A 72089-nucleotide genomic window follows, 5' to 3' on the forward strand; every position below is an offset into this window, starting at 1 on the left:
AATTTCTTTCCAATTGGATTTGCCTTGATTTTTCTGTAAGAAAGATAATGGCAGGGTGATTTTAACTTTTTTTATTTAATTTATTGGGGTGACGTTGGTTAATAAAATTATAGAGGTTTCAGGTATACAATTCTACAATACATTATCTTTATATTATATTGTGGGTTCACCACTTCAAATCAAATCTCCTTCCAACACCATATATCCCTCCTTTAACTGCCTCTGCCTCTCCCTACCCCTGCTTTCCTCTGACAATCACCACACTGTTGTCTGTGTCCAAGAGTCTTCCTTTTTTTCTTAGCTTAATGCCTTCACCCTTCTCACTCAGCCCCCAAGCCCCTCCTCTCTGATAGCTCTCAGTCTGTTCTCTGCCTCCACCTCATTTGCTAGTTTATCTTGTTCATTAGATTCCACATATAAGTGAAATCATGTGGCACTTTGCCTTTCTGACTGGCTTATTTCACTTAGTATAATACTCTCCAGGTCCATCCCTGCTGTTGCAAAAGGTAAGGTTTCCCTCTTTTTTATTCAACTGTGTAAATGTACCACAACTTTTTTATCCACTCATTTACTGACGGGCACTTGGGCTATTTCGAATATTGGCTGTTAGGTCTCATCAAAGAATTGAATCGATACCCCTCCCCCAGAAACTGGCTTTTCAGGCCATTCCACTAAAGACATTCCCTTTGCTGAGACCACATTTCACTTGCTGTGACCACATTCTATTATCTCCTCTCCAGGGTATGCACAAAGAAGTCTCCACCCAGAAAAAGCCCGCCAACAATCCTTTAAAAGCAGCTGGTTCTAGTCACTTGTTGCTGGAGCCACCCAGGCTCAGCCTCCTGGTGTGCAGATGATCGAATGAATTCAAAATCCCTCACCATTCTGGTCTCCCGCATTCCTCCTTTGTCGACCTAACATTGGCTATTGCAAATAATACTGCAATGAACATGGGGTGCATACATTCTTTCGAATTTGTGTTTTGAGTTGTATACATGTTCAGAAGTGGGATCACTGGGTCAAAAGGCAGTTCCATTTTTAATCTTTGAGTCAACTCTCATACTGCTTTCCACAGCAGCTGAACCAATCTGCATTCCCACCAACAGTTCATCAGGGTTCCCACTTCTCCACATCCTTGCCAACACTTGTCATTTATTGATTTACTGATGATAGCCATTCTGATAGGTACTTCATTGTGGTTTTAATTTGCATTTCTCTGATTGTTAGTGAAGTTGAGCATAGTTTTATGTACCTATTGACTATCTGTATGTCCTCTTTGGAGAAGTGTCTATTCAAGTCATTTACTATTTCTTAATTGGATTTTTTTTTTGTTTTTATGATGATGAGTTTTAGATGTTTCTTATGAATTTTGTATATTAAGCCCTTATCAGATATATCATTGGTGAATATGACATTGAAGAAAGAAATTGAGGAAAATACAAAGAAGAGAAGCATATACTGTGCTCATGGATTGGAAGACTTAAGATCATTAAAATGTCTATATTGCATAAACAATGCATTTCCTATTAAAATATCAATGGCATATTTCACAAATCTAGACAAAATATTCCAAAAACTCATATGGAACCAAAATGATTCTGAATAGCTTCAGCAATCTTGAGAAAGAGCAACAAAATTTGAGGTATCACAACACCAGATGTCTAACTAAATTACAAAGCTCTGCAAAAGCTTTTTAGTTTGATGTAGTCCATTTGTTTATTTTTTTCTTTTGTTTCCCTTGCCCGAGGCTACCTATCAGAAAAAAACAAACAAACAAACAAAAAAAAAAACAAACAAAAAAAAACATTGCTATGAGATGTTTGAGATTATACTGTCCATGTTTTCTTCTAGGATTGTAATAGTTTCAAGTCTAACATTTAAGTCTTCAATACAGATTGAAATTATTCCTGTGCATGGTGTAAGAAGGTGGTGTAATTTCATTTTTATGCATGTGTCTGTTCAATTTTCCCAACACCATTTATTGAGTAAATTATCTTTACCCCATTGTATTTTTTACCTCCTTTGTCAAATGTTAATTGACCATAAAGGTGTGGGTTTATTTCTGGGCTCTCTATTCTTCTTATTGATCTATGTGTCTGTTTTTATGCCAGTACCATGCTGTTTTGATTACTATGGCTTTGTAGTATAAATATCAGGAACTTTGATTCCTCCAACTTTGTTCTTCTTTTGCAAAACTGTTATTCTTATTTTGTTGTTCCATTTAAATTTTTGAAATATATATTCTAGTTCTGTGAAGTATGTCATTGGCATCTTGATAGAAACTGTGCTGAATCTACATATTGCTTTGGGTGGTATCAGCATTTTAATGATGTTAATTCTTCCCATCTACAAACACAACATATGTTTTTTATTTATTTGTATCTTCTTCAATTTCTTTCTCTAGTGTCTTATACTTTTTGAACTACAGTTCTTTTACATCCTTGGTTAAATTTATTCCTAGGTATATTTTTTAAGCAATTGTAGACATTATTTTTTTTCATAATTTTCCTTTCTAATAGTTTATTATTGGTATACAAAAATGCAATTGAATTCTGTGTATTTGTTTTGTATACTGCTATTTTACTGAATTCATTTATCAGTTCTGGTATTTTTGGTGGAATCTTTAGGTTTCTCTCTATACAATATCATGGCATCTGCAAATAATGAGTTTTACTCTTCCTTTCCAACTTGAATGCCTTTTATTTCTTATTCTTGCCTGATTGCTGTGGCTAGAACTTCCAGTACTATGTTGAATAAGAGTAATGAAAGTGGACACCCCTGTCTTGTTCCTGATGTTAAGGGAAATGAAAATCTTCCAAAACTGATTCAGGAAGGATCAGATAATTTGAATAGACAGAGTACAAAGAGTAAAACTGGAGCAGTAATAAACAAAGACTTCCCAAAAAACAAAAGATGGCTTCATAGGTGAATTTTACAAAATATTTCAGAAGGAACTAACACCTAACTTTCTCAAACTATTCCAATAATTCAAGAGGAGGATAAACCCCCAAGCTCATTTTATGAGTCCAGAATTATCCTAATTCCAAAACTAGATAAAAGACACTACAAAGGAAATTATAGGCCAATATCCCTGATGAACATAGATGCTAAAATCCTCAACAAAGTATCAGCAAACCAGATCCAGAAATATATTCAAAAGCTCATACATAATGATCAAGTTGGATTTATTCTAGGAATGCAAGGTTAGTACAATATCCACAAATCAATAAACATGAAACACTACATAAAAAAAATGAAAGATAAAAAAATACATGACATATCAATAAATATAGAAAAAGCATTTGATAAAATCTAGCACCCATTTATGATTAAAAACTCAGCAAAGTGGGAATAGAAGGAACATACCTCAACATAATAAAGGCCGTATATGACAATCCCACTGCCCACATCATATTCAGTGGGGAAAATTAACTTATTTTTGTAGCATTGCAATGCACAGGAGAATTTTGAGGTGGTGTCTGGGCTCATTGGGAAGAAGTTATATTGGTGCTTTGGGTACCAAAAGAGACAGTTAAATATTCATAACTCATTATTTATGTCTGTGTTCTTGAACTTACAAAAAGGTTGCTTTTAATTTAAGTCTCATATTAGTCACTAATTCAAGTCAGAGAAAACAATTATGGATATAGAGAGTTTGTTGAAAGAGAGAGGAAGAATAAGTTGCCTGGGGAAATAATTTATTACCTAATAAGGAGTTTGACAGGATGTGCTGACTTGAGTTGAAAAACCTCTCTAAGACCATTCAAGTCAACCCTGCATGCTTGTCTTGTGAGCTCTTTAAGAATTAGAAGACATGCCCTAAATGACTACTTTATATTTTCACTATTATGTGTATATGGGCAGGTAGCAATAACAAAAACTGATAATGAACTGTACTATTCAATAGCAAAATGAATAAAGCATAGATCAGCTGATTAAGAAGTTGTTTTTTCTGAAAATATGCTTATTAGGAGATAAGAAATAATCATAGAAGTGTGAACACTTGCTTAATAAGATAGTTTCCAATACTAATCACACACACACATTCACATTAACAAAAATCTCATACTGAGCATTATACATTATCAGGCACTGGTTTCTAACTATAACTATATATAGGTATCAATTAAAATAGAGATTTCAAGGTGCTACTTCCGGAAAAATTGTTTCATTTGGTCTTGCATGGGGTCTAAGAATTTATATATTTTCAATACTATTTAGATTATTTTGATGATCAACTAAGTTTCTATCTCCCTAGTCTAGAGGACTAGTTTCAGTATAGCTAAATAGAGGGCTTGCACTATTCAACAGTCTGCTTTTCACAGATAAACCAAATATAATTAGGGAGCGAAATGAAAAAGTAATAACAAAAGCAGCAGAAACGTAGTTACTGCCATCCTACCAAGGCAAAATGTGTGCTGTTTAAGTACACTTCAGATCTGAGGAAGTAATCAGACCAGGGAGAGTCGGCCTGACCACTCAGCCAGGCAGCCAGGGAAGAGACCAGAGGCCATAGTACAAATGAGAGGATCTGAAGCACAACACTTCACTCCCAGTGTAAGAGAAGGCACATCTCATGATTGCATTGACTTCTCACTTTCCTTTACCAGGTTGATCACATAGATTTAGACATTTGCTAAGCATCAGTACCAATTTCATTTAACACTATCATCTATCTATCTATCTATCTATCTATCTATCTATCTATCTATCTATCATCTATCTATCTATCTATCTATCTATCTATCTATCTATCTATCTACATAGAAATGTAGGAACTATATATTAGCATCTGGGCATGTATTTGAAGAAATGCCTTTTATGAGAGTAAATATAAAACTTTTATTCAGAATATCTTGTTTTAAAAATTAATCAGAGGATAGTTTTGTTATATTAACAAGTATAATCTACTAGAGGCCCAGTGCATGGATTCATCACCGGTGGGGGTCCCTCGGCATGGCCTGAGGGGATTGGGTTAAAATTGGCAGTCCAACACCGCCTGCCACTCCTGCCTGCAGTTCCCACTCATCCTGGCCCCACTGCAACTGTTGTGGGCTCGCACCCAGCCAATCCAGATTGGGAGAGGCTAGTGCCACCATAGCGGCGCTCGCCAGCCATGAGCCCTGCGTCTGGCACCTGTTGGTCTGCTGAGCAGTGCTCCTGCTGTGGGAGTATACTGACCACCAGAGGGAAGCTCCTGAATTGAGCATCTGCCCCCTGGTGGTCAGTGTGTTTCATAGTGACTGGCCAACCAGTCATTTGGTCGGTTGTTTAGGCTTTTATATATATAGATTTAAAACTAAAAGTATTTAGGGGCTTAAATCAAATCAATATAGTTTTTCACTCTCTTATTAAAAGACAAAAATGAGTAAAAAATAATGATAAATTTTTCTGCAAAAATATTATGTAGTGATTTCTAGTGAAAATAATATATTTCCTCAAATTGTAATATTTAATACCTTTCTATTAAATTTTGTATTTCAGAGCAGCATAGGTTTAAAGAAAAAATAAACAATAAGGACAGAGAGTTCTCAGATACCTCCTTTCCCCCACATACAATTCCCCCCATTATTAATGTATTTCATTAGTGTGGTTGATTTGTTGCAAGTGATGAATTAATATTGATTCATTATTTATTGAAGTCCATAGTTTAAATTAGCATTTACTGTTGTGTTATACCTTCAATAGGTTTCGACAAATGTATAATATTGCATTTCATCACTAACATTTCAGTGTATTTCATTGCTGGAGGAAATATGAAAAGAAAAAGAAGTAAAATCAGTGAGTACTCTTTGGGATGAATTTTTTTGAATTATTGGAGAAAAATTTATGCACTCTATGTGCTGAAATGCCAAAGTATCCATCATGTTGCTCAAATTCTTATAGAATGATCTTTAAAATATCAAGATGTCACTTTTTTTTCTGATTTCTCATGATGTTCTATTAAAGCACCTATCTTGAGACCTATACTTTATTGACCAGTTAAACAAAGTGAGACAAGAAAATTATTTTTCTAAAATATAAGTACATTCTTTAAAAAAAGTTGTGACAGGAAAAAGATAAATGTACACATAATCATAGAAATCACTGTGCAACTTGCATCCATCTCTTTTCAAATGATCAATATTTTCTTTAGGATTTATCATGGCAGCACATTAAAATAGAATATTTATTTCTCTAGTCTTCAGCATAAATTAAAAATAATTAACCAAGAAAAATTAACATTTTTTCAAGCAAATTAATTTCTGGGAACAACAAACTACATTGAAAGTTTTTTCTAAATATTTATTTTATTTCAACATTTTGCTATTTGGATGACGTCATTACATGTTATAGGTATAAAGTCTGTATCTGGTTACTTATAAATTGTTTTTTATGGAATGTTCCTTTTAATTAATGTTACATTCCCATTAATATAGCATTTCATGTGCTTTTTAGTGTTAACTTTCTATTGAGACATCTTAAACAAATAAGTTATCCTGAATCTCAAAACAAAAATAACAATTTTATAAAAATGCTTTCCTGAATCCCCCTCTGCATTTGTTTTTTACATTTTAGTGCTCTTCCTATTTGTCTTTCATATTAGTTCAAGTCTACTAATATGAATCGGAGTAAAAGCCGGATCAGAGCTTCAAATGTAAAGTAATCCCTTCTTCATAAAGAAAGCTCTCGTTACACATAATGTTAGCCTTGCTTGTTATGTGTGGATTTTCAGGGTTTTGTCATGAGGATGCTGGGTGTGCATGCAGACAAGTTACAGTAGGAAGCAAATAGAGGACAGGGAATACAGCTACTGTATATGAGAACCTGCCCTGATCTTTTCCAAAATTTTGTGCAGTCATTTTTTATTTGTTTTACAAGTTTAGATGTAATGATCATTATAGTCATAATATCCCACAGGTACCTTTACTTGAATCTTCTGTTTTGGCAAGTACTCCTTACATTCTTTATTGTCTTTGTACTATTTATGATTTATTTTACTTATGAAAAGGGGGAAAAAAAACCTACAGCTCAACATTAAAAGCTTTTTCTAGCACAACATAATTACTTCTTAAATTTTAATGGTTTCTATTTTGCTGCTTCACAGGATTAGCTTTTTCTAAATTTGAAAGAAAAACAAATAATTTAGATTATTCTGAACTATTTATAGACATATTAACACACACTAACAAGATTGCAATCATGGATGTTACCAAGACTAATTCTAAGTATAGTTGTCAGCTGTGTAATGGAATTACCATTGATTAAAACAATTTCAACAGATCACACAATATTCTTTTCTATAGACAAGTTTTCTAGTAAATAAGGTAATAGAAAAGATGTTTAAGATTAATTAATTAATTATTTAGTATATTTTTGTGATCACTGTAAAACGATTTGAACTATATAGTAAGTGGCATTTGTTGATAACACATTCTCTCAGAGAGAAGCATTAAGTATATGACAAATAGGTATCTTGAGCAATCTTGGTTTAAATGTTAAAACTACTCCTTTTAGTATATGTTGAAAAAAAGAAACATAGAAACTTTCTGGACACAGGTGGATATATTTAAAACGCCAGATAATTTAAGCTTTAAGTTGTTATTTTTCAATAAAATGGAAATAAAATCAAAGGGATAGCCAAGAATTAAGATGCACTATTTGAGATAACATGTTTACATTAGTGGGGAAGTTGCATTGTCTCTCACATTCTCTCTGTCTTTCTTTTTTTTTTTTTAATTTATTGCTTAAAGTATTACAAAGGGTATTACATATGTGTACATTTTATCCCCCCGCCCTAGACAGTCCCCTAGCCTCCCCTATCCCCCAGTGTCTTATGTCCATTGGTTATGCTTATATGCATACATACAAGTCCTTTAGTTGATCTCACCCCCCTACCTCCTGCCTCCCAACCCTCCCCGGCCTTCCCGCTGCAGTTTGACAATCTGTTTGAGGCAGCTCTGCCTCTGTATCTATTATTGTTCAAAAGTTTATAATGGTCTCTATTATCCATGAATGAGTGAGATCATGTGGTATTTTTCCTTCATTGACTGGCTTATTTCACTTAGCATAATGCTCTCCAGTTCCATCCATGACGTTGCAAATGGTAAGAGTTCCTTCTTTTTTACAGCAGCATAGTATTCCATTGTGTAGATGTACCACAGTTTTCTAATCCATTCATCTACAGATGGGCACTTAGGCTGTTTCCAGATCTTAGCTATGGTGAATTGTGCTGCTATGAACATAGAGGTGCATATATCCTTTCTGATTGGTGTTTCTGGTTTCTGGGGATATATTCCTAGAAGAGGGATCACAGGGTAAAATGGGAGTTCCATTTTAAGTTTTTTGAGGAAACTCCATACTGTCTTCCATAGTGGCTGCACCAGTCTGCATTCCCACCAGCAGTACATGACTGTTCCTTTTTCTCCACATCCTCTCCAGCACTTGTCGTTTGTTGATTTGTTGATGATAGCCAGTCGGACAGGTGTGAGAAGGTACCTCATTGTTGTTTTGATTTGCATCTCTCAGATGATTAGTGACTTTGAGTATGTTTTCATATGTCTCTTGGCTTTCTGAATATCCTCTTTTGAAAGGTATCTATTTAGGTCCTTTGCCCATTTTTTGATTGGATTGTTTATCTTCCTTTTGTTAAGTTGTATGAGTTCCCTATAAATTTTGGAGATTAGGCCCTTATCAGATATGACATTGGCAAATATGTTTTCCCACACAGTGGGTTTTCTCATTGTTTTGTTGATAGTTTCTTTTGCTGTGCAGAAGCTTTTTATTTTGATGTAGTCCCATTTGTTCATTTTCTCTTTAGTTTCAAGTGCCCTAGGAGCTGTATCAGTGAAGAAATTGCTTCGGCATATGTCTGAGATTTAGTTGCCTTTGGATTCTTCTAGAATTTTTATGGTTTCCTGTCATACATTTAAGTCCTTTATCCATTTTGAGTTTATTTTTATGTGTGGTGTAAGTTGGTGGTCTAGTTTCATTTTCTTGCAAATATTTGTTTAATTTTCCCAACACCATTTATTGAAGAGACTATCTTGGCTCCATTATATGTTCTTGCATCCTTTGTCAAATATTAATTGAGCATATTGGTTCGGGCCGATTTCTGGGCTCTCTAGTCTATTGCATTGATCTATATGCCTATTCTTGTGCCAGTACCATGCAGTTTTGAGAACAGTGGCTTTGTAATACATCTTGATATCTGGTATTGAGATCCCACCTACTTTGTTTTTTTTCAGGATTGCTGCAGCTATTTGGGGTCTTTTTTTATTCCAGATGAATTTTGGGGGAGTTCGTTCTAGATCTGTGAAGTATGCCGTTGGTATTTTAATGGGAATTGCGTTGAATTTATAGATTGATTTGGGTAGTATGGACATTTTAATGATCTTGATTCTACCAATCCAAGAATGCGGTATGTTCTTCCATCTGTTTATGTCTTCCTCTATATCTTTTTTCAACATCCTGTAGTTTTCTGAGTTGAGGTCTTTTACCTCTTTAGTTAAGTTTATTCCTAGGTAGCTTAATTTCTTTGGTGCGATGGTAAACGGGATTGTTTTTATAATCTCTCTTTCTGAAAGTTCACTATTGGTGTATAGAAATGCCTCAGATTTATTGGGGTTAATTTTGTATCTTGCTACATTGACAAATTCATGTATTAAGTCTAGTAGCTTTTTGATGGAGTCTCTAGGGTTTTGTATGTATAATATCATGTCGTCTGCAAATAAGGAAATTTTTACTTTCTCTTTTCCAATTTGGATGCCTTTTATTTCTTCTTCTTGCCGAATTGCAATGGCTAACAATTCCAGTACTATGTTGAACAGGAGTGGTGACAGGGGGTATCCCTGTCTTGTTCCTGTTCTTAGGGGAAATGGTGTTAGTTTTTGTCCATTGAGTATGATGTTGGCTGTGGGCCTGTCATATATGGCTTTTATTATGTTGAGGTATGATCCTTCTACTCCCACCTTGCTGAGAGTTTTTATCAAAAATGGGTGTTGAATTTTGTCAAATGTTTTTCTGCATCAATTGATATGACCATGTGTTTTTTTTCTTTCAATTTGTTTATGTGATGTATCACGTTTATTGATTTGCGGATATAGTACCATCTTTGCATCCCTGGGATAAATCCTACTTTGTCATGGTGTATGATCTTTCTGATGTACTGCTGGATCCGATTTGCTAAGATTTTGTTGAGGATTTTGGCATCTATGTTCATGAGGGATATTGGCCTATAATTCTCTTTCATTGTGTTGTCTTTACCTGGTTTTGGTATTAGGGTGATGCTGGCTTCATAGAATGAGCTTGGAAGTGTTCCTTCCTCTTGAATTTTTTGTAGTACTCTGAGCAGGATAGGTTTTAGTTCTTCCTTGAATGTTTGGTTAAACTCCCCTGTGAAGCCGTCTGGTCCTGGGCTTTTGTTTGATGGAAGCTTTTTGATGACTGCTTCAATTTCTTCCATAGTTATTGGCCTGTTGAGATTTTTAGATTCTTCCTGATTGAGTGTTGGAATGTTGTATTTTTCTAGGAATTTGTCCATTTCCTCCAGGTTGTCTAGTTTGTTGGAGTAGAGCTGTCCATAGTATTTTTTAACAATCATTTGTATTTCTGTGGGGTCTGTTGTTATTTTGCCTCTATCGTTTCTGATTTTGTTTATTTGGGTCCTCTCTCTTTGCTTCTTGGTGAGTCTGGCTAGAGGTTTGTCAATCTTGTTTATCCTTTCAAAGAACCAGCTCTTGGTTTCATTGATTTTCTGTATTGTTTTTTTTTTTTTTGGTCTCTATGCCATTTATTTCTGCTCTAATCTTTATTATCTCCTTCCTTCTGCTCACTCTGGGGTTCTCTTGTTGCTCTCTTTCTAACTCTTTGAGTTGTAGAGTTAACTGATTTACTACCATTTTTTCTTGTTTTTTTGAGATAGGCCTGTAGAGCTATAAACTTCCCTCTCAGGACTGCTTTCATTGTGTCCCATAGGTTTGGGATTGTTGTGTTTTGATTGTCATTAGTTTCCAGGATGTTTTTAATTTCTTCTCTGATTTCATTGGTAACCCAATCAATATTTAATAGCATGCTATTCAGCTTCCAGGTGTTTGAGTATTTTGGGTTGTTTTTATTGTAGTTTATTTCTAATATTATGCCATCGTGGTCTGCGAAGACGCTTTTTATGATTTCAATCTTCTTGAATTTGGGGATACTTTGCTTGTGACCCAATATATGGTCTATTTTTGAATATGTCTTATGAGCACTTGAGTAGAATGTATATTCTGTGGCATTGGGGTGAAGTGTTCTGAAGATGTCTCTTAAGTCCATCTGATCTAGTGAGTCATTTAGGATTGCTCTCTCTTTGCTGATTGTTTGTCTAGAGGACTTATCCAGTGCTGTCACTGGTGTATTAAAGTCCCCTACTATGATTGTATTGTTGTCGATCTCTCCTTTGATATCTTCCAGGAGTTTTTTTATGAATTTGGGTGCTCCTGCATTGGGTGCATATATGTTTACCAGGGTTATATCTTCTTGTTGTATTGATCCCTTTAGTATTATGAAGTTGCCTTCCTTATCTCTTGTTATGGCCTTCACTTTGAGGTCTATTTTGTCCGATATAAGTATTGCTACCCCAGCTTTCTTTTCCTTTCCATTTGCCTGAAAGATATTTTTCCATCCTTTCACTTTCAGTCTGTGTGAGTCCCTTCTAATGAGGTGGGTTTCTTGTACACAGCAGATGTATGGGTCATGTTTTTTTATCCATTCAGCCACTCGATGTCTTTTGTTTGGAGCCTTTAGTCTGTTTATATTTAAAGTTATTATTGAAAGGTACTTGTTTGTAGCCATTTCTTTTTTTGTGTGGCTGTTTTCTTTCTGAGCTTATTTCTTCTTTTTACACCAGTCCCTTTAGCATTCCTTGCATTGCTGGCTTGGTGGTGATAAACTCCCTTAGCCTTTTTTTGTCTGTGAAGCTTCTTATTTCCCCTTCAAGTTTGAATGATAGCCTTGCTGGATAGAGTATTCTTGGTTTCAGTCCTTTGCTTTGCATCATTTTGTAAATTTCCGTCCATTCTTTCTGGCCTGATGTGTTTCTATTGAGAAATCATTTTACAATCTAATGGGAGATCCCTTGTATGTAACTTTCCGTCTCTCTCTTGCAGCCTGTAAGATTATCTTTCTTTGTCCTGAACATTTGCCATGGTAATTATGATGTGTCTTGGTGTGGGTCTTTTTGGGTTCACCTTGTTTGGGACTCTTGGGCTTGTGTGACTTTTTTCTTCCCCTCCTCAGGGAAGTTTTCTGATATTATTTCTTCTAAAAGTTTTCTAATCCTTGTTCTTCCTTCTGTTGTTCTGGTACCCCTATTATTCGTATGTTGTTTCGTTTCATGTTGTCCCAAAGCTCCCTTAGGCTCTCCTCCTGTCTTTTAATTTTTTTCTCTAGTTGCAGTACATTTTGGGTGTGTTTTGCTTCCTTGTCTTCTAGTTCACTAATTCGGTCCTCCGCTTCTCCTAGTCTACTGTTGATACTTTCAATGGAGTTTTTCATTGCAGCTATATCACTCTTCATTTCTTCTTGGGTCTTACTTAAGTTGTTGATTTTTTCATCTGTTTCTTCTAGCTTCTTCCATATGTTATCGATTTTTTCATCTGTTTCTTCTTGCTTCTTGCAGAGTTTGTCGATTTTTTCCTCCATCCGGTTTATGCACTATAGGACCCTTATTCTGAATTCTTTTTCTGTCATGTTGCATGCCTCTGTATTACTTAGCTGCTTTTTTGGAGAGTCCTCCTTCTCTTTCCTTTGGGGGTTTCTTTGTCTACCCATGTTTGATCTCACTGACATATCTAGACGTTGAGTCGTTCAGTGGTTGCTCCCTTGGTGGCAGTGACTCCTTGGTCTGTGGTTGCTCTTCGGGCGGTTGCAGTAGCAGCTGCTCTTCAGTTGGCAGCAGCTCCTCTGGTGGATGCTATTCACAGCTATGGTGGCTCTTCTGGCTGGTGGGGCGAGGTTTCACGTACAGCTGCTATTCCTTAGCAGAGAGTGTGGTTCTCAGGAGGTTGCTGTTGCTTGGATCTGCTTTCCAGGGGAGTTCTGCTCTTCCCGGCTGCAAAGCGTCTCACCAGCTGAGCAATTTCACCAATTCGGTGTGGGTGTTATTAGTTTCAGCTGCTCACTCCATTTGCTCAGGGACACGACCTGGGACGCGTCTGCCTATATTGCCGCCATCTTCCGTCTCCAATTTCTAAATTCCTACACTGCATTAGAGAAGATGCCAGGCATGCTCAGTGTAGTGGGTGGTATGTACTCGTCATTCAGCAAACGACAGAGACTGTTACAGTTGTTGAGGGCACTGTTTCTTAGACCTCGCTCCCGCCACTCGGTCAGGGACAGCGCTGCCTCGCTGACCGGGGAGGAGCCGGAGCCGGAACCTCTCCCTGTCTTTGATTATCTTTTTGACAAGTGTCTTTTACCAGTCACTCCAGGTTCACAGAAGCCTATGACAAAGCAATAAGAGAGAATGCATGATATAGATCATGTTAGTGCAATTTTTTCCTGTAAACAATATAAAAGAAAAAGTATAATATAGAGACACTAAAAGTGGACTTGGATGGACTGGTGAGTGCCTTCGAGTGAACCATCATTTGATGACTCTGCAGAAAAAAAGGTTATTACATACAACATCAGATTTATGGGATGATACTGATAATTTAAAACAATTGAGTTGAATGAATGCATTAGGGGGATGAATATAAATGAGATCTATTGATATTTCAAATAAATTAATGATAATATCTGTAAAAGGAACACTATTTTAAATGCAAGTGGAATGTTACTTATATTATAAAAATAGTACTATTTGTGTATATCCAAACTCTCTTGAATGTAAAAAATTACTTTCAATTAAAGTTTACATTCAATATTATTTGTGTCAGTTTCAGGTGTATTGCATAGTGGTTAGACTATATCCAAACTTTCTTGATACCATCCTTAACTTTTTCCTAATTAGTATTTCTTGATTTCAATAGTATCGATTTTATCTTTCTTTTTCCAGTTTGATTCAGAAGAGCCTTTTGAATTCTTAAAGTGAGTAGTGAGTAAAAATGAAAATAATTTTAAAAACCTAGGTGTATATTTGAAGATATAATACTTGTGAGAAGCTATAATGTGGTGTTAATATGTTTTTCTTGTATGATTGATGTTTTTGTGTGTATTTTCTCTCTTCAAGTTCCTTGCCCTCAAGGATTACCTGTATTTTCTGAAGCAACGAAAACACTAAGTCTTTGTTCAGAAAAATATTTACATGTTTAGTAAACTATACAGGATGAGGCAAAAGTGGGCTTACAGTTATGAGTATGGGAACACAGTTTATTCTTATATTACTATTTATTTACTGTATTATTTCCATACAAACAATTATAAACCTACATTTGCCACACTTTGTACTTACTTTTAAAATAATAATCTTTTAAAGTATATGCAATAGGCATCTGACATATATTCTGCCTCATCTTATCTAATAAAGAGGGAATATGGAAATTGACCATCACACCATAATGGTCAAGATGGCTGTGTCCACAGCGGAGGCAGGGATTCTGTAACATGAGATGGCTGCATCCACAGCGGAGGCCGAGTTCCCGTAAGGAGCCTTAACAAGCAATCAGCAAGGACCTGAAGCTGCATGGTGCTGGGCTGAGGTAGGGGACTAGGCTGTGCTGCCCACCTGGTAGAGCTTGACAGGGGACCTCAGGCCATGCCCCACACCCGGCAGGGCTTGATGGAGGACCTCAAGCCATGCCCCCAACCCTGGTGCCAGGCTGGGGGACCTCAGACAGTGCCCCCCACCTGGCAGGGCTTGATGGGGTGTCTCAGGCCACACCCCCTGCCCCAGCACTGGGCCAGGGGAACTGAAGCTGTGCTCCATGCCTTGCGGGGCTTGACGGGAGACCTCAGGATGCACCCCTAGCCCAGCATGGCTTTATGGGGGAACTCAGGCTGTGCCTTCTGCCCTGGCACTGGGCTAGAGGACCTGAAGCCACGGCCCCCACCCCGGTGCTGGGCCAGGGAACCTGAGGCTGTGCACCCCGCCTGGCAGGGCTTGACGGGGACCTCAAGGCATGGTCCCTGCCCTGGCCCGGGTCGGGGGACTTCAGGCCACACACCTCACCCTGGGCTGTGGTACCTGAGGCCGTACCCCCCACCTGGCGGGGCTTTACAGGGGTGGGGCTGGCTGGGTCTGGATTTAGCCCAATGGGAGTGGGGCTGGCCAGGTCTGGGTTTTGTACAATTTTGAGGCACATGTGAGTGGGTGGGGACTTGACTCTGGGTCCGGCAGCATGCCCCAGACTCTGACAGGAGGAAGATTTTCATATACATTTTACTAATTTTCTTTCATTTCTGACACTTCTATTATAGAGAAAGGGCAAATAGCAATATTAAAATATTTCCTCTAATTAATTCTCTTTTAATGTGCACAAATTTTATGCACTGGGTCACTAGTCTATAAAATGATATCTATAATCCCTGTCTTTATCCTTTCTCTCTCCATCTCTCTCTTTCTCTCTCTTTACATACACACACACACACACACACACACACACACACACTCACTCATTAGTTTTGTGCAAAAGGAGATTAAGTTGTTGAGATAAAGAAATGCCACTAAAAATATGACATATACAAGATTCACAATGTTTTAAAATAAGTTTTTATAAATTTATGTAAATAAAATATTTTGTACTACAATGCATACATTAAAAATGCCTGTATAATAAATTTGTACAAATGTGTTTCAAGTAAAATAAGCTCAAATTAAGATGGGTCCTACATGATTTCAAAGCAATTGTTTAAAAAGTTAACTGTCACCAACTAGTTGTTTGGTTTAGTTCAACAACTTTCACTGGCACTTAGATTGTCAAATAATAAAAAAAAATGTCAACAGACAACACAATAGCCATCTGGTGTGAATGAATCAAAATTATGCCATTTTTTGGTCAGATTTGCAAAATATAATTAATATATATATTAATTGGTCTTTGCAGAATTTTAGTAATTAGTTTGTGTGTGTAAAGAGATGAAAAAGGTTGAAAATCACTGATTTAGTTGATTAAAAAAATAGAGTGATACTTTTTGTTTGTTCAGTTCACTGAATTGACTCGTTGTTTACATCATATTGATGAAAGGTGAATTATATTCATGCCATTAATCATATTGATGTCAAGTATGAAATAATAGATTCTCTATTCACAGTGGCTCTGGGAATGGAGGGATCATCAACTCATTAGATCAATTTCATGTCAGATGAATATGATAAGACTGCTGAGTAAATTAGATGGCTTATGCCATCCTTAATTATTCCAGTTTTATAGATAATGTCAGAAGGAAAAATAATGGAGAGAAAAGATGATTGGTCCCATTCTCTTATTAAAACACTAAAATACTTATCATATTAATAAAGTTAGTTTATCTAATCTATATAGATATTAATTGGATGAGTAAAATAGTAACAGAAAGTTGTAATGTTGAATACTTTTACATGTACAGAGAAGTAAACTGGATGGAATGGGATTTATTTAAGCAGAACTTTTTTATGATGCAGAATCACCATTCATGACCATGTGAACTTGGATAACTAATTCCAGCTCTGTTAATCTTAGTTTCTCTATTAGGTAAGGAAACACATGACAAAGTAAGAAACTTGCCTCCCAGGGCTATTTTGGTGATCTAATGAATTAAAGTATATGAAATTACTTTATTAATTGTAAAGCAGAGTGTAAATATGATGATGATTGTTGAGTATGTCAGGTAAGTTGGTACAGATATAGCTCTATAGACTTATTAAAAAGACTGAGTGCTTATTTTTCTTAGAGCTTTTTTAAGACTAAAGAAAACTGCTGAGATGGATAAAATAAGAAAAGAATGGCAACCTGTATTAGAAAATAATTGTATGTTAGAAACAATGCTTAAACAACTGCCAAACAATAAAAGTGTCATAGTATATTAGAAAAATTAGCCTAATAGAGGATTCAGATACTACATAATTAATGGATTATGTAAAAATTATGTATTCAGATTGCTAAAAAGTTTGAGCCTTCATAACATTACTTATTTATCCAGTGTTGCTTCATACTTAGAGAAGGATAAATGAAAAGTTGCATTTGTAAAAAAAAAAAAAAAAAAAAAAAAAAAAAAAAAAAAAAACCGCTGTCTTTTTAAAATGTAGGATTATACTTGAATTTACTTTTAGAAATGTGTACTTGGGAAGTGGATCCATGATGGCTGCATAGGAAGATGAACTGATTTCCTCCCATGGATACCAGTTTATGGAAACATTTCTCCTGAAGAAAAACTGAGGGCTGATTACATAGCATCAGTAGGACAAATGACTCTCATAAGAAGGGTAGAAGAGACAGAAACACAGTAACCATAGAAAACCCACCCCACACAGCTGCCGAAAGTACGGAGGGATATCACTGAGGGGTTCATGCACACATTCACAGATTTGCCTAACCTGGGGCACAGCAAAAACAAAGAGAGAGAGAGAGAGAGAGAGAGAGAGAGAGAGAGAGAGAGAGAGAGAGAACAAACAAATAAAACCAGCTGTTTAAGGACAAATAGGCTATACATGAAGAAAATGCATTTACTAACTCTAACAAACTGGGGTTGGAGGCACTGGAGAGTATAGTTGTTTATATTCTCCCTGCAGCTAGATAGCATGGGTGGGAGCTCAGACTAATTGCTCTAGTTGGCTTGCAGGGTTGCCACAGTGTCCCCCATGATACCTCAGTTTATGCCCACCCAGGTCTGGTAAGCCAGCCCACTGTGGCACCCCCAGTACTGTGTGCACCCACTTCAGCTCCAGCAGGCTGCAAATGCCACCTAGCACATGCGGTCTACAGAGAGTTTGCTCCCATACATGCCACTCCTTCAAGACCAGGATAGGGAGAAGTTTCTGTTTAACTCAGAAATAAGTACAGAATGTCAAACAAAAAATGAGGAGATCAAAATGTTCCAAATGAAATAACACCCTAACCACCCCCAAAATGAAACACCCTCATGAAATGAAGGTAAGTGATTTTTCTGGTAAAAAATTCAAACAAATGTTCATAAATATGCTCATCAAACTTGGGAGAGGAACAGAGGAACACAGCGAGAACTTCAACAAAGAGTTAGAGAATATAAGAAAGAATGGATCAGAGGCCATTAATAAGCATACACATGCAAGGCAAATTAATTTATGATGAAGGAGGCAAAAAGTGCAATGCGAAAGAATAGTCCATTTCATAAGTGGTGTTGGGAAAACTGGACAGCTACATGCAAAATAATGGAACTAGACCAGTATTTTACAACACACACACACACACACACACACAGATTAAAGACCTGAATGTAAGACTTAAAACCATAAAATTCCTAAAAGAAAACATTGGTGGTAAGCTCCCTGTCTTGATGATGAAATTCTTGTATCTGTCCTCAAAAACAACAATAGAAAAAATAAACAAGTCACACTACATCAATATGAAAACCCTCTGCACAGAAAAATAAAAACAAAAAATGAAAAAAATTAACAAAATGAAAAGGCACCTACTGAATGGGAGAAGATACTTCCAAATCATATATCGAACAAGGGATTGATGTCCAAAATATATAAATAACTCATATTACTCAAAATAAAAAGAAAATCTAATTAAAAATGAGCATAGGACCTGAATAGATATTTTCCCAAAGATGTACAAATGGCCAACAGACACATGAACAGATGCTCAACATCACTAATCTTATCAGATAAATGCAATTCACAACGACAATGAGATATCACCTCACACCAGTCAGAATGTCTATTTTCAAAAAGTCAACACCTATGCTGCACACCTGAAACCAATACAAAATAATATTTTTTTTAAAGTCAACAAATAATAAGTGTTGGCAAGGATATGGCAATAAGGGCAACCTCATACACTATTGGTAAGATTGTAAACTGGTGTAGTCACTATGAAAAACATGGAGGGTCTTCAGAAAATTAAAAAGTGGACTAATGTATAACACAGCAAGTCCACTTCTAGATATTTATCTGAAGAAAACAAACAAAAAAGCCTAATTAAAAAATATAAATGCACCCCCCCATATTTATCATAGAATTATTTACAATACCAAGATATAGAAGTTAAGTGTCCATCAGTAAATGAATAGATACATCAATAAATGAATAAATATATCAACAAATATACATATTTATAAAAAAGCCACATCTTCTTTATACATATACAGTGGAATATTACTCACCTATTATATAAAAAGAATAACATCTAGTCATTTGCAACAATATGGATGGATCTAGAGGGTATTATACTAAGTTAAATAAGTCAGACAAAGAGAGACAAATAATGTATGACTTTACTTATATGTGGAATATAAAAGCAAGCAAACAAACAAACAAAAACCAGACTCATGGATACAGAGAACAAATTATTGGTTGCCAGAGAGCAGGTGGTGGAGGGAATGGATAAAAAAGTTAAAGGGGATTAAGAGAAGAAAAGTGTCAGTTATAAAATAAAATAAGTCACATAAATGTAATGTACAGCATCAGAAATATAATCAATAATCTAACAACTTTGCATAGTGGCAAATGGTGGCTATACTTATCATGATGATCACTTTGTAAAGTATATATAAATGTTGAATCATTCACTATGTTGTATACCTGAAACTAAAATAATGTATGCCAACTATATTTTACTAAAAAATATGTACTTATTATTATTTCTTCTAGACTTTTTAAATAAATGTAATTTTCTTTTTATTGGTTATCTATTAAGATAAATGGCTCCTCCCAAGTGAAAGGCACATTTTTAATAATGTACCTGCAACTTTTTTGTTGAGAAATTAGCTGACAGTGATATGGACACTCCCTTATAGGTAGCTAACTGTTTTTCTCTTGCTGCTTTTAAGAGTCTCTCTTTGTCTTTAACCCTTGGCATTTAATTATGATGTATCTGGTGTGGGCCTTTTTGAGTTTCTCTTGTTTGGGACTCTCTTTGCTTCCAGGACATGTAAGTCTATTTCTTTAAATAGAATCAGAGGCATGGAAACAAAGAACAGACTGAGGAATCTCAGAGGGAAGGGGAGACTGGGACCTGAAAAGATTAACCAAAGGCCTTACCTAAGGACACAGACAGTAGGGTGCTAAATATCTGAGGCAGGCAGGAACCCGGTGAAGGGGAGCAATGGAGGAGGGAAGGAAGAAGGACATCTGTAATATTCTCAACAATAAAGATTAAAAGAGAGAGAGAGAGAGCAAATTAAAAGTATATATTGTAGCCCAGCTGTAGTGGCTCAGTGGCTTAGTGTTGCTCTATGAACCAGCAGATCACGGTTCAATTCCCAGTCGGAGCACATGCCTGGGTTGTGGCCCTATCCCCAGGGTGAGGTGTGCAGGAGATAGCTGATTAATGATTCTCTCTCGTCATTGATGCTTCCATCTCTCTCTCCTTCTCCCTTCCTCTCTAAAGTCAATAAAAATATATTAAAAATAAATAAATAGAATCCCATCAACAACACAGAACGGGTAACGATTAAGGAACCACCTCTGGGCAGTGGACCTCCCCAAACCAGTTTTAAATACAATAGAGACGATAAACCCAAGCTAATGGACAGAGAGGCCCTATAGCCTCAGAGGCCAACCCAAAAACACTGCCAACCAGATGCTGAGCCACAAACTGACTCTTAGCTAAATACAAATTAAGGCAGTCTGGGACACAAATACAGCCTGCTTTAAAATCAGGACTGTGGTTTACAACACGGAGGAACAGCGTATCACAGGGAAATTCAACACTCTCCTGAATACCGGGCAGGACTAAGTGCCTGGTATGTGGTGCCTTGTTGTGTTGTATTTTGTGCCTTTAAATCAACACAGCAGATCCAAGCAACAGCAGCCTCATGAGCACCACACCCTCTGTCTGAGGAACAGCAGCTGTACGTGAAGCCTCCCCGCACCAGCCAGAAGAGCCGCTATAGCTGTGAACAGCACCCACCAGAGGAGCTGCTGCCAACTGAGGAGCAGCTGCTACCGCAACCGCACAAGGAGCAACCACAGCCCAAGGAGCCACTGCCACCCAGGGAGCAGCCACTGAACGACTCATCATCTAGATATGTCAGTGAGGTCAAACATGGGTAAACAGAGAAACCCCCAAAGGAAAGAAAAGGAGGACTCACCAGAAAAGCTGCTAAGTGATACAGAGGCATGCAACATGACAGAAAAAGAATTCAGAATAAGGGTCCTAGAGTGCATAAACCGGATGGAGGAAAAAATCAACAACATATACAAGAAGCAAGAAGAAACAGATGAAAAAATCAACTACTTATGCAAGAAGCAAGAAGAAACAGATGAAAAAATCAACAACTTAAGTAAGACCCAAGAAGAAATGAAGAGCAATATAGCTGCAATAAAAAACACCATTGAAAGAATCAACAGTAGACTAGGAGAAGCGGAGGACCGAATTAGTGAATTAGAAGACAAGGAAGCAAAACACACCCAAAATGTACTGCAATTGGAGAAAAAAATTAAAGGACAGGAGGAGAGCCTAAGGGAGCTTTGGGAAAACATGAAACAAAACAACATACAAATAATAGGGGTGCCAGAACAACAGAAAGAGGAACAAGGATTAGAAAACCTAATTGAAGAAATAATATCAGAAAACTTCCCTGAGGTGGGGAAGAAAAAAGTCACACAAGCCCAGAGAGTCCCAAACAAGGTGAACCCGAAAAGACCCACACCAAGACACATCATAATTACCATGGCAAATGTTCAGGACAAAGACAGAATCTTACAGGCTGCAAGAGAGAGATGGAAAGTTAAAAACAAGGGATATCCCATTAGATTATCAAATGATTTCTCAACAAAAACACATCAGGCCAGAAAAGAATGGACGGAAATTTACAAAGTGATGCAAAGCAAAGGACTGAATCCAAGAATACTCTATCCAGCCAGGCTATCATTCAAAATTGAAGGAGAAATAAGAAGCTTCACAGACAAAAAAAAAAATTAGGGAATTTATCACCACCAAGCCAGCAATGCAAGGAATGCTAAAGGGACTGGTGTAAAGAGAAGAAATAAAAAGCTCAGAAAGAAAACAGCCACACACACACACACACACAGACAAAGAAATGGCTACAAACAAATACCTTTCAACAATAACTTTAAACGTAAACGGACTAAATGCTCCAACCAAAAGATATCGATTAGCTGAATGGATAAAAAACCATGACCCATACATTTTCTGTCTACAAGAGACCCACCTCATTAGAAGGAACTCACACAGACTGAAAGTGAAGGGATGGAAATATATATTTCAGGCAAATGGAAAAGAAAAGAAAGCTGGGGTAGCAATACTTATATCGGACAAAAGAGACCTCAAAGTGAAGGCCATGACAAGAGATAAGGAAGGCCACTTCATAATACTAAAGGGATCAATACAACAAGAAGATATAACCCTGGTAAACATATATGCACCCAATGCAGGAGCACCCAAATTCATAAAAAAACTCCTGGAAGATATCAAAGGAGAGATCGACAACAATACAATCATAGTAGGGGACTTTAATACACCACTGACATCACAGGATAAATCCTCTAGACAAACACCCAGCAAAGAAACAGCAATTCTAAATGACTCACTAGATCAGATGGACTTAATTGACATCTTCAGAATGCTTCACCCCAAACCACGGAATATACATTCTACTCAACTGCTCATAAGACACATTAAAAAATTGACCACATATTGGGTCACAAAAAAAGTCTCCCCAAATTCAAGAAGATTGAAATCATACCAAGCATCATCTCAGACCACGATAGCAGAATATTAGAAATAAACTACAATAAAAACAACCCAAAATACTCAAACACTTGGAAGCTGAATAGCATGTTATTAAATATTGATTGGGTTACCAATGAGATTAAAGAAGAAATTAAAAACATCCTGGAAACTAATGACAATCAAAACACAACAATCCAAAACCTATGGGACGCAATGAAAGCAGTCCTGAGAGGGAAGTTTATAGCTCTACAGGCCTATCTCAAAAAACAAGAAAAATAGTAGTAAATCTACAACTCAAAGAATTAGAAAGAGAGCAACAAGAAAACCCCAGAGTGAAAATAAGGAAGGAGATAATAAAGATTAGAGCAAAAATAAATGACATAGAGACCAAAAAAAAACAATACAGAAAATCAATGAAACCAAGAGCTGCTTCTTTGAAAGGATAAACAAGATTGACAAACCTCTAGCCAGGCTCACCAAGAAGCAAAGAGAGAGGACACAAATAAATAAAATCAGAAATGATAGAGGCAAAATAACAACAGACCCCACAGAAATACAAATGATTGTTAAAAAATACTATGGACAGCTCTACTCCAACAAACTAGACAACCTGGAGGAAATGGACAAATTCCTAGAAAAATACAACATTCCAACACTCAATCAGGAAGAATCTAAAAATCTCAATAGGCCAATAACTATGGAAGAAATTGAAGCAGTCATCAAAAAGCTTCCATCAAACAAAAGCCCAGGACCAGATGGCTTCACAGCGGAGTTTTACCAAACATTCAAGGAAGAACTAAAACCAATCCTCCTCAGAGTACTACAAAAAATTCAAGAGGAAGGAACACTTCCAAGCTCATTCTATGAAGCCAGCATCACCCTAATACCAAAACCAGGTAAAGACAACACAATGAAAGAGAATTACAGGCCAATAAACCTCATGAACATAGATGCCAAAATCCTCAACAAAATCTTAGCAAATCGGATCCAGCAGTACATCAGAAAGATAATACACCATGACCAAGTAGGATTTATCCCAGGGATGCAAGGATGGTACAATATCTGCAAATCAATAAACGTGATACATCATATAAACAAATTGAAAGAAAAAAACCACATGGTCATATCAACTGATGTAGAAAAAACATTTGACAAAATCCAACACCCATTTATTGATAAAAACTCTCAGCTAGGTGGGAGTAGAAGGATCATACCTCAACATAATAAAAGCCATATATGACAGGCCCACAGCCAACATCATACTCAATGGACAAAAACTAACACCATTTCCCCTAAGGACAGGAACAAGACAGGGATGCCCACTCTCACCAATCCTGTTCAACATACTACTGTAAGTATTAGCCATTGCAATTAGACAAGAAGAAGAAATAAAAGGCATCCAAATTGGAAAAAAGGAAGTAAAACTTTCCTTATTTGCAGACGACATGATATTATACATACAAAACCCTAGAGACTCCATCAAAAAGCTACTAGACTTAATACATTAATTTGGAAATGTAGCAGGATACAAAATTAACCCCAAGAAATCTGAGTCATTTCTATACACCAATAGTGAACTTTCAGAAAGAGAGACTAAAAAAACAATCCCATTTACCATCACACCAAAAAAATTAAGCTACCTAGGAATAAACTTAACTAAAGAGGTAAAAGACATTTACTCAGAAAACTACAGGACGTTGAAAAAAGAGATAGAGGAAGACATAAACAGATGGAAGAACATACCGTGTTCATGGATTGGTAGAATCAACATCATTAAAATGTCCACACTACCCAAAGCAATCTATAAATTCAACACACTAGCCATTAAAATACCAACAGCATACCTCACAGATCTAGAACAAACTCTCCAAAGATTCATCTGGAATAAAAAAATTCCCCAAATAGCTACAGCAATCCTGAGAAAGAACAAAGTAGGTGTGATCTCAATACCAGATATCAAGCTGTATTATAAAGCCACTGTTCTCAAAACTGCCTGGTACTGGCACAAGAACAGACATATAGATCAATGGAACAGAATAGAGAGCCCAGAAATCGGCCCAAACCAATATGCTCAATTAATATTTGACAAAGCAGGCAAGAACATACAATGGAGTCAAGATAGTCTCTTCAATCAATGGTGTTGGGAAAATTGGACAGATATATGCAATAAAATGAAACTAGACCACCAACTTACACCATACACAAAAATAAACTCAAAATGGATAAATGACTTAAATGTATGACGGGAAACCATAAAAATTCTAGAAAATCCAAAGGCAATAAAATCTCAGACATATGCCGAAGCAATTTCTTCACTGATACAGCTCCTAGGGCACTTGAAACTAAAGAGAAAATGAACAAATGGGACTACATCAAAATAAAAAGCTTCTGCACAGCAAAAGAAACCATCAACAAAACAACAAGAAAACCCACTGCGTGGGAGAACATATTTGAAAATGTCATATCTGATAAGGGCCTAATCTCCAAAATTGATAGGGAACTCATACAACTTAACAAAAGGAAGATAAACAATCCAATCAAAAAATGGGCAAATGATCTAAATAGACACCTTTCAAAAGAGGACACTCAGAAAGCCAAGAGACATATGAAAACATACTCAAAGTCACTAATCATCCGAGAGATGCAAATCAAAACAATAATGAGGTACCATCTCACTCCTGTCCGACTGGCTATCATCAACAAATCAACAAATGATAAGTGCTGGAGAGGATGTGGAGAAAAAGGAACAGTCATGTACTGCTGGTGGGAATGCAGACTGGTGCAGCCACTATGGAAGACAGTATGGAGTTTCCTCAAAAAACTTAAAATGGAACTCCCATTTTACCCTGTGATCCCTCTTCTAGGAATATATCCCCAGAAACCAGAAACACCAATCAGAAAGGATATATGCACCTCTATGTTCATAGCAGCACAATTCACCATAGCTAAGATCTGGAAACAGCCTAAGTGCCCATCTGTAGATGAATGGATTAGAAAACTGTGGTACATCTACACAATGGAATACTATGCTGCTGTAAAAAAGAAGGAACTCTTACCATTTGCAACATCATGGATGGAACTGGAGAGCATTATGCTAAGTGAAATAAGCCAGTCAATGAAGGAAAAATACCACATGATCTCACTCATTCATGGATAATAGAGAACATTATAAACTTATGAACAATAATAGATACATAGGCAGAGCTGCCTCAAACAGACTGTCAAAATGCAGCGGGAAGGCTGGGTAGGGTTGGGGGGCAGGAGGGAGGGGGGAAGAGATCAACTGAAGGGCTTGTATTTATGCATATAAGCATAACCAATGGACATAAGACACTGGGGGGTAGGGGAGGCCAGGGGCTGTCTAGGGTGGGGGGGAAAAAAAGGACACATATGTAATACCCTTTGTAATACTTGAAAGAAGAAAGAAAGAAAGAAAGAAAGAAAGAAAGAAAGAAAGAAAGAAAGAAAGAAAGAAAGAAAGAAAGAAAAGAAAAAATAAAGAAAAAATATCACTGAGACAGTGACAACTACACCATTTCAAGAACTTCTTAGCAGTAGTTCCGAAGGTCCCAACGCTACTAAACTAAAAAGCTAAGAAAACCTGGGAACCAAACCACATGTTCAAGTAACAAGTTCATTCATTATGTATTACCACTGATAGTGGGAATTTATTTGTTAATATTTCAGCCCTTACCCAATTAAATATTTTTCTATAATATTGTGTTTTCCTGAAAATATAAATAAATAAATAATATATCTTGTAATCCATTTTATTTTAGAAATCATCATAGTGATCTGAGTTTACTGGGTACATAAAGATTTAAAAAGATGCATCCTACTAATTTATTACCCTAAAATATTTATTAATTATTGAAAATTTTATATTTTAAAATTCGCTATAATTCTGTCATTCTGAGATAACTAGTTTTAATATTTTAGCATTTAATTTTGCAGGTGTTTACTAAGTTGTGAAAATATATAGGTAATATTCTACTTCTTTATACTTTTAGAATGGATACACTATATTGAAAGTCAATCTGTTTTCAAATACCAACATAAATCAATGTGAATATCAGACTTTAAATACAAACAGAAATGCAAATGTCAGGATCCCTCTACTTTAAAAGCAGGTGGTGTTTATCTCTCCATGCTTTTTAAACATCTTTCTATATTTGCTAACAACAGGGTGGGTGGGACGACAAGCTGCTATATATTTAACACCTACATATTTAACAAGACTCTTACATTTTAAAGAGCTTATAATATGTATTTTTGATGACTAATCCCTAAGGTGATTCAGTCTCAACGCACAGATACATTTAGTCTTATTTTGAAGTGAAAAAAAAAATGCTTCTAGTTTAATCAAGATTATATTGTTCACAGGGAACCAATACCAAAAACAGATTTTTGTTTTATTTTCAAAAAAGAGATTGGTAGGATGACAATTTCATAAGCATTCAGCTGTAGGTATAGTAACACCATCTTTAAAGCCATATTTCAGAGCAATTGACTTCAGTAGTTTGATTCAAATGACTAAGATAAAGTAAGCAGTTAAATTCTATATGCCAAGAAAGAAATATTATTTGGGTTACTTAAAGGCTTATATTATTAATAATGGCTCTTATATACTATGTAATTTACATAATTAGCTATAGTCAGACATTTATCTTTGAACAAGTTTTATCAGTCTTGGTTTATTGGCATTTTGAATCAGATGCTTTATTGGGAGTGGAGGCCTGTCCTACAAACTACAAAATATTTAGCTGCACTTTTGGCCTCGGCTCACATCACCCCAGTTCTGATAGTGAAGAATGTCTCCAAATTTTGCCACATGACCCTTTAGAGGAGCGAAATCACCCCCAGTTGAGAACCACTGCCTTATAATATAAACTGGAATTCTCTTTTGATCCTTTCTATATTAAAGGAAGAGATGTCATGCCGATGTTCTTTAGAAAGATAATGCGGTCATGGACTTTAGACTTGCCTACCTCATCCCCAAAAATATTTGTCATGTCACAAGGACAAAGTTTCTATGTTGATATTGAGATTCACCTCTGAGCTAAATATTGATTTGCCTGGTTATTTCCTTTCTTCCCAGATTATTCTTGAGGTAGTCTTTTTTTTCCTACATGACCTGGATATGTGGTATTCCCAGAGTTGATAAATAACATCATCTACAATAACATATAGTTTTACTAACTGTCCACATAAAATTCAAGTGATTCAACTTCTTTATGAAAACATGTCCTGTGTTAGTTTGTTTGTTTTTTCAATTTTCATTTCATCTCTTTTGTCTATAATTTCTCAACTACATGACCTGGATATGTGGTATTCCCAGAGTTGATAAATAACATCATCTACAATAACATATAGTTTTACTAACTGTCCACATAAAATTCAAGTGATTCAACTTCTTTATGAAAACATGTCCTGTGTTAGTTTGTTTGTTTTTTCAATTTTCATTTCATCTCTTTTGTCTATAATTTCTCAATATATCAACTTTAGTTTTACCTGCATGCCCCATTTTTCACATTTGGGCATCTTCATGAAAATCACCTCTAAGATAATTACTGTGAATTAATTTAAAATATATTTACTAGTACTTGGTAATAAAAAAATCCAATAGGTTACTCTACTGCACTAAATAACTACTCTTATACATTTCTTGTTTTTGTATAGTTAAGATTATTTTCCTCACTCATTCACTCCATAAATATGTTCATTGATGCTTATTATTTGACAAGCACAGTAATAGGCTTAAAGTTCAGAATACTACCTTCTCTGTGCTCAAGAACCTGCCATGAGGCAAGAGAATCCTATCTAATAAAAGAGTAATATGCAAATTAACCATCGCTTCATCACTCCATCACAAAGATGGTGGTGCCCATAACCACAAGATGGTGGCACCCAGTCCCCTCAGCCCCGCCACTGAAGTGTCCAGGCCTATTGGCCAGGCAGGTGGGGGGGGGGGTGACGGGTGGAGCTGGTGATCTGAGGGGGCAGGGGCAGAGCCAGAAATCAGAGGGAGCAGGGGAGGAGCCGGCTCCAAGGGAGCACGGAGCGGGCCTAAGCTATCAGTAGGACATCCCCTAAGGGCTCCCAGTATGTGAAAGGGGGCAGACTGGGCTGAGGGATTCTCCCCCCCCCAGTGCAAGAATTTTGTGCACCGGACCCCTAGTATATATAGGGTGGGAGGATATGAATTGACTGTAATAAGAATCTTTGTAGAAAGCTTTTTCTTGGAAACTAGGCTTTAGGCTTTACTTTGGAGGTTTAGAATCTGATTCTTAAGAGAAGTTGAATCTTCTAGATTTTTCAAACAAGGCTAGAATTTGTTTTACTATCTTACTCTTAAAATTCCTAGAAAGCTTTATCTTCTGGAAACAAAGTCATATTTTTGTCATTTTTTTTCCAGAAATTATTCTTAGTATCAGTATTATAAGACTTCTTGCCGAAACCGGTTTGGCTCAGTGGATAGAGTGTCAGCCTGCAGACTGAAAGGTCCCAGGTTAGATTCCAGTCAAGGGCATGTACCTGGGTTGCGGGCACATCCCCGGTGGGAGATGTGCAGGAGGCAGCTGATTGATGTTTCTCTCTCATCGATGTTTCTAACTTTCTATCTCTCTCCCTTCCTCTCTGTGAAAATCAATAAAATATATTAAAAAAAAAAAGACTTATTTGATTTGATATTCTAATGTTCTACAGTTACAATGGAAAACATCATACTATCATGTTACTTGTTTTATGTCCTGCCCTAGTTTGACATCCATTAATAGTTTATCACTTGATTATGATTAGAAAATATGAAACATTTATTAAATGGGAGAAGAAATTTAAGAGAGAACTTTCAGAAACTGCCAAAATTATGCAAATACAACACATGATACTTTAGTATCAGGCCTAAACCAGCAGTTGGGCATCCCTCTTGCAATCCAGGACTGCTGGCAGCCCTGTAGAAAGGCGCACATTATAAAGAATGGAAACAAACAGCCAACAGCCAACAGCCAGGGAGAAACTGACACCTGCTGACAACCACTGACATCAGCCCAAAGCTTTACTGCTGCCTCATGAGAGACCGTAAGACAAAACCACCTACATAAGCCAATACCAGATTCCTGACCTTCAAAAATTACGTGATAAAATAAATGTTTTGTCACTTTATGATAATGCTATTTATAATATATGCTGTCTTTACCTGCTTAATTTTGGGGGTAATTTGATATGCTGTAATAGATAACTAATACAGTAGCTATGTTTCTTAACAGCAGGACATATGAATTATAAATACGGTTGTAAGCACCTTAAAATTAATATATTTTTAGACCGATTTAGTAAACAAAGAGTACATAGAATGATAGTCATACCTCACTCGGTGTTCAATCCTGAGTGCCAACTGAACAAGAAAAAGGGCTAACTGCATGAGTGTTACTACAAATAGTTTGTGATGCTTAGCCTTGTGATAAAAAGTCTGATAGGCAGAGTAGAACTGCTAATTGTTTTAAATATTTGAAAGGTCAACTTGTGAAAAAAAATAATTTTTCCCAATTTCTAGAGCTATTCAGAGAATGGGTTGTGCCAGGTACATATTTTTAAACATATACTGAAGGAATCCGTTACAGATATTTGAATTAGATAATATGTAAAATTTCTTTCAGAACTCAGATTGCATGATGTAATTACATCCCAGTATATCCATAGTTTTCTTAACTCTGGATGTACATCGGCAGAACCCAGGGAGGATAACATTTACAAATGACCAGGCTGACCATAGACTTACTGAGTCATAATATCTGGTGATGGCTGCATTATCTGTATTTTCAAAAAAAAATCCTCTTAGATTAGAATGTGTAGTCAAGGTTATGAATAATTAATAATTTATTTTGTGACTTTCTAAATTACAAATATACAATTTTATATATCTCATCATAAAAACAACACACTTTCTGCCTAGCAAGTTTTGCTCAATGGATAGAACGTCAGCCTGCGGACTGAAGAGTCCCAGGTTCAATTCCAGTCAAGGGCACATGCCCGGGTTGTGGCTCGATCCCCAGTAGGGGGCGTACAGAAGGCAGCCGATCAATGATTCTCTCTCATCATTGGTGTTTCTATCTTTCTCTTCTTCCTTCCTCTCTCTGAAATCAATAAAAATATCAAAAACAAATAATCAAAAAAACAACAACCACACACTTTCACTATAAAATGTGTCTATATGCACTTAGAGAACAGAAGCTAATAGAAAAGTCGCTTAGTTTGAATAAAGTATTATGTAACCATCAAATTATTAAGAAATGGCCATCCACACAAAGGAATGATTTTTACCAGTCCATCTGTTAGATAGAAAATAAATTTAGGATCTAGGCCAGGATAGCAATAATAAAAAATGATAGTATATTTGTATTGAGCATCTACCTGAAGCTCATTGGAAAAGAATACAACAATTAATAAATAATAGCCCTAACCTGTTTAGCTCAGTGGATAGAGCACCAGCCTGCTGACTGAAGGGTCCCAGGTTCAATTCCTGTCAAGGGCATGTACCGTGGTTGCAGGCACATCCCCAGTAGGGGGTGTGCAAGAGGCAGCTGATTGATATTTCTCTCTCATTGATGTTTCTAACTCTCTATCCCCCTCCCTTCCTCTCTGTAAAAAGTCAATAAAATACGTTAAAAAATAAATAAATAAATAAATAAATAAATAAATAAATAAATAAATGATAATACCAGAATAAACTGTTCTGTTTACTCATAACTGTAAACCTACCTTTGCCCCACCCAGTATTCATTAGGTTATATAATGATATATATTCATATATCATTGTATTCATTATTATATTTATTACATTTATATTATATTCATTTATTTACTCAAATATTCACTTATAATATATATATTTATGATATATGACGTATATGTTTATATGTACAAAGTAAACCATATAGGACATTTGTCCAAGGTCATTCAAAAAGTAATTGGTAGAGCAGCTATATAGATAGATACATGTATTCCTACAACTCTCACTCTTGCCCATTCTATTTCAGTTATTCATGAGTGACAGATCTATATCATTTGTGTAAGAGTTTCCTGTTTTTTCTTTCACTTCATCTGCCAAATACAAATCTGCATTTGTCCATTAATTTTTCTCTGCACTTATATTTCCTGAAGAAGGACTATTAGTTCCTAAGAGAACAGCATGATCAATTTAAGAAAGAAAGAAATGAAAAAACAGGAGGAAAAGACAGAGGACAAGGGCTCTCGATCTGAAAAGTGAGGTCTCCAGAATAGCTTTGGGATGGAAAGGGCGTGAGTAGAATGGAAAAGATGTTACAGAATGTGGCAGTCCTCTTTGATGGAAATCAAGCAAGCATGTGGTGTTAGTGATTTTTACATTTATGTCTCTTCCTCTTTCCTCAGATGGGAAGCTTCTTGACAATATCTTATTCATTTCTGAATCTGCCAAAGAAAGATTCAAAGAATGCATCTCAGATTGAGGCTTGACTCTGGTTGCCAATATATTTTAAACAATATAGTAATCACTGAATCACTGAACAATTAAAAGTGATCACTGAACAATCACTGAACATCCTAGTCAGGATGGAGAAGGAAAGTAAAGAAAATGATATACACTTGTTACAGCAAAACCGGACCAGAACCAAACAGCGCTCTGAGAGTTTGGAGTTACACTTTATTCACCACGGCGGGCTCAGGGAAATGAATCCAAATCTAAGCAAAGCTACAAGCAGAACTTCCCTTTTTATAGAAGAGCCAGCCCTTTGTGTGCTTGCTGGTGGCGGCCTTGAAAAATATATAGTTCTATCCAATTAAAAAATGCACCTGGCATGGCATTGCATGTATCTAGTCTCTGGCCTACAAGGTCAGAGAGCTAAGTTTATCTCCTCCACTATTCAAGCAGGCTAGAAAGCAAAGTTACTTTTTCAGAATAAGAGGCCGTCTAAAGAATAGCAGAGAATTCCAAACAGTAGTTTTACAAAATAGGGGTTTTCCTTCACACACTTAGGCTGGAATGAAAGATTTTCTTTTAACATATCATTATCATATTAATGCTATTTTCAGTAGTAGTTAAGTCCCTAAATCCAAAGTGTGAAAACTCAATTTCTAATGCATTATACTTGAGTATAAAAACTAGATTTTAGTTTTGCCCTTTCTTACATGAAATTAAAGAGCTCTAAACCTAATTTTAAAATTTAAGATTGAAATTTTTTCACAGTAGTTCATTAACTTGTTTTTTATTATCATACATTTATATAACACATTTGGTTAGTAGGCTAAATTAACACATATTTTACAAGTATTTATCAGCTATTCTGAGAATTGAATGAGTCACTTTAAGTTGCAAAGAATAAACCAGAGCCATTATTGCTATTGTTTTCATTTGGGTGGTATTGCTATTCTTACTATCATGAATAATAATGACTCATGGAGCATTACACATGTTTCCATCTCAAAATGAGAACATATAGCCATGTATAATTATCAAGATATAGGCTGTGCCACCTCATAAATAGATTTAGAAATGGCTATATCTGGAGATTTATTCGTGGTTTATGTGATTGGCAGAACTCTTGAAATACAAGCCACATTACTTGTAAGGCATTTGTGACAGGCTGCAGTGAACTGAATACACAGAATCTGATGGTCAATTCCAATTCTACTTAGGCTGTACAGATATGGATGTAAAGCGATGTTAGGTCATTGTGGCTGACACAAGGCATAAAAAGTAGAGTCTTCACGGAGTTATTCCCAATTGAAAGTGACACACAATATTAAGAAAACAATTCTAGACAAAATGAATAGTAGCAACAAGAAACATGAAAGAGGGGAAAAGGAAAAAGGAAAGAATAATATTTGATTTTGGAGGGTGAAATAGGCTTATTCTGGAGGTATTGGAAAAGAATTTCCTAAAATTATCAAAAAGTAAAGATAAAAATCTATCAAGTTTTAGATACATAGATAAATATTTTAGCAATCACACCCTAACTGCATAATTGAAATTATCAGTATTTTTGCTAATCCATTGTAGGCATTAAGACCACACATTAAAAATAGAACAGGTAAGATAAGCAATTTGCAAAAAACACTAAGCACTAAATAACATGCAAACGAATGTAAATTTTCTCCAGAAAGTCTTAGTTTGATGAAATCATTTCCATATGTTTAGCTTTAAAATTTAGGTCCCTAGAACTGACAAAGAATGTTAATGTTCCATCTGGGTGTGAGAAGCAGTGTCTAAAAAATATTATTTACCATACTGGAGTACTGGGACTCCTGGGACAATTTGTTGTTTTGAAAGCTGAGTCACAATTATTAAACACCAGAGTTTTTCCTTTTCTTTTTAAATCTAGGATTTGGAGGCACTCTAACAGGCACAATATCCCTAAAGGGTCAGACCTCTTGTTAAATTGAGGCTAAGTTGTTAGTGCTCTTTGATTTCTAAGAATTTCTCAAAATAATCTTTTGGACCAGAAATACATGCCTTGATCTGCTAAATTTTGCCCTAAGAAGTTCTCAGTGTCAGTCCTGCTGTTCAGCTTCTCTCAGCAATTCGAGGTTCAAACTTGTATATTGATTGTGTCTTACTTTTCCCAGACCTCCCTTTGCTTGGGATTTCTAACAAGGGATAGTTAGAGATGAGTCATGATTACAGGCCTATCAATTTTCTGAGTTTGGGAGACTACACCATTAGCTTAATTGTAATACAGCCCTTCTAAGATAAAAACAAAATTTTAGCCACCCTGTTTTACTTTTAAATACTGATTGACTGTAAAACTGGTGATAATAACTTTTTACTAAATTGAACCCTTCAATGTAATGTGTGAAAAATTCATCTTATTATAATACTCTCATCCAATGAAAAAAGAAGCTATTGGGAGGGCACAAATTTATTTGGCTGTTTGTCAATTGTTTTGTTTTGCTTTTCTTTTTTTCTTTTGTTTCTGTTTCTGTATGTTAACACACCTCTCTTCCAACCTATGTTAATGACCTGAGGAAACCTCTGAATCCACAACTTCTCTCCATTGCGGGGTCATCTGTAGCCTGTTTTAGCCAATAACCTTGTATTTGAAGAAGCCAAAACACACTTCAGTCTAGATTAAGATACTCCATTCTTCATAGATTCCCACAAGAATCAGTCCAGGAGGGGTGATACCAGGTAGTAGAGATTCCTTTGGAACCAGGCAGAGTTCTCTTTTCTTGACTCACCTCTGCTCATGACTATGGGCCTAACTTCAGGTTTTCTCTTGTCCTCTTTCACTCCTTTCTTTCATTCCTCCTCCCTCTCTTCCTCAACCTTCAACTCCCTAAACTGTTTTTAGAACTTTATTATGCACACTAGTAACCCTGTGCAGGAATCCCACCCTCCTGCAGCTCTCAGCCCACTCCCTCATTCTCCTGTGCTCGCTGCCTGCTGCCCTGCCCACTGTAGCTCTCCCTGCTCCTAGCTCGCTGCCCCGCCCTCCTGTAGCTCTCCACCACTTTTAGATTGGTCATGACATTACCGTGTAATGGATAATTAGCATATTCCTCTCTTATTATATAGGATGATCAAATGGGTCAGATCTACACTTTCCAATTTATGAAAACTCCATTCCATCCACAGGTACATAAACTAGCTTTCTCTGATTCTCATTTCAACATTTCTCAGGGATATAATCTGATTATCTCAACTTAAATCAGGTATATCCGTATACTAAATCAAAGCATCTAGGAAGCAATGACATGAAATAAAAACATACATGTGGAAGTAGCACAGAAGTGAATGGGCAGCCTGCTCTAGGCTAAGAAGTTGTAGTTGCTTTGCATCTGCTACTCTCTTTTCTTGATCTTTTCTGTCACTATTGGGTCCATTGCTTGGTCTGAAAACAAGTTGAGTTCACTTTCTACTATATTATATCTCTGTTAATAAATTTTAAAATATATATATTTAAAATTTGAAATTTATTTTAAATAAACTGTAATTACCTATAATGATAACTTTAGAATAGCTTATTTCAGCATTTGCATTTCAAATAGTGTTCATTTCTTGCTTAACATAATATTTTCATTTATATGTTCTGGTGTTATTATTTAATAATTACTATTTTATAGAACTATTTTTTCTTCTAATATTTTATTAGGAGAAATTCTTGTTTTTTCATAATATGCCTTCTGTATTAGTGAAGATTCTCCAGAGAAACAATCAATAGGAGATACCTATCTTCACATATCTGTGCATCTCTAAATATATCCATACCTATACCTAGATCTAGATCTAATCTGGAGAAAGAGAGCGATAAATATATTTGGTTCACAGGATTGTGGAGGCTGGCAAGTCCAAAATCTTCTGAGGGGGCTGGCAGGCTGAAAACCAGAGAAGAATCAATGTTGCAGCTCAAGTTTGAAAACCCAGTCTGCTGGCAGAATTCCTTATAGCTCTGAGAAAATCAGTCTCCCCACCCCCCCATCACTACTAAGACCCTCAAATGATTATATAAGGCTCATTCACATTATGGAAGGTAATCTGCTTTATTCAAAATCTGCTCATTGAAATAATAGTTTCATCTAAAAAATACCTTCAGAGAAAAGCTAGAATAATATTTGACCAAGTACCTGGACACGACTGTCTAGACAAGTTGACACATAAAATTAACCATCACAATTTGTTCCAGCTACTTTGATAATTGTGTCTATTTTAATTACTGCAAGTTGAAGAGCAATATTGAAATGTGATGGCAAAACCAACCAAACAAATATAAAATCATTTTGAAAATATGTTTGTCTGGAGCATTACCTCAAATTCATTGCAGTATAAAACTATTGATACGGAATTTTTGGACTGGAACACGCAGTGTCCCCCTGGACTGGAATCCAGATTCTTTGTCCGCCAGACTCAAAGAACAAATCCATATATGGAAGATGGTATAGCAAAGGCGAAAATTTATTAAAGAACAAGTACAGACTCCCAAATGGGGAGGGGGAAGAGGGTCCCACTGAGTTCCTTTTCCCTACTGCTTATAAAGGCTGCAGATCTTGGTGCCTTGATATCCTCTCTGATTCGTCACTATTCCCTTAGACTGGTTACTATAGTAACTCCTGAGCTGAAAGGTAGAACCTCACATGTGAGGTTCTCCCCACCTCCATCCCTATTGTTTTCCTCTTCCCTTTGGGCTTTCTTCTTCTCTCTCAGGATGAAGGGCTTCCTTCTCTTTGTTTTGTAAATACAGACCTTTTGCTGTTCCCAGGTCTCTCATTCTATAGAAATGTACCTGTTGCAGCTTTTCAGCTTCCCTATTCTATGGAAATTTACCTTCTGTTGCTCTGCAGCCCTGTGCTTCCTCCATGGTCCCCTTAATTTCCAAAATTTCTAAAATTTCCTAAAACCTGTCTTTTTCACCCCCAAAAAATTCCTGTTTCTCTATATTTAGGGACAACAAAATAAAGTTTGAATATTTTGTAGAAACAACACTTTTAGAGGTTAAAGATCAATTTTCAAGCCACAGAATGAGATAAACATGGTAATAAAAGGTAAAAATATAGGACAAACTCTAACACATCAGTTGACATTTTTGTCAACTATAAAACTGATGGAATAAAATAAAATGGTCTCACACTCCTTCCTTTATACTCAAGTCTTTGTAAATATATTTTCAAGCTTGCCTCCCCTGACTACCTATTTAAAATTCTAATCTATGTTCCCTCTCCTATAGCATACCTCCTTCTCCTCTCCCTGTTATGTGTTTTCTTTTCTCCCTAGTATTTATGATTTCTTGACATACTGTGTAATTTTTTTAATTTACTTATTGTTTACTGTCTGTATTCTCTCCAATATAAAGAAAATTCAAAGAAGGCAGATATCATTGTGCATTTTCTTCTCATGTCTAGAACCATGTCTAGTGTATAGAAAATGTTCAATGAATATTTGTTGAATAAATAACTGTACCATGCATTTTCTAAACTAGAGGCATCCAGTTATGTCAATTTCTAGATTTCTAATTGCAGAATGAAATCCCATTTCTCCTCATGACTTACAAAATCATATACCAATTGCTTCCACCTCCCTCTGGCATTTCATCTCACACTACTCTTCCGTTCCCGACTGTGCTAACTTTCTGTTTCTCACATCTGCCATATTTGCTCATGCCTTGGAGCCTTTGTGCTACTTGGCTCCACAGCCTGGAATCCTCTCCAACTCATCTTTGCCAACATTGTTTTGTTATTCAGATCTTGGCATAAATGACACCTCTTTAGCAAAACGTTTTCTAGTTGCCCAATCTAAAATAGCCACCTTGGTACCTGAGATAACTTCATCTTATTTTAATTATCTATACACTGTTGATCGTTAACCCTTTTTTTTTTGGTATCTGTTTATTTTCTGTCTTCTTGCACTAGCATGCAAGACTGTTAAGCACAAGTACCTAGTCAGTCATTTTCTCTTTTGCATCCTCATTGGTTTGAAAAGTGTCTAACACAGGGTTGGTGCTCAATAAATATTTATAAAATAAAATAATTGATCTGGCATTTAAGTCTTTAAGTCACAGACACTGTCAATATATTCTCACTTTTTTAATTATCTAGAATAATTTGATAATTTTACACACAGAGTTTTCGGAGACAGCTTCTTGATAAGAATTATCAATATAAACAAATGTAACTTGTATATTTCTGAAAGCAACAGTTCCTAAGTTCTGGTCCAGGGTTATAAAGTATTATATAATCAAACAAATAAAAGCTAAAGTCATTTGTCAGTGACAGTAAAAAGAGTATAAAACAGTTTAGCAGACTACAGGTTTCAAAAGTAGAGAGATAGGCTTTGTTTCCCCCCTGACCTCTTCCTATCAATATTTACGTCCTGATCAGAATAGATGTTTTCACACTTGTGTCCAGATATCTAAAATGACATGTCAGAATTTTCAAATCTCTTTTTTCTGCATTGTTGGGACTTCTTCCCTATGTTTTGCCCAACCTAAGGCCAGTTATTTGTCAGCTAGGAAGGCTTTAAAGAAGAGTAAAAATGTCCTACAGTGTGCCAGTCATTTTATATATCAAAAGTGCCAAAATCAGGCATGGGATGCTTTTAACCTAGGGTAGGAATTCTAAAGGACCACAAGTCTGGCCATACAACACATGCAAATAGTTAAACATAAATATCACAAATAAATATTCTACAATAGAAAAAAAATATAGGGCAGCATGAAATTACACCAACAGAATTGCTACAGTCATTTTGTATAAGTAGAACACAGGTTGGGGTATTTAATAAATTATTCCTTTAAACAGGCACAATTTTAGTAGGTTTTAGAGAATAAGTAGAATTTGTAACTCAATTCCTAGGGCATGGTAAATAATAAATATTTGCTGAATAAAATGAGATTAGAAAATAAAAATATTAAATTGGTATTGAATGACTGTAGAAGGAGTTTAGTTAATTGACATTTTCAATAAATCAATGTGGAATATTTTTAAATAAATCAGACAATAATTATGGAAGTTGTCTGAATGACCTATATTAGATGAAATTTGAAAATTAGGTTAATTATTTATAACTTTAATAAACTTTTTTGGGGGGGTAAGCAATGCTCTTAAAAAGATGCTGGCTTTTATAAAACAGCAAAAAAGAAGGAAAATGAGAAAAAAAGGTAAAATAATGATAGACTTTAAAAAGCACTGTATACAATTCAAATTAACTGTGGCCAAATCTTAACTATCTCATCAACTAGGCAAATTAAACAAATGACCTCAAGACAGAAAACAAACCTGCTTTCTCCCGAGTTTCCTTCCAAAAGACAATATTGATAGAATTGGCACTCATTTATCTTAAACTCTACTTTTCATCTCTTGTAATAGAATATTAATTTCTAATAGTCACTTACCCAACCTGACTCTTACTAAAATGAACAAATAAAACATCTATTTTAGTGTCACCCTTGAAAATTTTATTTTCTCTTATAATTTTAAAGAACTTCACCAAAAAAAAACCCCACACACCCATGTGTTTTAATAAAGGATATCTTAGCAATTTATCAAAAGTTGCATGCCAAAGTTAGAAATTGTGACTGACACAATTGTCACTGTGTCAATAAGTCACTGATCTCTGCAATTATGGGCATAGGTTATTATGGTTGTGTTTTTTTTCCTTTCCATTGAAAGCTGTTGTTTTGTTTTCTTTCTAAAGAAAAGTATTTGTGAACTGCTTACATTTAGATGGTTCAAATGGATTCAGAAAATTTTCTGTTCACAGAAATATAAAAACAAATTGTAGAAATGTGCACAGGGCTTATGAAAAATAAGGGTCATTTTTAAAATACACAGTCCTTCACTGCTTCTTAAGAGGCTACCCAGAAAGCTGTCACAAAGGGATTTAATGGCTCTACTTCATTTGGAGTTCTTAGAAACAGGACATGTGTGAGTATACGGCTGAAGGTGGCAAGCTCTAGACAGAATGAGAAAGGTGTACTTGAGAATTAAGGCTGATTGAATCATTGGTTTTATTAGAACAGGCGATGAGCCCTAACTAGGTTGAAATGTCTACAATGGAAACATCTGGGAATGAGCTGGCTGATGGAACAATGCTGGTGTGGAAATATTCAAGAGAGATTTTTGATACAATTTTCAGAGGGCAGAGACTTATTTAAATTGCCTATCAATTCATGTAGCAGAGGAAAGAAACTGCGAGAAGACCCAGCTATTTATTTAGATATCTGTCTTCATTCACTCATTCAATACATATTTGCTCAAAATCTTGAAGTGTGCTGAACAAAGCATAAATGAATTAATACCATTGTGAAGCATATATTTGAGTGGGATAGAATGAAAATGAATGTTTAAATAAATAAATAAATAAATAAATCCTTTTTTATTACCTAGTAATAGGCACTAAAATATTTAAAGCGGCCAGGGAAGGCCTACTGAGAGGAAATGTCCCAGTAACTTGAAGGAGGTGAAGGAGCTGGCCCTGGAGACAGCTGCAGGGAGAGCAGTAGAGGCAGAGGGAAAAGCAATGGGATATTCTCTGTGTATTGAATCCTTAGGTATTACTATGATACACATTTTGTCAATGAGGGGACACGAACAAATAAGTAATTCTCCTACAGTCTGAAACCTGGTATATGCAAACAGCCCTCTTGATAATTTCTTTAATTATATCCTATTTGTTTTTTCCTCTTTCTAAACATTTGATTAGCTCACCCTATTATTTGATATGTTTTCTTTTTTGTCACTCTCTCAACTTATTACCATTTAAATTTTTTTCTTTATTTTTTATACAGTATTAGTTTATTACCTTATTACTGCTTTGGATGAATTAGACTTTCTCTTGTATCTCCAACTCATCACCTCAAACTTGACCCTTTGAAATTCAACTTTTCTTCTCTGAACGATACATAATACCTTTCAAATACCAAACTCAATAGGCTTTTCTAATTTCTCTTCTTTCTTGATCTTTCTAAAGTAATAACTAAGAGCAAATGGCTCCTATCATTGGAGCCGTTTAATCCTGAGTTTAATCATGAATTTGTCATTTCCAAGCTAGGATAAAAAGGGCAATGTCTAATCCTCTATTAAGTCTCTATGCATCTTCCTAATTGTAATTGGTTTATTAAAACTACTCTTGTGTGGTTATTATGATCACTCAAAACAGGCTTATACATATGAATATGAAGAATTATCATTTTTGAATCTCCTCTTTTTGTTTCCTGACACACATTTATTAAGTTATTCACTGAAAAATCTATCACCTTTTCTGATTCTTCTTCCTTCAACATTGATTACATTTGAGTCTTCATAAAGGCTCCATTTTTGGACTGCTTTTTTTTCCTTTCTGAGAAAAAAATGTACCTTCTGTGATATCATTCACTATCAAAGTACCAATGGTCACCTTTATGCAGAGAACTTCCAAATCAACTCCTGCTGTACATCTTCTCTCAAAAGTGTCAAGTCCAGATTCCCTATTGCCCCCTAAACATCTTCACTTCATTTTCTTGCTAGCAAATCAAAACCACATTCTACAAATATAGGTGAGAAAAAGCAAGATTCTTCCTCCAAGTCAATTCTTATTTTTGCTCATCAAGCCTCATATATTTAACAAGAGGCCCGATGCATGAAAATTAGTGCAAGAGTAGGCCTTCCTTCCCCTGGCTGCTGGCACCAGCTTCCCTTCGGCACCTGGGACCCAGGTTTCTCTCCTCCAGCCACCGGCAGGCACCCAGGACCCAGGCTGACTTCCCTTGGGCCACCTGCAGGCACCAGGGACCTGGGCTGGCTTCCCTCCAGCCCTGGCTTCATCAGGAAGGACATCTGGAATGACATCCAGAAGATGCCCAATCTAATTAGCATGTTACCCTTTTATTATTATAGATGTTCCTTTTCTGACTCTCATTAAGTTTGAAATTTTGATTCCATCTTTCATCTGCTACCCCCATTGTCTATCTAATCATAGACATATCATATTAAAGTGACAAAAGAAATGAGGGCTTTATTATCTTACCAGTAGCCCTGTGAACAAATCCATGCGCCAGTAGCTCACCAGTAGTTCTTTGTTGCCCTCCAGTAGCTCTCCACCCGCTGCCCAGCTCTCCTGTAGCTCCCCCCATCCCCTAAACCCCGCCTCATAGCTTGCTGCCCTGCCCCGTCTTGTAGCTCTCTGCAACCCATTTGTAGCTCACCCCACCCTCCTGCTGATCTGTGATCTGGTCTTTACGCTGTCGGTAGTTACGCTTCATGGTGTAATGACCATTTGCATATTACATTTTTATTATATAGGATTCCTTATCACAGATGAGTAAATACAGAACCATATATGCAGGCACATGTGAAGAGTCACAATGGGAATCTACATTTCCAAACTCTAGGCCACAGATATTTCCTGCGTGCAAACCTGAATCAGTTGACAGTTCTAAATAATTCTGTCCCCATACGGTCTCTTAAATCTGTTCTCTCCCAATCCCACTACTGTTACTCTACTTCATCTTCTCTATTTACTTCTATTTACAGTATATTATAGTTAGCAAACTTGTTTCATTCTGGAATATATACCAAGTAAGGACAGTTTCTTAAGATATATCAACCCTGCTATAAACATTCACTGTTTCTATATTTCTTGTAGTTAATGAAGCTCATTTTCACTGAGTCATATGCAACAGAAACTATAATAGGCATACTCTACACCCATGATCCTATTTAATCTTTATAACAAACTATGGTATATTCTTTTTCAGAGTCCTCTCACACACTCAGGAAATGTATATAACCCATAATCGTCTAGTTAGTGAGCTGGAGAATTAAAATATAGGTGGTTTTTCTGAACCCAGTTCTTTTAAGAAAATGTGAGCATCATCTGCCTTTCCAAACTTGTCTACAGGTAGGAGCCTGCTGTGAAGCCCCATAGAATTTCCCCAGTCCTCTGACTGGGAAGTATCTACTGGGTATATATTTAAGGTAAGTGCACTGTTGATGAAACAGACTCAGTTCTTTAGTTCATGTATCTGTTTTGATATGCTTTACCTAGAATATCTTCCTTGTCCTTTGTATACACAAATATCAAAATCTAGCAAATGTTGAGTGTCTTCAAAGCAACTGGGTAGTTGTCCTTTTGAATTTTAAACTCCTGGTGGTCATAGCCTAGTCACTTTTCACCAACCAAAGAATGGTGGCCAGGGCTTTGCACATAAATGTTTGCATATAAACTAAATATGCATGCAGTGTCAACCTTAGGCATTGTTTGATGTAGAAAACCACCTGAAAATTTTGAAGGTAATTGGAAGAAATTTCCGAGAAGAAAAGAAAACACAAAACAAGACAAAAGCAGTATGTTACCTGAAACATGTGAGGTCAAATACACATCAGTATGGTATAAGTATCAATAATATTACTTAAACACTGGCTGGACACTAAGTACTGTGAGCTGTAAGTGGCAAAGTGAAGAAGATATAGTTCTTACTCTTGTTAAGTTCACAGTAAGATATAAATAAAAGACACCCACAACCTGAATAGGTCAGCCAAAACAATGTTAAATGCTGAAATTATGTACTGAGTAAGGAAAGTTGTGAATTCCGCTGGCTGTGTGTGGCTCCCCAGAGCAATTTACTTTCCAAAGCAGGTGAGAGTTCTTTCTATGGCCACACAATTCTTAGCTAGATATTGCATTATATCCCTTTCTTATGTTATGATTTATTAATAACTAAAACCTATCCTTCAGGATACTCTGACACCTGCATAAACAACTAGTCTCTGCTTCATATTTATAGATGCAAGCTTGAAAGTTTAGGGGTAGCACTATGAGAACTGGTTATTTTATCTTTCCAGTTAAGTTAATTATATGTATCCTTACCTTTCAAAATATTATTTATTGGCTTCCTTGGGTACAATGGTGTTTCATAAGTCAATATATCAAACAGTTGTATACCCTCTAACTATTTCTCTTTGATTTACTTAGAAGCTTCTTCATATTGTAATGCTACTGCAGGATAATGGCATGCAGTTTTCTCCTATTAGTAACAAAAGCAATTACTCAAAGAGAGGCACAGTGTCTTCATTCTGCCTCTGTTCTGATATCCAAATTAGAGTTCTACTATTATAAGAAGCCGCTGGTCTCAAAATTGCCAGTTTATTGGAGTTGCCCAGTGATTCACTTCATTTCCAAGTTAAACCCGTTTGATTATGCCTTAATTGTAATTTATGTACTTTTATGAATTCCAGTTATTTCAAGACTATAAAAATATGGTTCATCTGTTTTGAAAGAGGAATTGAGATGCTTATTCTCTGATGAACTCCACGAGTTAGAGAAATCCCCTACTCTGCCTCCAGCACTGCTTCTCTCACTTAATCTTGATTGTCAAATATTTTATTTTTAAGCATTTCTTTTCTCCAAGATCCCTGTTCTTAGAACATTGCAATGTTGAAGATATTCAGTCTTTCATATCAAACCTGAAAGAAACATGGACTTCCCTGATACCCTGAGTAGTTTTGTGCCCTGATTGTATGTACTTTTCCATTTTAGACTCATAAAATGCATAAACTGGCCACTTCTGAAATAATTTCTTTCATGTCTTTCTCTGACAATGACTCCTTGAGGACAGTAACCATCACTTTGTGCAACTGGACGGGAGGATGCAGTTTTTTGGTAGTCTTTCAGCACTGCTTTATTGCTTTTCATTGTCACTGCCTTGCCAATTCCTGTTGCTTCCTCCAAGCGATATCATTACTCCAATTATCCCACAGCTTTTCCGACTTATTAGTCTCATGAAATCATGGTGGGAACAGGAGTCAGCTTTGTACAGGCTTTCTGTTTTGTTTTTTTCTTAGCATAAATTAAACAAAACTTAATTTTTAATTTTAAAAAATAAAAGTGTAAAATTTGTCTTTGGAGTCTCATATTTTACATTTTTCATCCTTCTACTTTTTAATGTCTTGCATCTTTTAATATGACTCTCTCTAATTTTTTACCCTGCCATTTGTGCATCTTTCCTATCTCATTTTTCATTTTTCTCTTTCTGTTTTAAACTTGTACTTTTTTCTCTATTAATCTAAGCCTACTCATTTATAGGCTCTTGACCCTTAGGAGCATATATGGATAAAGGTAGCCATGTGACTATAGTCCAACTCTCTGATAATTATGTAGTCCAGCTACTCCATAATCTTTCATGTTGCCTCCACCTAAGTAACTTAAAAAATATAATTTGTTTTTGGAATAGGTTTCAGGTCCTTTGTTGGGATTTTTGCCTAAGGACTAAGACTTCCTCATTGTATCTCAGTTTCTGGCATTAGTCATGCTCTGAAACAGAAGGATCAGCAAGAATCATAGTCGTGCTACTCATATAATTGTCAGATCATGCTTAAACGCTTGCTGAAATATCCTACCTGCCAAATCGTCATGGCTTTGAATCTCAATACCAATCTGGGTTCAATATACACTCATTATATGGAAATTTGGACAAAGTGGCACCTCTGTGGAGCCGTTCCTGGGGGCAACCTGTGGAGCTATAATGGAAGCCCATGCCCAGCTGCCCCCCCTTTTCTATAAATGCTGCTGAGTTCTGCCATCAAATACTATTGGTCCTCTCACTTTATAATAGTAACAGGTAGTTTATTTCAATAAAAATAATTGACCTGTCTTTGAATAAATTTCTGATCAAAGAAAAATTGAATGAGAACAATAAATCTCTGGCTTTTGAGGGAGTTAATGTGGGGGGAGGGTTGATGAGGGGCCTAGTAGAGTCATGTTCAGAGCATGGAGTTAAAAAAAATAGTTCTCAAGAGGATATACTATATCCTGGTCAAGGGAAACACAGCTATTTACTAATTCAAGGTTATTATTTCTTGGATTATTCAGAAATGACTAAAATTTATTTTCCAATAGTGATATATATTCGTCATGTTGGAGTTATAACAAAATGAAAATAGAGGAGAAAAAAGTTGATTGATGTGATTAATCAATTTTTTGCAGTCTTCTTACTAGTATGCTTCATTACAAGGGAATAAAATGATATAGTAATTAACACAAATTAATTTTATTGTATAATAGCAACAAACACTCTTAAGTGCATGCTCAGTCTTCTAGTTTACTCTATGTAATATCATGACTGTATGTTCATATAGACCAGTTCACTTATTTCATATATATTTACTAGAAATAACATTATTTCTGAATCATTTATCAGATTCAAACTATAATTTGATTTTTACATCATCTAAGTGTTTTTTCTTACTTTGCTCTTGTTCTTTGTAAAATTTAACTGGTAAAATTATAAAAGACTAGAGGCCCAGTGCACAAATTCATGCACCAATGGGGTCCTTTAGCCTAGATTACAGGATCAGGCTGAAACCAGCTCTCCAACAACCCCCAAGGTGTCCCAGATTGTGAGAGGACACAGGGCAGGCCAAGGGACACCCCTGGTGCACCACTGGGGCCAGGAAGGGACATAGGAGATTGGCCAGCCCAAGAGGGACCACAGGGAGGGCTCCAGGGCATGTCTGGCCCATCTTGCTCAGTCCTGATTGGCTGGACCCCAGCAGCAAGCTAACCTATCAGTCAGAGCATCTGCCCCCTGGTGGTCAGTGCACGTCATAGTGAGGGGTGGAGCATCCTTTGGATATCATTAGCATATTACGCTTTGATTGGTTGAACAGACGACTGGACGACCAGACACTTAGCATATTAGGCTTTTATTATATAGGTTATTGTAAATATCTAGGCTCATATAAAGTTTACAAATAATATTAAATGGCAAAGGGTACTTTGATATATTCTAAAAAGTATATTAAAGTGGCATGGTTACATTGAATATAGCACTGTTGAAGAGAAGGGAGAATTATTTATATCATCTTTATTCATGAACATTTAAGGAGAAAAACTGAAAAATATGGAGAAAATATATTTGGTAGAGAATATTTGGACTAGAACATTTCCTAACTGAGATTTTAGAACTTCTTTAAACTTATGATAAACTACTGGCACCATTTAGTTCTTCGTTAGCTAACCCTAACTGCTTATTCTCTGAATGTTGCTATATATGACAGTTGAATTTTAGAATTTGCTATCACATAGAAAAAACAACAAACAAAAAAAAAATTTGTTATATTGCAGCTGGAGATTGGAGTTAGGAATTCCTAAAATAAGGAATACTTCTGTTATCAGTGGGAAGATCGCCTCATCCATACCTGCTGCTGGTGGAGTGGATTTCTTGTGCTATTCCAAGAAAAGGGAATTTTCTGAGATTCATACAGGAGGATGAGCTATTGTAGAAAGCTTCTGCAGAATTACACCCCTGAATTTCCAATGTCTCATTTCCCTTTGTCCCACCATTGAAAAAGTGTAGCATGGCTTCCATAGGGCTAAAATCAGAGCCAGTGTCCAAATTTCCTTTTCATATTGGGGCAGAGTCCAGTTCTGATTCAGGCTAGCTGGTTTGTGTTTCCCACTGCAGTCTATCAGTCCATTGTGTGTGGGGTTCTCAGAGCCACATGGCTATGAAGGGAACATGGGTGAATGCAAGGAAATTAAGAGTGAGCCACAAGCCAATAGTTACAAGAGCAACAGGAGAGCTAACTCCTTTGTATTCCTAAATTTTCCCAGGTTTGTATTGGCTCCACCCATTCTGGCCAATCCATGGTTCCCTAGACTTGACTGAAAGGCAAGTACCTTTTCTAGATCACCCCAATTTAACTGTGCTTATGTCCATCTCCTCTTTATTGGACCCCTTCCCACAGTAATTTGCAAGGAATTGACCCATGGTTCCTGGGGAGTGTAAAGGTGCAGCTTCATAGCGACACTGCCCAAATGGCATGCCTATAATGTCTGGCTTCTCCCTTTGCTCCTTTCCTATTATTAATAACTAGAGGCCTGGTACAAAAAATGTGGGAACCCGGGAGGTTCCCTCAGCCTGGCCTGTGCCCTCTCACAGTCTGGAACCCCTCAGGGGATGACCACCTGCTGGCTTAGGCCCATTCCCTGGGGGATAGGGCCTAAGCTGGCAGTCAGACACCCCTCTGGCAGCCCGGCAGCCCTCAGGGATGTCCACTTGCCAGCGGGGAGCAGGCCTAGCTGTAGTCGGACATCCTTAGTGCTGCTGAGGAGGCAGGAGAGGCTCCCACCGCCACTGCTATACTGGCAGCCATTAGCCTGGCTTGTGATTGAGCAGAGCTCCCCCTGTGAGAGCACACTGACCACCAGTGGGCAGCTCCTGCATTGAGCGCCTGCCCCCTGGTGGTCAGTGTGTGTCATAGTGACCAGTCATTCCCAGTCATTCTTCTGTTAAGGTCAATTTGCATATTACCCTTTTATTATATAGTATAGAGGCCTGGTGCATGGGTGGGGGTCAGCTGGTTTGCCCTGAAGGGTGTCCCGGATCCGGGTGCGGGTCCCGCTGGGGTGCCTGGCCATCCTGGGTGAGGGGCTGAGGGCTGTTTTCAGACTGGCCACACCCTCATGGGGTAAGGGTCCCCACTGGGGGGACTTGGCCAGCTTGCAAACAGCCATCAGCTGCTCACCCAGAATGGCCAGGCACCCCCAGCAGGGACCCTTACCCCATGAGGGTGGACACTGGGTGAGGGGCTGATAGCTGTTTTCAAGCTGGCCACAGCCCCTTCAGGGTGGGGGTCCCTGCTGGGGTGCCTTGCCAGCCTGGATGAGGGGCTGAGGGACCTTTTTAGGCTGGCTAAGACCCCAGCGAGGACTCTCACCCCATGAGGGTGTGGCCAGCCTGAGTGAGGGGCTGATGGCTGTTTGCAGGCTGGCCACAGTCCCCAGCCACCCAAGCTCTCAGTGGAGGCTGGCTGGAAGCAGGTATCTGGGATTTATTTGTCTTCTATAATTGAAACTTTATTGTCATGAGCAGAGGCCATAGCAGGCTCAGGGCAGGAGGGAAGCTTGGCTTCCTCCATCGCCAGGGCAAACCAAGCCTCCTGCTTGCTCCAGCTCTGTTGCTGCCGACTGCCATCTTGGTTGGGTTAATTTGCATATAGTCGCTCTGATTGGCTGGTGAGTGTGGCTTGGGGAGTAGCAAAGGTATGGTCAATTAGCATCTTTGTCTTTTATTAGTGTAGATTAGCTAATTACAACAGCCGCTTAGATGCTTTTGTAAAGAAGAAAGAACATATCCAGGAGATATAGAGTATTTAGATTCCCTGTTAAAGCGAGTCACATGTATAAATGCTCAGAGAAAAAGAAGTGCAGATATTTCACTTAAGCATTCAAGTTAAAATGAGAAATAAAACTAACATGTGGGCAGGACTAGATTATAAAAATATTCAGAACTATAGTTAAGGATATTGGATTTTATCTTGAAGGTAATTGTAGTAATTGAACCTGAAATTCAGTGAAGTATTTTAGGCAAACTCATGCTTATATTTCTCTTTCAGAAAGACACATTTGTCAGGATAGTGGAAGATGAAATAGACTGAGAGGGCAATTAGGCAGCTACCACAGTGTTGGAGTTGGCAATGGACATGGTTCTGAAGTGAGTAGTGGCAATGGAAGCAGCTAAAGTATGGGATGTGGGGTGCCTGGATGAAAACAAAGGACTGTGGGGATATTTTCCAAAAGATGATTTAAACAAGCAATTTTGAGTAGTCTTGCACCAGGCAAGAGAAAACAAGAATAGAAGCCTTTAGAGAGAAAAAGAGGTATTATGAGTTCAAATCTAGAAATTTCACATTTTCTAACTGTAATTCTATAACTGTAAGCTAGTTCTCTACTTAAACATTAATTATACAAATACCATATGTTTACAAAATGCTTCCTGCAGCTGCCTCTTAATTTGTGTGGGATATATTGTATTTTTCTACTGGTCTAGTGAAAAGCTATCATTTTAGTATTTAGCAGAAAGAGAACAACTCCTAGGCAAACCATTTCCTGAGAGCATCTACACTATTGCTCAAAAAAACATAGTTAATGTGGGAAAGCACGGGACTTGGTTGGAATGTCTGTAAGGAGGATTCTCTGAAAGGTCGGGGGCCTCTGAGGGGACCTTGCCTAAGATGGCAGCCCCTACCTTAACTTTTCCAAACAAGTCCGATCCCCCAGGTGATTTGCTAGAATCTCTATGTTTAGTCTTTAAGACCTGACCTTGTAGAAGCATGAGCTTTCGCAAGGATCCTTACTCTACTGATTGTATCTAAAGCTTAATTTTAGTTCAAGCTGTTGTTACAATAAAAAACTAATGAGGAAGGCAATCTATTTGCTACTAAAGCAAATTAGTACCCTTAGCCTTCTCTTTCACAGAAACGTGTGTCAGAGTAATCTGTTCATCCATCGCTCAGGGTCTGATGGTCAGCACTGGCAGTCATGTTGTCATATTTCTGTGTTCTATAGTATAGTGGTGATATGGGATTTTTGGACTGGAACACTCAGTGTTCCCTGAGCAGGATGGCTTTTTCAGGCTCCTTGTCTGTCGCAGTCAAAGAATGAAACCATGGACAGAAGATGGTATAGCAAAGGTGGAAATTTATTGATGAACAAGTACAAACTCCCATGTGGGGAGGGAAAAAGAATCTCACAGCATAGACTTCCATGTGGGGAGGAGGAAAGAGTCCCACTGACTCCCATTTCCTTATGGTTTATAAAGGCTGCAGATCTTTGTGCCTTGATATCCCCTATGATTGGTCAATATTCCCTTTTGAATTGATTACTATAGTAACTCCTGAGCTTGAAGGTCAAATCTCACATGGGACATGTGAGGCCCTTCTCCCTCACTGTTCTCCTATTCCCTCTGGGCTTTCTTCCTCCTTCTTTATTTTGTAAATATAGACATTTTGCTACTCCCAACTCCCTTATCTTATGGAAATGTAACTGCTGCCTCTCTCAACTTCCCTGTCGTATGGAAATGTAACCTTCTGCAGCTTTGCAGCCTGTGCTTTTTCCATGGACCCCCTTAATTTTAAAAATTCCCTAAACCTGCCTATTTCACCCAGAAGTTCCTATTTCAGTGGTTAAGAGCACAAGTTCTGCACCTAGTTTGACTTGGTTCATGATCTTAATTCTTAGACCTAGAAGCAGTATTATAAATGTCAACATCTGTGATTAAAAAATTCTAATAACTCTCTTCCTTGGCTTTTGAAATTTAGCTATTTAAGCCCCAATATATATAGTTATGCACTCATAGATAAATTAAAAACTTCTGATTAGGTTGCTAAATTATAAATTCATGTGATATCAATTACTGTTGAATTGTGAGATTGAATGTTCAAGCATGATTGTGCAGTAAAGACAAGGAAATAAAAAAAAAATAAGTGATGAGTATTAAAGAAATGAATCTGTTACCCATGATAATGGTTGTAGCAAGTCTGCTTTCATCTACTAAATTAGTAGATAAAAATTTATCTAAAGATTTCATAGATTATTGCCGCTGAAAACATATTGTTCATCAATCTCTGAGGTAAGATAGTTAAGTCCCTAAAAAATGTGGTTCTTAACAGTTCCCTTGCATTAGGATCTGACTGATTTGGTCAGATGTGTGACCTGGGCATTGAGTTTTTTAAATGTCCTTAGAGAGTCTAATGGCAGCCATCTCTGAGAACCACTGCTCTAAAGTGATCATTTCACATCCCCCAACCCGTTTTGCAATCAATTATAAAAACAGAGAATGCAGGGCTTTATTCAACGTTAAAAATTATTTGTAGTATAAATTTTCCAAATAAAAATAACAAACATAAATTCTAAGAAATGAGATATGTTTATCTTGTTTACTCAAATTGGTTTAGAGGGCTGGAAAACACAATAGATCTAAGGTATCCTACACCTGCTATTTTAATTAAAATCAAGTTTCTAAATCATTGAAACAAGTACCCAGGACTATTAATAGCATTTTCATGTAGCATATATCAAAAGGCCAACTACATATTTTATTCAGAAAAAAGTGCAGTATTACACATAGAAAAAATATTACATAGTATATCATCAAGGCATTTTAAAATCTTGAGTTTATAATATGTAATATAATTTGTAAATATGTGTATAATTGCCTATGGAATTGTGAAGATAGAATAATGCATTTATTTAACAAACTTTTACTGAAAATTAACTGTAGATGAAATCTGTGTTGGGCATTAACTGTAGATAAAATCTGTTTTTGGCATTTAGGAGATACAGAAGAAGTTAAAACGGATTGCTTACACAGACATAATCTATGTAAGAAGATAAATTACTACCTGGTTTGTGTGACTCAGTGATTGAGTGTGGACCTATGAACCAGGAGGTTATGGTAAGATTCCTGGTCAGGGCACAGGAACTAAAATGAAAGTCCTTGTCTTTAATCACAGGATGCCTAGGTTTGGGGCTTGGTTCCCTGTGGAGGCATGCAAGAGGCAGTGATCAATGATTATCTCTCATCACTAATGTTTCCATTTCTCTCTCCTCTCCCTTCCTCTCTGAAATCAATATATATAGGCCCGGTACACAAAAATTTGTGCACTCAGTGGGGTCCCTCAGCCCAGCCTGTGCCCTCTCACAGTCTGGGACCCCTCGGGGGATGACCACCTGCTGGCTTAGTCCCGCTCCCCGGGGGAGTTGGGCCTAAGCTGGCAGTCAGACATCCCTCTGGCAGCCCAGGAGCCCTCGGGGGATGTCCACTTGCCAGCGGGGAACAGCCCAAACCTGTAGTAGGACATCCTCAGCACTTCTGAGGAGGCGGGAGAGGCTCGCACCACCACCGCTGTACTGGCAGCCATCAGCCTGGCTTGTGGCTGAGCAGAGCTCCCCCTGTGGGAACGTACTGAACACCAGGGGACAGCTCCTGCATTGAGCTTCTGCCCCCTGGTGGTAAATGTGTGTCATAATGACCAGTCATTCCCAGTCATTCTGCCCTTTAGGTCAATAGGCATATTGCCCTTTTATTATATAGGATAGAGGCCTGGTGCTTGGGTGTGGGCCAGCTGGTTTGCCCTGAAGGGCGTCCCGGATCAGGCTGGGGGGGTCCTCCTTGGGTGCCTGGCCAGCCTGTGTGAAGGGCTGAGGGCTGTTTCCAGATTGACCACACACCCTTCAGGGTGGGGGTCCCTGCTGGAGTGCCTGGCCAGCCTGGGTGAGGGGCTGAGGGCCGTTTTCAGGCTCGCCACACCCCCTTCAGGGAGGGGGGTCCTACTGGGGTGCCTGGCCAGCCTGGGTGAGTGGCTGATGGCTGTTTGCAGGCTGGCCAAGCCCCCCAGCGGGGACCCTCACCCCATGAGGGTGTGGCCATCCTGGGTGATGGACTGATGGCTGTTTGCAGGCTGGCCATGGCCCCCAGCAACCCAAGCTCTTATTGGACGCTGGTTGAAAACAGATATCTTGGACTTATTTATCTTCTATAATTGAAACTTTGTTGCCTTGAGCTGAGGCTTCAGCTGGCCAGGGCAGGCGGGATGTTTGGCTTCCTCCATCACCTGGGCAACCAAGCCTCCTGCTTGCTCCAGCTCCGTGGCTGACAGCTACCATCTTGGTTGGGTTAATTTGCATATAGTCACTCTGATTGGCTGGTAGGCATGGCTTGTTGCATAGCGGAGGTGTGGTCAATTTGCATGTTTCTCTTTTATTAGATTAGATATGTATGTATATATGATAAATTACTTGCCCCTAAGAACAATGCAATTATTTTTACTTGTTTTATGCATTTATCACACCTTAGTCCAAACAGCTAAAGTATCTGTTGTATGCAGAATCATGCTCCCCACCTCCTGTGAATTTGCTGTGTTACCAAGGCAAAGCGGAATTAGGCTGCAGGTGGAATTAAGGTTGCTAATCAACTGACTTCATATGAGGAGGTTATACTGGGTTATCCAGAAGGTCACAAGAGCCACAAGAGCCACTATAGTCACAAGAGTCCGTCCTTACACATCAAATGAGAGAGTCAGGAGAGGCAGAGTCAGAGTGCAGAGAAGCTAAAGGACTATTGCTTCCAGTGCTTGCTCTGAAGATTGGAGGGGGCCACCACCAGGGTATGAGGGCAAGAGCAGCTTTTCGAAGTTGAAAATAGCAAGGAACTTGATTCTCCCAGAACCTGCTGAAAGGAATGTTGCACTGTTGACACCTTGATATTAGCCTAGTGAGACCTATTTTAGGCTTCTGACCTAAGGATAATAAACCAGGGTTGTTTCAAGGCACCAGGTTCATGCCAATTGGTTACAGCAGCAATTGGAAATTAATACAGCAGCTTAGGGAAATTTAAGAAGTATATGTACATTTGAAAATTTGGAAATATGTAGCAAGTATGACGTAGAGAGAAATAAAAGTAAAACAGTAATATGCTGCCATGGCTACTTCAACATAGTCATGATAATTAAATATTCTAGAAATCAACACCAAAAAACAAAAAAAACAAAAAAAGAATATGTTCAGCTACAATACTAAAATGCTTAAATAAGAAAAGCAAAAGAGTAATTCAGGCCATCAATATGTTATAAAATTGTCATAGACAAGTGTTGTTTCCCATTGTGTTTCGTGGAATGCCAACTTCTTAAGGTGCTTTGTGCAACATGCATTCCATTATCACAGCTCCATTCCAACACCACTTGAAACACCGTTGGTGAGAAATGCTTTCAGTATATTCCACCAGGGCTTCCAACAGCTACCAGACATTTGTTATTAACATTTCGTATCTAATACAAATAATGTTGCATTCTGAAATATATTGTAGATATCGTGGTAGAAATAATTAGTGCTAAGATTATTCAGGAGTCTTCATCCCTTAAGCATGAGGCGTGCTGGGACTTGAGATGAAGGGCAGAAAAGGAGTATACAGACTGGCATTTTATAAAGCGGCCGTGCGGTGAGGAATATCGAAGTGGAAAGTGCGATGCATGTCTTAGGAGTACTGAGTATACTGATTGGAGCAATCATGAGACATACAGAAGTAGATGAGTTGGAAAGAAAGTTTTGCAACCACATTTGGAGGGAATCTGAATACAAAGATAAGGAGCCTGGAAATTATTCTGTTGATACGGGGCTTGGGGAATATTCAAGCAGGGTAGTAAATTGTCCAAATCTTTGCCTTAAAAAGACTAGCCTGGCATTTTTATGCAGAAGAGTGGTTTAGAATTGAGAGAATTTGGAGGTGGGGAAACTTCCACTGAGCAACCTTTCCAAGGTGTGAAATAGTAAGAACGACTTTTAACTAGGATAAAGGTGTGAGAATAAGTAGAAATTTGAGAGATATTATGAAAGCATAAAATAATTAGCAGCCATTATTTATTAATTAGATGAAAACCAACTCTTAGGGAGGAAGATTTAGTATTATAACTAAACAGTATGGGCACGAATACTCTATCACCTAGAAATAGCATTTACATGACACTTTGCTCAGGTCCACAAAATGACCTATAATTTTTCAATATTTTATGCACTTATTATACCTATTGATTGATTTGTTCATGTCACAAGTACTTCTTGAATTTATTGTGTCCCACATACTATGGTGAGCCTGGGAATGCAATAAAGAACACAATTAAATGCATGTTGTATATATGAACATTATTTCTTTAGAACAGAACGTTGCCAGTTACTCAATCTGGCAATATATTTCAATCTAAAAGAACAATAACTTTGTGGAGGACAGGGCAAAGATTGTAATATCTATAACTCTATTTTTAAGCTAATAATTCCTGAATACTTGCTACTCGCCATGAATGTGCAGACTATGATGGCCACTGTGAGTGTGTATACACTTGTGCGTGCTGTGCATGTATGTTTCATGTGCATTGTTTCTGTCATGTGTGGTGTTTGTGTGATGGTTGTCTGTGTGAGAGAGAGTGTGTGAGCCTGTGTCTGATGCCCTGGAAATGGAGGTCTGTATTGTGTGACTGATGTGCTTGTTATGAGCTTCCAGGACTCTGCTAATGCCATGGATCAGTGAAGCAGACCTTTTTTTTTTTTCCTCTTTGCAAATTACTAGTTGTCATATGGCTCCTCTTCCCCTACAAGGATTGCTTTCCCAAATAAATGCACAGTAATAAAAAGGAGAATATTCAACATTAATAAATCATCTTTATAGCAGAAATTTTGTGGCTTTTGTGTTCTCCATTCCTGAGGAATAGAAATATGATTAACATTTTCAGCTGAACCAGCATGCAGTGTAAAGACTGTTTAGATTACTAGCTTCTGAAAAATCTTGTAGGAAATATATTGAGAAATAATAAATACCCCCTTTTCACAATATTTGTAGCTTATTAATAAAATATGCAGTAACTTAAATGTCACTGATGAAAAGTTATAATGTCATTATAATACTTGATATTTTCTAAACACTCATAATTAATTTTTATTACTTTTTGATTTTAAAGACTATTTTTAGAGCAGTTTTAGGTTCACAGAAAACTTAAAAAGATGCAGAGATGTCTCAGAAATGTTTCTCTCACACATGCATAACCTCTCCAATTATTAATATCCCATTTGTTACAATTGACGAACCTACATCAATACATCATTATCACCGAAAGTCCTAAGTTTGCATCAGAGTTTACTCTTGGTTTTGTACATTCTATGGGTTTGGCAAATGCATATGACATGTATCCACCATTACAGTATCAGACAGACTGTTTTCACTGCCCTGAAAAATCTTCTGTGGTCCTCCTATTATTTCTCCATCCTACCTCAACCTCTGGCAACCACTGAACTTTTTACTATCTCCATAGTTTTGCATTTTCCACAATATATGTAATTGGAATCATACAATATGTAAACTTTTCAGATTGGCTTTTTTCACTTAGCCATATGTACTTAAGTTTCATGTCCATGTCTTTTCATGGTTTGATAGCTCATTTCTTTTTAGTGCTGAATAACAATTTCATTCTTTGGATGTACCAGAGTTTATCCGTTCACCTACTGAAGGACATCTTTGTTGCTTCGAGATTTTGAAATTATGAACAAAGTTGTTATAAAAATCCATTTGCAGGATTTAGCATGGACATAATTTTTTTAACTCTTTGGGGTAAATGCCAAGGAACATGTTTGCTGGATTATATGGTAAGAGTATATTTTACTTTTAAAAACTGTCTTTCAAACTGTCTTCCAAAGTGGCTGTACCATTTTGTATTCCCATCAGCAAAGAAAGAGAGTTCCTGTTGTTCCACATCCTCTTCTGCAACGTGTGTTGTCAGTGTTCTAAAATTTGGCCATTCTAATAGGTGTGTAATGGTATCTCATTATTGTTTTTAGTTGCATTTCCCTTATAGACTTGAAGCATCGTTTTACATGCTTATTTGCCACACCTATATCTTCTTTACTGAGGTGTCTGTTATGGACTTAGGCTTGTTTTTTAATCTTGTTATTTTCTCCTTGTTCAATTTTAAGAGTTCTTGATCAATTTTGGATAAGTCTTTTATTGATGTGTCTTTTGTTAATATTTTCCTCAAGTGATGGCTTGTCTTCTCATTCTTTTGACATGGTGTTTTGCAGTACACAAGTTCCTAATATTAGTGAATTTCACCTTATCGTTTCTGTCTTTTTCTTTCATGGATCCCGCCTTTCATGATGTATCTAAAAAGTCTTCTCTATACTCAAGGTTTCCTCCTATGTTATCTTATAAGGATTTTAAAGTTTTAAATTTACTGTTAGGTAACTTATCCTTTTTAAGTTCATTATTATGAAGTGCATTAGGTCTATATCTAGCTTTTTGTTATCTTTTTTTATTTTTTGCATTTTGGTGGCAGGTTGTTATGGCACCTTTTGTTGAAAATTATCTTTGCTCTATTGTGTTGACTTTGCTCCTTTGTCAACAATCAGTTCAGTCATTTTATGCAGGCCTATTTTTTCGCTCTATCCTGTGCCATTGAGCTATATGTCTATTCTTTTATTATATCACATTCTCTTGATTACTATAGATTTAGTAATTTTTAAATATAGGTTTTTCACACCAAGATCAGGACATAGACCAGTGATGGTGAACCTTTTGAGCTCGGCATGTCAGCATTTTGCAAAACCCTAACTTAACTCTGGTGCCGTGTCACATATAGAAATATTTTGATATTTGCAACCATAGTAAAACAAAGACTTATATTTTTGATATTTATTTTATATATTTAAATGCCATTTAACAAAGAAAAATTAACCAAAAAAATGAGTTTGAGTGTCACCTCTGACACGCGTGTCATAGGTTCGCCATCACTGACATAGACTCTTACCAAGTAATCCCTGCAGGCTGGTAAATGAGGAATTTTGCATAAAGTCACCTAGAGCAGTCATCAAAATTTTGTAGTTAATAATTCAATGAGCCACAACCTTAAAGCCAATTTCTCAGTTATTCACTATGTGGATAAAAAGGTTTCTCAGATGCTCTCTGGGTGAACCATGAATAGTGTGTATGTATGTATGTGCTTGTGTAGGCATGTTTTCGTGAGTTGTGCTCTAGAACATCATTTTAAGTTTCTGAGGTATTCTGCTCCTTTTTGTCAAGTATACACCCATGATACTTGAACATACTCTAAAGTTTATCTTTATTATTGTCTGCTTAAATTTTTGCTCATTAAAATAAGAGAAGGGTTGCTTCTTTGTTAAAAACTAAATAGAACACTAAATTTATTTATGCAATGTTAAAAGAGAGGATACTTTTGGAAGTTTGTTTTGATAATTTCCCATCTGAAGTATGGGTAAATATTACATCTGAAATCCAAATTTAACTGAGTAAGTATTATTACAATTCAAGACTATTATAACTTTTTTCTTTACCACTTAATATCTCTTCACTTATTATATCAACTAGAGGACTGATGCATGAAGATTCATGCAAGAATGGGCCTTCCTACCCCTGGCTGCCGGCACCGCCTTCGCTCTGGCCCGGAGCCGCCTTTCTGCCTTCCTACGCTGCCCAGAAGCCTGGAGTGGGTAGAACAGTGTGTAATGCCTGAGTCCCACCCCACCCCCGGCCTCTCAACAAGGTATATTAATTTATTTAGCATGCCTGTCATAGTTGCTTCAGTCTCTACTTTCTGTAAGACTATCCATCAATATACCAAATGTAGGCCCTGCACTAGACTCAGGATGGGGTTTTGGCAACTGTGTTTGAAGAACTACCAAAGAAGCCTCATTGATTCTTATTTTTACTGGGTTGGCAAACTAATGTGAATTGCTGGTTCTTTTATCCAAAATCATCTCTAGAATGTAAGAGAAGCATGATTTCTTAAGAATCAATTTTATTATGATCAAATTTTAATCTAATAAAATATATTTACATGTAAAATTTGATGATTTTTAAAAACAAATGTATATCATGTTATTGAATGCTATATAATAAAAGGGTAATATGCAAATCAATCGAACAGCAGAATGACCAGTTGCTATGATGTGCACTGACTACCAGGGGCAGATGCTCAATGCAAAAGCTGTCCCCTGGTAGTCAGTGCGCTCCCACAGGGGGAGTACCACTCAGCCAGAAGCGGGGCAAGTGCAGCTGTGGTGGCAGGAACCTCTCCCGCCTCCCAGGCAGCACTAAGGAGCAGTGAGCCGAGTGGTAAGGAGCAGCGAGCAGGCAGGTGGTAAGGCGCTAGGGCTCCCAGACTGCGAGAGGGATGTCTGACTGCCTGCAGGGAGTGGGCCTAAGCTGGCAGGTGGACATCCCCTGAGGGGTCCTGGACTGCAAGATGGTGCAGGCCAGGCTGAGGGATGCCCCTGTGAGTGCATGAATTTTTATGCACTGGGTCTCTAGTCCTATCTAATAAAAGAGAAACATGGTAATTAGCGTATGACTGCTACCCTTCCCATTGGCTAATCAGGGCGATACGCAAATTAACTGCCAGCCAAGATGGCGGCCGGCAGCCAGGCAGCTTAAAGCTAACATGAGGCTTGCTTGCTTCAGTGAAGGATGACTCCAATGTTCCCCGCCTGCCGCTGCAGGCCTCTGAGCTGCAACTCTAAGCAACTATGTTACAAATATAGAAGCTAAACAAAACCCCAGAAACCTGCTTTAGTCCGCCGGGCTTCAGCCAGCAGGATCGCAACATAGTTTCAAATAAAGAAGGTAAACAAAGGCCAGAAACCTGCTTTCAGCAGCTGAGGCCTAAGACCTGGAGCCAAGCCTCAAAGCTAAAGCTGGCCCAGAATAAAAAAAAAAGAAGAAAAAAAGGAGCGGTTAGGAGCTTCAGTCACCCACCAGCCTGAAAATAGCCCTCAGCCCTTCACCCAGACTGGCCATGCACCCCAGTGGGGACCCCCACCCTGATGGGTGTGTGACCAACTGCAAACAGCCATCATCCCCTCACCCAGACTGGCCATGCACCCCAGTGGGGACCCCCACCCTGATGGGTGTGTGACCAACTGCAAACAGCCATCATCCCCTCACCCAGGCTGGCCATGCACCCCAGTGGGGACCCCCACCCTGATGGGTGTGTGACCAACTGCAAACAGCCATCATCCCCTCACCCAGGCTGGCCATGCACCCCAGTGGGGACCCCCACCCTGATGGGTGTGTGACCAACTGCAAACAGCCATCATCCCCTCATCCAGACTGGCCAGGCACCCCAGTGGGGACCCCAACCCTGATCCAGGACACCCTTCAGGGCAAACCAGCCAGCCCTACCCGTGCACCAGGCCTCTATCCTATATAGTAAAAGGGTAATATGCCTTCCAGCATCCAGATCAGCGGAGCCGAGAGGCCTTCCGGCACCGGGATCAGTGTGACAGGGGGCAACGCCAAACGCCCAGATCGCCCTGCGGCTCTGTGTATGACAGCGGCCGGGGCCACAACCTCCCTATTCACCTTGCTCTGTTCGTGACAGGGGAAGGCAACCCAACCCCCTGATCAGCCCTGCTCTGTGCCTGAAAGGGGGGAGCTCCCCAACCCCCTGATCGCCCCTGATCTGTGTGTGACGGGGTAGAGCCATAACCTCCCCATCAGCCCTTCCCTGAGTGTGAAAGTGGCGGCGCCCCAACCCCCTGATCGGCCCTGCTCTGTGGGTGATAGAGGGCAGTACCCCAACCCCCACCCCACAGGCCCTGCTCTATGTGTGGTGGGGTAGAGCCATAACCTCCCCATTGGCCCTGCCCTGAGTGTGACAGTGGCGGCCCCCCAACCTCCTGATCGGCCCTGCTCTGTGTGTGACAGGGGGCAGTGCCCCAACTCCCCTATTGGCCCTACTCTGTGCGTGACGGGGGGAGCTCCCCAAACCCCTCATTGGCCCTGCTCTGTGCGTGACAGGGGGTGGCACCGCAACGTCCCCATCGACCCTGCCTTGAGTGTGACAGGGGGTGGTGCCCCAACCCCCCAATCGGCCCTACCCTGAGAGTGACTGAGGGTGGCATTGCAGCCTCCCAATCCGCCCTGCTCTGTGCATGACAGAGGGCAGCGCCCCAACTCCCCAATCGGCCCTGCTCTGAGCCTGACAAGGGGCTGCACCTAGGGATTGGGCCTGCCCTCTGCCACCCGGGAGCAGGCCTAAGCCAGCAGGTCATTATCTCCCGAGGGGTCCTAGACTGCAAGAGGGCACAGGCCGGGCTGAGGGACCTCCCTCCCCTTTGAGTGCACAAATTTTTGTGCACCGGGCCTCTAGTATTTCTATAAAAGAATTCCCTCATGGTCCTTTGCAGGCAATCTACACAGCCTCTTTTACTCATGTCACAAGCAACCACTGATGTAATTTATATCAGTATATGTTTGTTTTGCCTGTTGCAGAACTTCAAATACATGGAATCCCTCAGAAAATACCATTTTTTCTGTATTCTTTCACTCAGGATAATGTTTTGGAGATTCACTCATGATTATATATTTATCAGTAATTTGTTCTTTAACTTGTGAATAATATTGCTTTGAATTAATATAATAAAATGTGTTTTTCAATAAAATTGTTCATGGACATTATTTGTTTTCTGTTTTTAACTAATAGATAAAGCTGCTATGAGCAATCCTAGTGTAGTCATGCATTTTTCAGTTATTGTGTAGTGGTACCATTGCTGGGCTATATTGTAAATGTATGTTTGTTTAAGTTTATAAGAAATTTATAAGAATCTAGAGGCCTAGTGCATGAAATCCTTGCACTTATGCAGGGGGGGGGGGGGGATCTCTCATCCTGGCCTGCGCCCTCTTGCAGTCCAGGAGCCCTGCAATCGATTGCACTGCAGAGGGAGACCCTGCCCACCCACTGAAGCACTGCCATCCAGGTAGCTTGGGCCTCCCTTTTTGGGATGATCAATTGCAGGGCTCCGCAATCCATTGCCCTGCAGAGGGAGGCCCCACCGACCTGCCACAGCACTGTTGGCCAGGTAGCCTGGGTCTCCCTCTTTGGGGCGATCAACCGCGGGGCTCCGTGATCAATAGCCCTGCAGAGGGAGGCCCTGCCCACCTGCTGCAGCCCACAAGTTGGTAACCTGGGCCTCCCTCTTTGGGGTGACCTACTGTAGAGCCACCCAATTGATCACCTTACAGAGGGTGGCCTGGGCTTCCCTCTTTGGTGCGATTGTGGAGCCCCCCAGATTGATCACCCTGCCTGCTGGTGGTCTGGGCCTTTCTCTATGGGGTGTTTGATCGCAGAGCTCCCCAATCGATCACCCTGCAGAAGGTGGACTGGGCCTCCTTCTTTGGAGCAATCGCAGAGCCCCCCACCCTGATTGGTTGCACTGCTGGCCAGTGGCCTGGGCCTCCCTCTATGGGGCGATTGTGGGGTGATGGCGGGGCCCCCTGACCAATCATATCACACCTGCCTTGGCTGGCCTGACTCAGTGTGTGTCGTAGCATGGTAATCCTGACAGTAGTTCTGCTATTCAGTTGCTTAGTTGATTTGCATATTACACTTTTATTATTATAGATATCTAGACCTGGCCAGTGTGGCTCAATTGGAGGGTCATCCTGTACACCAAAAGGTGGTGGCTTGATTTCCGTGTTAGGGCACATACCTAGGTTGTGGGTTCTATCCCAGGTTGGGGTGCATGCAGGAGGCAGCTGATCCATGTTTCTCTCTCACATTGATATTTTTCTCTCTCTCTTGAATCAATTTAAAAAAAAGAAAAGAAATAGCTGACATGCTTTAAAAGTGGTCATTTCATTTTACAAAAATGCCACTTGTTCTACATTCTCACTAATAATTGATATTGCCAGTCGTTTATTTTTTTAGCCATTCTAGTGAGCATGATATTATAGTTCATTGTTATTTTTATTAGTCATCACTCCCTGATGACTAATGATGTTGAATGACTTCTTGTTTATATTAGTCATTCATATATCCTCTTTTGTGAAATATCTGTTCAAAGATTTGTCTTGATTCTTTTTTCTCAAGGTGATTCATGTCAGTATTACACTATTAATACTGTATTTATACCAATACTAGTGTCTTGGTTAATGTATATTATAATAGTTCTTGAAAGCAGATGTAGGTCTTTAGATGTCTAATTGAAACAAGGATTAAGGAGGGTATTTCTCACGTTATTGTCCTGTTATTAGAAGCTCTGAATATTAATATGTGAGTTATTTTTCTACTTTCAGCATCTTTGATTGCCTCATCAGATATTGAATGGGTAGAGAATAACAACCATAGTTTGCTAATAATAGTAATAATTATTATTACTTCAAGCATATGTCAAAACACTTAGAATTTTAAGTATACTAAATAATTCTACCTTCAGAAAAAGGCTTATCAGCTTGGTGCTGTTAGTAATCTCATACATGAGGTGAGATTACTGAGGCGAAAAAAAAGATCAAGTAAATTATGCAAGGTTATAGATGAAATAAGGAACAATTAGAATTCAAGCCCAATCAATTTAACTACAACATTCAAATTCTTACAGCAACTAATAATTAAGGTTAAAACTATAAAATTCTGGTTGTCTGTATTAGTCCAATTTGTCAGAGAGAAAGAAGAGAATAATTGAGCACATTAAATGTGCAATGAGGTCAATCTTACACAGGGGTGGATACAAGTAGGTTTACAGTTGAGGGTACCCAAAAGTGTTTATTCTATATATATATATATATATATATATATATTTACTATTGAATTATTTATTATGATGACTATTATAATGAACCTCCTTTTTCCTACCCCAGTATGTGAATACTTTCTATAGTGTTCTTCAGAGTCATTTACGAAACTCAAATTTTTGACTTAAGTTCAATTCATTGCCTGAATAATGAAAACCATTTATTTATCTACTTACACAATCACCTAATTTATCAAGACATTTCTAAATTAGACCAAAAGGAAACAAAGTTTCCCCTTCTACTGCAATTAAGTGGTTAAAATATTGGTTCAGACTGTAAAGATAAATTGGTTCAGATTATAAACTTAAGGGTAGTGAAAGTTTAGAATAAGGAATTATGTACTCTTGATTTGCAACTTCTGATTATATTTATATGATGCAATTTTGAGGAACAAAAAATATAAAGCAATTTCAAATCATAAGTAGAGAGGATGCTACATTCCAAAGAGGATCATAAGAGCTGCAAAACCCCACTGTGAAGTTACATTAACTAGTATCTGCATGTCCTCCTCAGTACTCATGTCCTCAAGGAAGCTCTTCTCTTCTGTGAGATCACATATCTCACTCAGTAAACCCAAGCCTTCCAGACTCTGTGATCATAATGATATCATGTTTTAAGATATATACAGGGCATCACCACCTGCATGCAGACCATACCAAATGCCATGAATTGTTTAATTAAGTGTGAACAGATGACAAACTTGCTTAATATTTGTTCAAGGATATAGTTTAACTTCTTTAAAAATGCTATATTGGCAGCTCCTTCACAGTTATGTTATGTTAATATTCAACAATGTACTTTTATCTACTGCCCTGAACAATAACAAAAACAAATCAAAATAGTAATTAATAACTTGGCCCAGCTGGTGTAGTTCAGTGGTTGTATACCAACCTATGAACCAGTAGGTAATGGTTTAATTCTCCATTGGTGCACATACCTGGGTTGTGAACTTTATCCCCAGTGTGGGGCATGTAGGAGGCAGCCAATCAATGATTCTCTCTCACCTTTGATGTTTCTATCTCTCTCTCTCCCTTTCCCTTCCTCTCTAAAATCAATAAAAATATATTTTAGAAAAAGAATTAATAACTTAAGAACAAAGTCAATGAAACTGAGGTAAAAATCATAAGAATCTCTAAGTGTGTTTGCAAAACCACTAACAGCATTATTTAAATACTAGAGGCCCAATGCATGAAATTCGTGCAAGAGTAAGTCTTCCTTCCCTTGGCAGCCGACACAGGCTTACTTTGGCACCTGGGACCTGGGCTGGCTCACTCTAGCCACTGGCAGGCACACAGGACCTGGGCTTCCCTCTGGCCCTGGCTTCATCCAGAATGACGTCCAGTCCAATTACCATATTACCCTTTTAATATATATAGATATTTAATAATATATCTATATCTATATCTATATCTATATCTATATCTATATCTATATCTATATCTATATCTATATCTATATCTATATCTATCTATATCCTTATCTATCCATATCTATATCATCTATATCTATATCTATATCTATATCTATATCTATCTATAGCTATAGCTATATCTATATCTATCTATATATCTCACTGGTGCTCTGCTGCACAGATTCTTTCACATTGAAAGGAAATTAATTAGTAAGTGGTAGGTGGGGTGGGACTGGGCAAGATGGGCCAGACATGCCCTGGAGCCAACGTCATTTGGTCCCTCCCAGCCAGATGCACCTGGGGCAGCGCAGTGGCTCGAAGGGTGTCTGTGGAGTGAGCAGGGTCCCTGCAGCAGGTGAGGTCCCTCGGCCTGGCCTGTGGGGATGGGGCTGAAACCTGCTCTCTGACATCCACCTAGGAGTACTGGACTGGGAGAGGGCAGTTCTCTCACAATCCGGGTGAAGCACCCCAGAATCAGGCTCCCTCTTCTCTGATTCTGGGGTGCATCACCTAGAACTGCCACTGCCAAGTCATCGCAGCTCAGTTCCCATGTTGACTGTCTGCCCTCTGGTGGTCAGTGTGGATCATAGCTACCAGTTGGACAGTTGCTTAGCCTTTTATATATATATATAGACTAGAGGACCGGTGCACAAAAATTTGTGCACTCAGGGGGGAGGGGAGGTCCCTCAGCCGAGCCTGTGCCCTCTCGCAGTCTGGGACCCCTCAGGAGATAACTACCTGCTGGCTTAGGCCTGCTCCCGGGTGGCAGAAGGCAGGCCAAATCCCTAGGTGCAGCCCCTGGTCAGGCTCAGAGCAGGGCCAATTGGGGAGTTGGGGCGCCACCCCCAGTCATGCACAGAGCAGGGCAGATTAGGAGGTTGCGATGCCACCCTCAGTCATGCTCAGGGTAGGGCCGATTGGGGGGTTGGGGCACCGCCTCCTGTCACACTCAAGGCAGGGTCGATGGGGAGGTTGCGGTGCCACCCCCTGTCATGCACAGAGCAGGGCCAATCCGGAGTTTGGGGAGCTCCCCCCTGTAACTCACAGAGTAGGGCCCATCAGGGGGTTGAGGAGTTCCCCCCTGTCACACACAGAGCAGGGCCGATCAGGGGGTTGGGGCACCGCCACTGTCACACTCAGGGCAGAGCCGATGGGGAGGTTATGGCTCTACCCCGTCACACACAGAGCAGGGCCCGTGGGGTGGGGGGGTTGGGGCGCAGCACCCTGTCACACACAGAGCTGCAGGGTGATCAGGGGGTTGGGAGCTCCCCCCTATCAGGCACAGAGCAGGCCTGATCAGGGGGTTGGGGCACCTTCCCCTGTCAGGAACAGAGCAGGGCCGATAGGGAGGTTGTGGCCCCGCACCCTGTCACACAAAGAGCCGCAGGGCGATCAGGGGGTTTGGGCGCTGCCCCCTGTCACGCTGATCCCGGTGCTGGGAGGCATATTACCCTTTTACTATATAGAATAGAGGCCTGGTGCACGGGTAGGGCTGGCTGGTTTGCCCTGAAGGGTGTCCTGGATCAGGGTTGGGGTCCCCACTGGGGTGCCTGGCCAGCCTGGATGAGGGGATGATGGCTGTTTGTAGCTGGTCACACACCCTTCAGGGTGGGGGTCTCCACTGGGGTGCCTGGCCAGTCTGGGTGAGGGGCTGAGGGCTGTTTTCAGGCTGGGACTGAAGCTCCCAAGTGTTCCTTTTTTTTCTTTTTTCTTTTTTCTTCTTTAATTCTGGGCCAGCTTTTGCCTGACTCCAGCTCTGAGGCCTCAGCTGCTGAAAGTAGGTATCTGGTTTGTTTAGGTTCTATAATCGAAACTCTGTATCAACTCCAGCTCTGAGATCCCAGCTCGCTGAAAGCTGGTTTCTGGGGTTTTGTTTAGCTTCTATATTTGTTACAGTGTTTCAAACTGCAGGCTCAGAGGCCAGCAAGGAAGGTGGGGAACGTTGGAGTCCTCCGTCTCTGAAGCAAGCAAGCCTCATGTTCAGGTTAAGCTGCCTGGCTGGCAGCCGCCATCTTGGATTGCAGTTAATTTGCATATCTTGCTGATTAGCCAATGGGAAGGGTAGCGGTCGTACGCTAATTACCATGTTTCTCTTTTATTAGATAGGATTAGAAGCCATTTGCGCAAAGATTCACACAATAGGCCTTCCTTCCCCTGGCTCCTGGAACCGGTTTTCCTCCGGAACCCGGGTCCCAGGCCTTTGGTCCAGCCACAGCAGAGAAGCCAAGCCTCTTTAGTCTTCAGTCTTCGCTCTGTGCCTGCATATGCAAATTAACCACCATCTTTCTTGGTTTAATTTGCATGGTCGCTCTGATTGGCTGGTGGGCGTAGAGGAGTGACACTAATCTTCATGTTTCTCTTTTATTAGTGTAGATGGTATATATGTACATACATTTAAATATTTATATGGCATACATATGACATGAGACGATCATGCTTACATATGATTACATGACTTGAAAACCCTTCTTCAAAGTCAGTCCTGCTGAAAGTTCCCTTATTTGTAATATGCTATTTGGGCTGTGAAATTAAAAGAAGGACATAGAATTTAAGATCTCAAACTCATTTTAATCAAGTATATATCTTCATATGTGGTTCATAACCTGAGTGAAATGGAAAATTCAATATAATTTTAAATTAAACAACTTACTTCTTTTGGTGCACTGGAAAAGATTTCATAAATTGTATAAGCCACAAAAGGCAGGCACCTAAGGGAACTTGCAATAATTCCCTCATTTAACTGCTGAGGTCACTGAGAATCAGATACAATAAGAATTGCACCAAAAGACAAAGTAATGGCAGAGCAAGAACTGCAAGTGATTGTATAACATGAACTCATAAATTTTATATTCAGTGCATTAGTTACATCTTTTGTTGTTTGCTTATTAATCATGTATATTAATATTTTCCCCTAATTTGACCAAAAATTTCCAGATGACAGGAAGGTGTCTTTCACCTCCTCCATGTTCCTCTGTGACTGAGTTAATCCAGCCACAGAAAAAGCACTGAGTGAAAGTTTGGGTGTTGGTTGCTGAATGCATGCCATAATGAGCCAAGCAAAGAGTCTGAGCACCAGCTCTCTGAGTCTTCAGCTGCGCAGTAGCAGCAGGCAGGGCTCTCCCAAGAAATCCAACCACCAAACTGAGTGGTTGAAGCCCTGTCAGAGAGGCTTCATTGAGGTCATATTGTGTCATGTGTTCCATTCTTTTATGCTCTTGCTTAGTAACAAATTATGTTTGAAGAGTTGGATTTCCTGTGCCAATATTTGAAATCTGTTCTCAGCTATTCATCCTGCAAAGCACCCACATATTGACTCAGTGATTTCCAATAGCTAGATGGGCTGTGTGTTTCTTTGGTCACAAAAAATTCTCAAGAGAAGAGTAAATGAATGCAAAGTTGTAACTATTATAATATCCTCTAATGATCAGTGGATCATGATTTGTAGGTGGAAATGCTGCATAACTATTTGAAGAGGAAACACCTTGCATTCCAATTATTCATTTGTCTTAGGATTCTGTGCAATATTTATTTTCTTTCCTTTTTGCCATTGTCTCTGACATCTTCATCACCTTCATCTTCACAGTTCAGATTCTGATAGTACAAGTTGAGACAGTACATGAAAGATGAGCTTATTTCCATTTTACTCACATTTTTATTATGCATGCCTCCATGGCTTGTGTTTGTTTTGAATTATTATTTCAGGAGCTGAAAGTCCCCAGGCTTCATGAGCCCATGGGTGCAAATGAGGTCAACTTAATATTACTTTCTCATAAACCCTCACCTATGGTAATACAGTATTTCAGATTCACATTTAATATCCCTTTCCTGCCTGAAATGTCTGTGTGTATCCCAGAATATGGCTCACCCACTTTCATTCATCAGTCACAGTTGTTCGTTATGTTACTGACTTCTGTTGGTCACTCTAGGCTCTCTCTGAATGCTTGCTCTGCCTGGGTTGCTTGCCACCCTGCCTAGAGCTCTTCTCCAAACTCACATGAGTTGTCACTAGTTATGTCTAAGCACCATCACTCAAACCCTGGGCAGGATGGCAGCTGAAGCTAACTCTGCCACAGTCCTGGGGAGAGGGCAGGAGTGGGATGGAGGGAGTCAACGGGCGGGGGGAAGAGGACATCTGTAATATTTTCAACAATAAAGATTGAAAAAAAAAGACCTGTAATCCCTACAGATGACGAATTATTTTTTCTAGTCTCCCAGGAGGTTATGATAGACTATCTTCTTCAGCCTAGCTCCTCTGAACTTCCTCTCATCTAGCTTCACCATTGGGTGTTTGTGCGACACTTGCAGAGTTCAGTTTTAACAAGAATCCTGCTAAGTCAGTTTAGAGACAATCCTCCCACCTTCAATAAATCTCTGATCCAATTCCTCATCCCCTCACCCCCCTGTTTTTATTTGATCACCCTGGCTTGCCTTCAGCAAAAATCTGTTAGGTCACTTTAGCAGAAACTCACCTACCCTTGATGTCTCTTCTTAGTAATTTTCTACCCATCGACCTGCTGACTATAAATCCTCATTTTTATTTGTTGCATAGAGAATTGAGCTCAATTTCTCTCGCCTATTGTGACACTCTACTTATCACTATAGTCCTGAATAAAGTTTTCTTTATCACTTTAACATTTGAATAGTAGAATACTTTTTCTTTAACTCTTTGGTAGATTTACTGTGGTGACGGTGGGATAGTTTTTTAAAGCTCAGACCTCTACAGCTCAGCTATATCCATTAAATTCTATGGTCTAGAAAGGAACCAGAAGGTGACTCAGAAAGCTCACCAGATTATGCTCATACTCTGAATAATTTATGGTGCAATTGTGGTTTCCCTGATATGAAACCTTATTAATAGATTATATTTATCACTACATATCTCCACTACTGGCACTAGGCATCTACAAATTTCTAAACATAATTTCCTCCAAGTTTAGATGAATCTCTAAGATAAATCTGTAAAATTCTAAGATGACAAGGATAATGAGAAATACATTACATCTGCAGTGTTGAACCAAACTCTTACCAATGAAGGCCTGCATACATACGAACATATACATATATCTGATTCCATGAAGACCAAAGCACTATTGCATGCACACACACACACACACACACACACACACACACACTTAGATGTATGTGTGTATATATTTAGATATGGTATATATATTTGTGGGAATATACAATAATCCTTGTAGTATTTCTAGAATCAGTGTTGCATACATAAGTGGTATGTTGGCTTTGCTTTTATTTGAAAAAAAGGATCTTCCAAATAAACATTATTCAAACTAGCAAAGCATTTAAAATGACATTAAGGTACAATCAGATATTTTGCAGTCATAACAGAGCCAGAAAGAAGTATGGAGTGAACAAAGGGCTGCACAGCAGGATACTTATGCAAATGAAGAAAGAATTGTTACCTGCGAACTACTGTGAATGGAATGAGACACCACACAAAACTTTCCATCTAAATACAATGCTGGTTGCTTAGGTTTAACTTTTAAAAAATGTTGTTATCTTAAACATTTTTTTCAAATATAATTCATAAATTAAATGATGCAGTCTCTATCCTATATAATAAAAGAGGAATATGCTAATTAGCTGGAACACCCTCACAGGTAACATCCAGCAGGAGCAGGTGGGTGTGGCTGCATGCTGCAGGAGGTTGGGCATGTGAGGATGCAGCAAATAAAATAAAATGCATTCACATGCCCGAAGACGACTGGGTTCAAGGGGGAAGGGCTCCAGTTTCATTTTCTCACGCCCAGCTAAGAGGACTTCCTGGGGCAGCTCTCCCCTCTGAGCCTTGAGCAGGATGGGCTCTCAGCTACGCCTGGGAGCCCTGAAGGGAGGCGGAGCCAAGTGCTTTCCCGCTGGGACCCCGCTCTCCCTGGGAGTCCAGAGCGGAGGGCGCTCTCCCTGGGAACCTGGAAATCTGCCTCCTGGGGCGAATGCATAGCAGCCAGACCTGGCGAGCCATGGAGAGGGCTACCTACCCGGAGGCTACACAGCTGCCATAGTTGAAGTTGCCCTGGATGGAGGACTGGGGGTAGCAGGGATCAGAGTCAGCCAAGTCAGCCATGGAACCCCAGCTCCCCACTGAATCACTAGAACACACAGACCTCAATAGTCCTTGGTCACTTGCTGAGCAGCAGTCAGCCCAGAATGGGAATCAAACCCAAAGCCTAAGTAGGTGCCCTGACAGAATGGAACCCAAACCTTTGCTGTGGCAGAGGAGCTCCAGCCCACAGCAGGGGCCAGGGCAGCCAGAGGGGTTTTGTTGAGGGGCCCTGACAGGCAGCACCCTGAGCAGTGGGTTAGAACCTCCTCCTGATACAGCAAGGTTGCAGGTTGGATCCTTGGTTAGGGCACAGACAAGAAGCAACCAAAGAGAGCATAGTAAGTGGACAACACTCTGATGTTTCTCTCGTTCCCTTCCTCTCTCTAAAATAATCAATCAATAAAAATTAAAATAAAAAATTAAACCTCTGGCCCTAACCAGTTTGGTTCAGTGGATAAAGCATCAGCCTGTGGACTGAGGGTTCC

This window comes from Myotis myotis, unplaced genomic scaffold (genome assembly GCF_014108235.1).
Source record: "Myotis myotis isolate mMyoMyo1 unplaced genomic scaffold, mMyoMyo1.p scaffold_m19_p_3, whole genome shotgun sequence".
NCBI lineage: Eukaryota > Metazoa > Chordata > Mammalia > Chiroptera > Vespertilionidae > Myotis > Myotis myotis.